General features: G+C 39.3%; 1 protein-coding gene across 2 annotated transcripts; it reads left to right on the top strand.

Moving 5' to 3' along the window:
• The first annotated feature begins 17,239 nt into the window (after positions 1-17,239).
• Positions 17,240-58,278, top strand: LOC108708048 (uncharacterized protein C6orf132). Of its 2 annotated transcripts, none has more exons than XM_018246333.2 (5): positions 17,240-17,600; positions 34,059-34,159; positions 48,134-48,164; positions 48,809-52,367; positions 57,322-58,278. In XM_018246333.2, the coding sequence occupies exons 1-5, from the start codon at positions 17,477-17,479 to the stop codon at positions 57,410-57,412; spliced, it is 3,906 nt and encodes a 1,301-aa protein (XP_018101822.1). In that variant the 5' UTR covers positions 17,240-17,476; the 3' UTR covers positions 57,413-58,278. The 2 variants fall into 2 exon arrangements, with proteins under 2 accessions (XP_018101822.1, XP_018101821.1); XM_018246332.2 differs by having other exon boundaries at positions 48,134-48,191.
• Positions 58,279-65,959: the final 7,681 nt, after the last annotated feature.

Raw genomic sequence — 65,959 nt, 5'->3', positions numbered from 1 at the left:
ACATCACTCTTTTTACAGTATTTGATGCAGACACAGAATTGTATAAAATGAATCATTTATTGTGCTGTCTGTTACAAAACCAGTTTGGTAACTGCTGAATAAGATGAGTGAAGAGGTCAGTACTCATTATACTCACTCAAATACCATCTCCCAAAACAAAAGAAGCCGTTCAGAAAGTTTATTGAATAGAAAAGGTTCTATACAATCGATGTAGAAATGATTAAGGCAATTGTGCGCCTAAACATACGTGCAATCAGCAGACAAGTTGTGGTTTCACAGTTTAGGGTAAAATGTCTCAACAGACCAAGCAAATCGACTGTTTTGATCATGAAACTGTAAGCTGCAAATAGAAAAGCCTTCCAGGTATGTCAGATATTCAGATCTTCCTCAGGCTTGATGTAAGTACACAAATGACACCCAGAGAGCTCAGCAAAGAAATATGTGAACAGGTTAAAATTAGTATGTTTGTTTCTAGGAAGAGCAATTACATAATCATTGATACTAAATAATATTATTATATTGTGGATTGCATTTAAACCAGATAATTTTCCAGATATTTTCATATTAAAAATATAGAAAACATACATTTTCATTAACTGATCTCTGTTATACTGTATAGAAGTAGCAGCAGTTGTCTTGTGGAATTTATTTACTAAATCTGCAAATACCAACATGCCTAAGGCTAATGGCACAAGGAATATATTAAAATACAGAAATGCAATTTAAACTTGCAACCTCAGTTAACTTTCAGTTAAGTTTTAGTATGTTATAGAATGGCCAATTCTCAGCAACTTTTTAATTGGTTTTTAATATTTATTTGTTATTTTTATATTTTTTTTCTTCTACTGACAGCTTTCAAATAGGGGTCACTGACCCCATCTAAAAACAAATGCTCTGTAAGGCTACAAATGTATTTTTATTGCTACTTTTTATTACTCGTCTTTCTATTCAGGTCATCTCATATTCATATTCCAGTCTCTTATTTAAAGGAGAATTCAACCCTAAATTTATAAAAACCCCACCCCCTACCCTACATAGACCCCCCTACCTCCCCCCAGCCTAAGTGTTACCCCGGGCATATGCCCCTAATGTTTTAGTTACCCCTCAGTGAAGATTCAGGCATCAGTGTTCACGGGCGCCATCTTCTTCTCTTCGGAAATCTTCATAATGAGACTGGCATGGCGGTGTATGCGCAGTTGGAACAATGTTCTGTTCCGCAACAACTGCACATGCGCCGAAACTCACAGTAATTGCAGTAGCGCTAATCTCATTCCAAAGATTACCAAAGCGGCTGAAGATGACGTCCGTGAACTCCAATGCCTGGGAAGGCACATGAAAGGAGTTGCTTACGACATGTATTCATAAACACAAAACATATCATCAGCCAAGTCACAAATTATATTCCTGTATTTATTGATTCGTTTTAACAGCCAGTAGTTAATAAATGAAACTGCGACCTATAAATGACAACATAGGCTTCTATAACGCTTCTATTTATCTGCTTTATATAACCACCCGTATAAATATATTCTTGATCTGTTAATGACAACCACACATATGCTCATTGCAATACCTTTATTTGCTGAAGACACATTTACAATGACCTCAGAATCAAGAATACACCCCTCATGAATACAGCACTGCCAAATGCAGGCAGCACTGTATTCATGCAGAAAGTGCAGGTCCTGCAGCAGTGGCAGCCTCTAGTGTGCTATGATTATTGGTGTAGTAGGGCTTCACTCTTCACCATGTAACTTTAAAGCCCACATCCCAGGAGTATATACACAAAGGTTCTTTGATCTACTTTCAAACCATTAAAAATCGAGCCCAATGGTAGCCCAGTGACTTCCACTGACCTTTCTTAGTGGGACAGTGGGAACCGGTTTTTACCCTTTGAACCCTGCCCCCCACTTTGTAAATTAGCAGGATGATGTTTTTGTTGACTAAGCAGTCAATCAAATGGGAAGAACAAATGTATCTAAGTGACCTGAGGAAAAGTTACTTTCTGACAGATAAGGTCCCTCTGTAATTAGAATTGTTGGAATGCGGATATGGGCTGTGCTGACGTTTTCAGGAAACGTGAATCTTTTTGAAGATTCTTTGTTGAAAAGTGTACATTTAAGATATAGCAGAAGATAAACTGCGATGTGTTTACATCAAAAAGCCTTTATGTGTACATTACAGGTTGCCCATCAGTAATCATGGACCCCCATACTAATAAGTTAGCTGAGCCTTCCCCCTAGGGGGCACAGGTGGCTGGTGGGTTAATAATTCAAGCCCCCAGGTAGAAGGGCCATCCTAGCGTAGGTGTATAGGCCCCCCACCATTACTGATGTCGGCCTTATGTTTTTGTGGTGGGTGCTGCCAACAAGTAAAATGGGACTCTCATATACACAGTTACACCCCCAATCCACAAAGACTAAGGGGCACATTTACTTAGTTCGAGTGAAGGATTAGAATAAAAAATACTTAGAATTTCTAAGTATTTTTTTTGGCTACTTCGAACTTCGACTACGACTTCGAATCGAACGATTCGAACTAAAAATCGTTCGACTGTTCGACCATTCGATAGTCGAAGTACTGTCTCTTTAAAAAAAACTTTGACCACCTACTTCGCCACCTAAAACCTACCGAGCACAAATGTTACCCTATGGGGAAGGTCCACATAGGCTTTCTAGGCAATTTGGGATCGAAGGAAAATCGTTCGATCGATGGATTAAAATCCCTTGAATTGTTCGATTCAAAAGATTTAATCCTTCGATCGAACGAATTGCGCTAAATCCTTCGACTTCGATATTCGAAGGATTTAACTTCGAGGGTCGAATATCGAGGGTTAATTAACCCTCGATATTCGACCAATAGTAAATGTGCCCCTAGGTGTGCCCCTAGGCCTCTTGTACAAAATAGGCTTCAAACCTCACTCTTCTCTTCAACACCACGTTCTGAATGTTTCCAACTACATGCATATGTTTCCATTAAATAGGTGCAAATGATTGCAGAATTTAGGTTCAATTTCAAACAACTCAAAACAGAATTGAACCTTGAAACAATAAACAAGCTTAGGTCAGGGCCAATGTTCCCTCTAAGCTATGCACTTATCAGTAATAACAGAGGACCTGTTATGACCTCCTCTTTCTACAGAGACAGTTGAGGTAGACTATTACACAGTAGACTTTTTAGGAAATTTGCAACAGGGCAAAAATGATATATGTTACTGAGATCTTGTACTAATATTATTGTTAGCATACTGCAGAAGTCTCTATGGCTTATTTACTTATCACACCAAAGTACAATTTTCAGCTGCAGCCACCAATTACCATAGAAACTGCTCCTAATGCAATTGTGCCCAATATTTTCCAGTTGGCATCATTTCCACCATCTATTCTTTTGGAGCAACTGTGCTGCGGCAATTAATGCAGGGCAACGTAGGAACCCGGGCTGGAGATACTGTTTGGTTTGTAGGTGGCAGTAAGTTCAAGATTCTCCTACGCCAATGGGGATACCCATTAACGCTCCTGTGACAAGCCTTCTAGACTTTATTGGAGCTAAATATAGTTTTTTGAATAGATTAGCTGAATATGCTGTTTTGCAGTGATTGTTAACAACCTGGCTTTTGTTACCAAGCATGCGCTTATTACTTGCATTTCTGGAACCACTAAGCACCATTAAAGAAAATCATACTAATTTTAGACCATTTAAATATCAGTTATGTGAACTTTTAGTTGTGGACCCCCACAACTTCTGAATAGACTACTAAATCCACAATAAGTTCTACATTTGGGAGCACTACAGGTATGGGATCTGTGAAGACCCGTTGTCCAGAATGCTCCAAATTACGAGAAGGTCATCTCCCATAGGCTTCATTTCTAAAAATGATTTCATTTTTCTCTATACAGGTATAGGATTGGTTATCCAGAATGTGTGGGCCCTGGGGTATTCTGGATAAGGTGTATTTCCGTAATTTGGATCTCTATACCTTAAAGGATAAGTAAACATTTAAAATAAGTCTATATTAAATTGATGAGGGTGCTATTCTAAGCACTTTTGCAATTTTACATTCATTATTTGTTTTCTTTTAATTTCAAGATATTAAAGAATACATGTATTGTTAACATGAATGAATTTAGTTCCAACACGCCACCTGCTGGTCATTTTCTCACCAGTTTGACCACCAAGTAGTCAAGGAAGCTGTCAGGAGAAAGAAAGCGGCTGCTCTGATGTTCTTCTGTTTAGGAATAAAATTAGAAACCTTCCTCAAATCATTCCTAAGCAGAAGAACATCAGAGCAGCCTCTTTCTCCTGACAACGTCCTTAATATCTTGGAAGTAAAAGAAAATAAATAATGAATGTAAATTGCAAAAGTTCTTAGAATAGCCCCCTCATCAATTTTACATTCACTTATTTTAAAGGTTTATTTATCCTTTGAAGGGATACTGTGCATTTTTCAAAATGCATCATTTAATAGTGCAACAGACTTCTGCACAGAAATCAGTTTATCAAAATAGCAAACAGATTTTTTTATATTTTATTTTGAAATCTGACATGGAGCTAGACATATTGTCATTTTTCCAGCTGCCCCCAGTCATGTGACTTGTGCTCTGTCAAACTTCAGTCACTCTTTTCTGCTGTACTGCAAGTTGGAGTGATATCACCCCCTCCCTCCCTTCCAGCAGCCAAACAACAGAACAATAGGAAGGTAACCAGCTCTCTAACACAAGATAACAGCTGCCTGGTAGATCTAAGAACAGAATTCAAAAGTAAAATCCAGGTCCCCATGCGTCACATTAAGTTGCATTGAGTAGGAAGAACAACTGCCTGCCAGACAGCAGTTCCATCCTAAAGTGCTGGCTCTTTCTGAAAGCACATGATCAGTCAAAATGACCTGAGATGGCTGCCTACACACCAATATTACAACTAAAAAAATACACTTGCTGGTTCAGGAATTCAATTTTATGTGGTAGAGTGAATTATTTGCAGTGTAAATAGTGTAATTTAAAAAATAAAAATGACAGCATAAAAATTTTGACAGACACCCTTTAAGTCTACTTAAAAATCATATAAACATTACATAACCCCAATAGACTGGTTTTGCCTCCAATGAGGATTAATTATACATTAGTTTGTAATAATAAAACAGTAGCTTGTACTTGATCCAGAGAAAAAGGAAATCATTTAAACATGAAAAATTTTATTTTTTTTGTTTAAAATGAAGTCTATGGGAGATGGCCTTCCTTTAAGTCTCAACTTTCTGGATAACAGGTTTCTGGATAATGGATCCCATGCCCATATAGTTAATCCTTTTTGGAGGCAAAACCAGCCTATTTGGTTTATTTGATGTTTAAATAATATTATAGTAGACATAAGGTAAGGTGATCCAAATTATGTATAGATATCTTATCCGGAAAACCCCAGGTACAGAGAATTTTGGATAACAGGTTCCATACCTGTATTAGCAAGCAAATACAGCATTGTAGCGTGAGTGTCTCACTCATTCACTTGTGTGGCTGCAGCAGGTTGAAACGATGGTTTTTGCGACTTGATTGAAGAACATATTAAGTCCATTACCTGTCTGGCCTAGCCTAAAGTTCAGATTTTTTTAAGGAAAATTACAGTTATCACTTTAATGCTTTGAACTTTTCATTCTTAAATGGCTGATTTCCTTATTTCTGATTGATTCTCTCTATGCAGAAAGGACTAACACAAGTCAAAACTTGTCTAACTTGGAGCATTCTGTGTTTTCTGCTTTTTTTTTCCTGCTGTTTCCTGGGTAACCGATGTTGTTGCACAATAACACTGCTGTCTGTAATTGCAGTTTGCTCACGAGCAGCATGTGCACTGCCAGCATTAAAAACAATAACACAGGGACCATAATTGAGAGTGAAGGAGACCACTCAGCAGGAAGATTTTAGGGTATGCAAGACATTTAAGACGTGAATGTATAATTATACACAATAGGGCCACCTTTTTATTGTTCCATTCAGCAGACAGCTGAAATGACTTTGGAACACAAGTAAGTAAATAGGAGCTGCTCTTTTTCACACCAATGCATGTGCACTGGCCGACATGGAACATAGGCAAATGCATGCAGGGCTATACTTAGGTCTGATGCTGACATCACGCGCCGCACACGCTGACATCACCCTGTGTATTCAGCGGAAGTGCCGTCAGCACCCCATGCACATGACATCACTTCCAAAGTCTTCATCAAACCCCCTACCTCTCACCCCCTCGGCTCCATCACCGGATTTCCTATGGAAATCCATGGCGGAAGGTGGGTAGGGTTTTAAAAAAGAAAAAAAAATAGGCACCCTGAGGGTCGCCCCCAAAATCTTGTCACCCTCGGGGGCCTATATGTATATACGGCCCATAGACTCCATTTTAATCAAATAATTCACATTTTTAAAAATGATTTCCTTTTTCTCTGTAATAATAAAGTGGTACCTTGTACTTGATTTCAACAATTTATGGGCTATTTTTACTGAACTTAAAGGGGACCTTTCACCTAGACATTATAATAATAAAAGTCCTTTCCCTATTAAGCATGAAATCAAAATTCAATTTTTTTTATTAAAGCATTCATAGTTGTAAACTCATTTAAAATGTCAGCTGTCAATCAAATATTGCCTGCCCCTCCTCTATGCCTTAGGCATGGAGCAGGCATTTAAGCACCTACTATATGTCACTGCGCTCCCCACATTCCTCCCACTCTCTTCACCATTACATTTTGTAACCCGTGCATTAAGATGGACATCAGGTCCATTCTGGTGCACAAACAAGATTGAGATGATGCAAGGCTTGTCTTAATAACAGTGTCCACAAAATGGCTCCTGCCTGCTTGCTATAATGAATTCCCAGACCGAAGGAAACAAGATTGAATAGTGTAATTAAAGTTTATTTCGCTTGACTAATGTGATTTGGAATAAATTTTTTGGGTGACAGGTCCCCTTTAACCCCATAAAAACACCTATGACTAAGTGCCGGAGGGTACGAAACACGTAAAGTGGGCCATGTAGGGTCAGTATGTACCGAAAACTTTTTAATATGACAATTAATAAATCATTTATTTTTTACTAAAAAAAAAGCCTTGGGACATATCTTTTTGATATAATTTGCACATTGTGACTGCCTTTGGAACTGGGGCATGTCCCTCTGGCTTGGATAGTGATTTACGGAAATCAGCCATGTCTTGGCTGATTGGACTTCCGACTACTAAATGATCCCCTTTAACCCCCACTTCCTTTATAAACAGAACAATTTGTTTAAATTTCATTATCACTTTTAAACAAACAAGAAAACAAACAAACACAAATCCCTCCCTTCTCTAAACAGCCTTTAAACAGCTCATTATGAGGGGCTTCTTAGTGGTCTGAGGTTCTGCGGGAATAGAAAGTGTCAGGCAGTAACAAAGTGAAACTGGCTTCCTATTCATGTGTAGTGTCAGAAATAACAAAACTATACATATTTCTTAATTACAACAAAAGTCAAAAAGTATATTCAGTAAAAAGCCGTATTCAGTCAGCTAATGTTGAATAAGGGGTGTAAACTATCTCTTAAAACCTTGTATTGACAAAAGACATGCATAAATGGGGGCAAATTCACTAACCTCCGAAAATTCGCCAGCGACGGCTTCGCTCACAGCGCAACACTTCGCCAGGTGTAGATTCACCAGGACAACACTAATTCACTAAAATCCGAAGTTGCGTCCAGGGCGCCGAACGCTGGCGCAGTTGCGCTAGCGTAACTGCGCCAAGCAAATCGAAGTTGCGCTAGCGTTGCCTAATTTGCATAAGGCGGGAAGTTAAAGTTCAATGGACGTATATGTTGCAGCAAATACATTACACTACACACAGCGCCGTTTCTGGGGAAGGAGCCTGTCGGGAGCGGAGGCAGGAAGACGATTGCGGAGAGCGCAATTGCGCTCTCTCGTAATAGCGCAGCCGAATTTGCAGTTTAAAAACCGGAAATTCGGCTCTTAAAGGTGCAGGAGCGGCTTTTTGCCGCCCCTGGAATCCTCTCTGGCGCTGCCGCCTGAGGCGAGCGGCTCAGCTCGCCTCAGGCGGAGCGCCCCTGACTACACAAGCCCAGGAAATCTTAATAAAATTAAATAAAGTTGTCATATTGCCCTATACATGAGCCCAGTGTATAGTTTCTGTGCAATATGTAAGGAAATATAGGGGGGAAGCGGGCTCTTTTGCAGCCTATCACCCTGAAAAAAGGAAAAGACACTAGCGATTTTTGGGACAGAAAAATTTTCAACAATTTTTTGAGGAAGTCCTATCTACTCTATTGCACTTTGCCTGATCTGAGGTGGTGAAGGCAAGTCTGGCGCAAGAGGTAACGTTCAGTAAAATCCGCATCTTAGTGAATTTGTGTAGTTATGTACATTCGCCAGAGCCCAAATTCGCCAGGGTGCGAAGTACCACTAGAGTCTATCTACTTCGCTAGCGAAGTTACGCCAGCAACCGTTGGCAAAGTACCGAAATGACGTCACGCTGACGAATTTTCGCCCTCGTTATTCACTTCGCCCTTTAGTAAATTTGACCCATGGAATTTTAAGTATTTACTCGATAATTACTAAATACTAAATACTGTAACATCGATTTGATCCAGAAACTCAAACTCAATTTTTATCCTAGTACTACCACCCACCAATCACTGCTACTATCATTACCCCACTGCTTGTAATCTTTAGAGTGAAACTGAATAACAGAACGTTTTTATTACACTCAATCTTTCTGTAGTGTTTATCCTAGATTGTCCCTGTGCTACTGTTATGGATTTATTGAAACTATTTTTATATTTATAACAGATAGATATATAATAGACTGAATTATTTACTTCATTCCAGGTGAGGAAATATCAGTTACAAAGGTGTACATCTGGTTATAGGCACCCTAGTACCAGAAACCCATTATCCAGAAAGCTCCAAATTACAGGTTGGCCATCTCCCATAGACTTTATTTTTTATCAAATACAGGCCATCTCCCATAGACTCTACAGTATTATAATCAAATAGTTCCAGCTTTTAAATTTTTTTTTATTTTTCTCTGTCGTAATAAAACAATACATTGTACTTGATCAAAACTAAAATATAATTAACCTTCATTGGAAGCAGCATGGTGATCCAAATTAAGGAAAGTTCCCTTATCCAGAAAACCCCCATTCTGGATAACAGGTCCCAAACTTGTAATTCAAATTTTTAAAAATGATTACTTTTTTCTCTGTAATAATAAATCAATATCTTTTACTTGATCCAAACTAGAAAATAATGAATCCCTCCTGGAGGCAAAACAATCCTATTGGGTTTATTTAATGTTTAAATTATGTTTTAGTAGACTAAAGGGGAATGTAATTAAAAATCACAATTGATGTTTAAAATGGCGTTTTTTGCGGTCAAAAAGGATGCAAACATGGCCGCTAAAGTTCACAATGGTCTTTGCTAATGTTTGTTTTTTCGCTAACAAAACATATTACATTCCATCAATAAAGTATGGTGATCCAAATTAAGGAAAGTTCCCTTATCCAGAAACCCCCCATTCTGGATAACAGCTCCCAAAGTTGTAATTCAAATTTTTAAAAATGATTACTTTTTTCTCTGTAATAATAAATCAGTATCTTTTACTTGATCCTAACTAGAAAATAATGAATCCCTCCTGGAGGCAAAACAATCCTATTGGGTTTCATTAAATAAAGACATAAGTGTGGAGATCCAAATTACCAATGGCATAACTACCGGGGGAGCAGGGGGTACGATCGCACCCGGGTGTCTGGAGGGGGAAGGGCAGCCTGGTGCAAATTCTGAAACCGGGCCTGGAAGAGGGTAGTTACGTTACTGCAAATTACCCCTTATCCAGAAAAACCCAAGACCCCAGCATTTTGAATAGCAGGGCTGGTACTTGAACACGTATTTGCACTGAAGTGACTGTGCCCCCTTGTTAAATAACCAATGGAAAAAGTATGCCTCCTGTATCCCATTTAACAAAAATAAAAAAGGTTTTTAATGACTGGCCAGTGCCAGCCCTGAGGCTGGGGGGGCCTTAAGATAAAGTCAACCCAGCTCTAAAAGTGGGCCTACTTATATAGAGATATTACAGGAAACCTCTCCTTTGTTCACAGGTTAAACTAGAGTCAGAATTCTACAATGATTACCCACAAGGTTATGACTAGAGTATGTAAACACTCACATGCAAAGAAAAGCTATTGAGAAACTTGTATGGGCAGCCAAACAGGAAAGGCGAGTTTAGGTTTGACATTACCTTGGCATTTTCTAAGATTTTAATCTTGCTCATCAGTGCATTCACATGAGATCTTGTCACAAGGAGTGCAATTATGCATGTGCGATGGCAAAAGGTGCAAAGTCTTGTGGATGAGAAGAATTCCATGGCATTGCCTTTGCTATTCATCAGCCATTTTGTAATTGTAGCCTCTACAAGCCATGTGATTTTAAAGTAACTAATAAGTCTGTGTATTATGGAGGGGAAAAAGCACATCGATATTTGGATAATCAGTCTTGTGTTTGTATGTGGGAGGGAGGGGGGATTTGCATAATTCTGTGATTGCCAGTGAGTTCTGTAACAGCTATCAAGGTGTTTGAAGAGGATTTGTAAACATGTTTAAATGACTGATCTTTTCAGTGGAGATCTGAGAATTAGAAGGTAAATATGCTGACCCGTTTGGCAAGTTAGGAAGTTTCCAGAACTTCAGATTGCCTCCTAGTTAATGTGCGGCAAGCTACAAAGTGGAACTGCGTTCATGAAATGTGCAATAAAGATATGGGTTCTCATTGGTGCTCCTTGCAGTTCCGTATAGTTGCTTATTCGCAGTCCGCCCTGCATTTTGTACAATTGTGTGCTGCTCATCACCTTCCAGGGTTCTCTCAGTGCCCTGTGTCAACAACCACAGTTCAGTTGTACCGAAAAAATAGGGCGCACATGTCTCTTGTATGTTAAACATTGTAAACGACGCCAGAGAATATCAGAAATGACACCAGACAGATTTCCAAAATATTTAGCGCATCTGATTTGTGCTGAAGCACATGTGCAGTTTAGTGAATTGGACACAATTATGGTAGAAGCTATCAGGCCCGGATTTCGGGCTTTGGCACTAGGCTGATGAGTCCTAGTGTCTGGCACCCGCGCTCGCACCACCCCCACCCAGGTTAGCGAGCGTGTGCACTGGTCGGAGCACTGGGGATGATGTGTACAGGAGAACACGTCCCCAGTGCTCCTTAGATTGCAGCTGGGAAGCCTGTCACCCCTAAAATCTTGCCACGCTAGGCCTGGGCCTTTGAGGCTTCGTCACAAATCTGGGCTTGGAAGCAATTCAATTGCATCAAGAGCATCATCACTTTGCGACCGCAATATTGCCAGAATTTTCAGGAAAGCACTGCATTGTGGGGAAAAAAATGCTTGCGGCACACATTCCAAGTCCCCACAAAATGTGTGCAAACTGCTGTGATGTTTCCTAAGGCTGAAGGCAAACTGAGCATTGGATTCGCTGATCTCAATCTGTGTGATTTTTTTGCAGACTGAGATCCAGATCCACTCCCCGTTCATGCTCCTTTGATCTGCACAGTTTCTGCTACTGTTCAAGCACATGCAGCAGAATGGAGGTTAGCCGGAAGATAGGAAAGCAGGCTCTGCTCCACTATGTGTGCCTGTATGCAAACAGAAACTGAGCGGGGAGTGGATCCGCTTCTCTCAGTCTGCAAAAAAATCACACAGATTGAGAGCAGCGAATCCAATGCTCAGTTTGCCTTCAGCCTTAGGAAACATCACAGCAGTTTGCACACAGGTTGTTGTGACTAGGAATGTCTGCAGTGAGCAATGTTTTCCCATAATGCAGTTCTTTCCTGAAAATTCTGGCATAAAAAAAGACACAGGCTGACAGCAGCAGAGCAGAAGAGAGAATGTAGAGGTTTACTAGATATCTCTCAGCACAGTCTGGGAATCAATTATTTAACACTGTCATACCAAAAGCTAACAATCTGATGCTCTTTTGAATCTGCTACATTTAAGAAAGAAGAGGGAAGTGTAAAAGGGCAAGCTTTAAAAAAAGGACTTTGCTCCCTGCAGATGAATTATCTCAATTCAAAAAATGCCAAGACACAAGCCCTTTGTTAACTTTAGAGAAGGAATGTGTTTGCTTACTTGCTTTAAACATGATTCTTTTGGCATCAGTATTATCTTCCTCTTTGACCACAAGAACCTCATCTAATCAGCTGGGAAATGCTTTCACTTATCCATGGATAGAGTTCCTGCACCAGATATTCTAAAGTTGTATGGTGCTGATACACAGGCAATAATATATGCCCTATTGTAAATAAGGATATTATTAATCAGTGACGAGTATGACCATATAAAAGCACAGGGTTAAATGACGATTGCTTTTATAAAGGCCATGGAACTCCAAGGTCTGACTAATAATATTCTCATTCATTACAACAGGGAGTACTTTATTTTTTATAATACAATAATTTTCAATGAGCCATGAAAATGACATCATGGATGACATAGCTAAGCACAGTTTAGAAGGATATAACTTATTCTCTAATGCAAGGTTGCTATGCACATGAATTTAGTTGGTGTCCAACAGTATCTTCTCGTAGTGGGGATATCTAGTCTCACAATCTTTGCAGCCTGAATGTGGATTGAGAAAGACACGTTATAGAAAGGGAGATATCTGTCCTGCACAGAAAGAGTCCTTTGACTGTTGTACGTGGAAAGTGAAAGACATGACATTCCTTCCCTATTGTACGAAAGTAAATAGCAATTTAGCAATAAGCACTTGTAACAGTGCTGAACAGGTATGATGGGATCCAAGACTGGCGTCATTCATTCTTGCTTCATGGTGAACTAATTGCAGCAGGGTTACCCTTTGCCCCCTGTATGTTATGACTGCCATAATGTGCCATAAACAAATTCGGAACATAATTCACAAAATGACACATTCGCTTAGCCTGGAATATGCTAAATTAGCGACATATTCACTTACCCTGTAATTTAAGTTTTTATGACCCAAAACTAAAGACTTACATGACTCATGATTTTTTTTAAAGTTGCCTGTGAAGGTTTGCTATATGGATTGGATAATGGTGTTGGTTATCCAGGGCTTGATAAAGAATAATAACTGAAGCTGATACAGCAGTCTTTAAAAAATGACAGAACAAAGAGATAAATAGGAGTTAAATATGTGTACTTATGGGCAATCATTTAGCTATATATTTAATTTACTAAAGGAGACGTAAACTCTAAAAATGAATATGGCTAAAAATGCCATGTTTTATATACTGACCTTATTGCACCAGCCTAAAGTTTCAGCTTCTCAATAGCAGCAATGATCCAGGACTTCAGCCTTATACTGTGACATTTATATTCTATGTGTACTGTATATTGTGAGTGGGTCCCTAAGCTCAGTAAGTGACAGCAGCACAGAGCATGTGCAGTGAATCAGCAGAAAAGAAGATGGGGAGCTACTGGGGCATCTTTGGAGACACAGATCTTTACTGCTAAAGGGCTGTGGTTGGCTTGGGCTGGTACAGAAACCCAAACCATAATGTACAACTTTTTTAGCCTACTTCTTTAGTTAAACTTTAGTTCTCCTTTAAGTTTGTGTGTGTGTGAGACAAAAGAAACCACAAACTCAGTACCCCTTTAATACTGTATCAGTATAACATATGTACATCACAAACAGGGGCTTCTGTTAGACATAACATTGACACATTGTTCACTGCATGCACTGCTCCTGCACGATTGGACATTGCACAGATTAGAACCTGCATAGAACCTGCCAAGCACACCTTCTTCTATATCCGAGTTCCACCTGTAAAGAGACCTGCAATTATGGCCAGCTTTTATAATGGAGAGGGGATTTGGTGGTTGTACAGGTTTGGGACTTGTTATCCAGAATGCTTGTGACCTGGGGTTTTCCGGATAACAGATATTTTCGTAATTTGGATCTTCATATTTTAAGTCTACTAGAAAATCATGTAAATATTAAATAAACCCAATAGTCTGGTTTGCCTCCAATAAGGATTAATTATATCTTAGTTGGATCAAGTACAAGCTACCATTTTATTATTACAGCAAAAAAGGAAATCATTTTTAAATATTTCAATTGTCTATTGTCTAAGGGAGACCCCTTCCCTTAAAGTTATGAACTCTAAAGGGTACATTTGATAGTGTGTATCTTGTACATTGTTCAACTGCATTCTTTAATTATGTACATTTAGGAAGTACTTATTGGACCCCCTTTTCTTTAAAGATTACTCAGTGTAGAATACCTGCTACAGCCTAAGCCTTAGATACCACTAGAACAGGGGTCACTAGTGAGCAACATTCAGATGTAAAAAGAGTTGGGGAGCAACACAAGCATGAAAATTGTTTCTGAGTGATGCTAAATAAGGGTTGTGATTGACTATTGGTAGCCCCTATGTGAACTGGCAGCCTACAAGAGGCTCTGTTTGGTAGGACACCTTGTTTTTATGCAACCAAACCCTGCTTCCAAGCTTGGCATTCAAAAATAAGCCCCTGCTTTGAGGCCAATAAGAGAAACATCCAAGGGGTTGGGGAGCAACATGTTGCTCATGAGCTACTGGTTGGGGATCTCTGCCCTAGAATAATGGTGTAAGTAATGTTGAGTTGATTTTGCAGCAGAGTGGTTGGTAAGTACAAAAGACACAAGAGGGCTTATTTATAAACACTGGGCAAATTTGCACCTGGGCAGTAACCCATGGCAACCAGTTAGTGATTATCTTTTTTCAGCCAGCTGCAGGTTGATCACTGAAATCATCTGTCATGGGTTTCAGCCCAGGAGCAAATTGGCCCACTGTTTATAAATGACCCCCAGAATAAGGTGGCCTATCGACTGAATCCTGTAAGCCCTAGAGCTAGGAGTTTGAGGCTGCAGCAAATAAAGTATTTAGAAATGGGAGCCTCAGAGACTGAACAATAACTATTGATTGCTCTAAGTCTAAGGGTAGGCCTCCACGGGCGATTCCGGCACGATCCGACATGCTGCGCAAAAACGTAAGTCATGAAAATGTCAGATGAAGTCACAGCGTTGATCTGACGCTACATGACTGTCGGATGCAGACGCAGCATGCAGTGTCTGCATCCGACAGTCGTGATGCCTCGGATCAATGCTGTGACACCGTCCGACAATGCTAATACTTACCTTATTTCTGTTGAATCTGACATGATGCCTGCGTTTTTGCACAGCGCATCGGATGGCGGAATATGCATTGCCTTAACAAAGTTTCTGATTTTTGATACTGTATACTGGTCAGTTGCTTTACAGACTTCACCAAATGACATGATTTCAATATAATCTGAGCCACAAATGTGTAGTACTGTTCCAGCTCATTTGAACAATAAGGGTCATTTACAGAGGACAAGTTTGGTTGAGCTAAAATGGAAGATATTGTAGCATTATTGATGCCATTCCTTGGCAATGTACTTGTGTCCAAACAGAATCCTGGCACTTCCATATATTTGTGCTAAGCACCAATGCATTCATTCTGCCTCTTCTATGGAATTGAGAACGTTGCACCTACTGACACTGGAGAACCCAAGTGCAATTCCACCCGGAAAAGGCTCAGTAATTCCGGGGTTCCTACATTACTAGGCGCATGAAGGCTTGTACTAGAAGAATCATGCAATAACTTATTTTAACACTGTGAGCCAGAAGTTATGTAAACCCTAATCTGAAATTGAATTGCTAGCATATAAACTGTGTTTGCTTTGATGGAGCACAGCTGCATTGAGTGCAACACTCTGCACAACCACAATTACCCTGGGATTGGAGAGGAAATGCATTTTGAGTAAAACCCATGCCAATCTGAGCCTACATGATGCATTTTGGATACTGCACTATGCTCATAATGTTCATATATGACCGTCAATATGTTTAAAAGTCACCAGCACTTTATAACACTGGACTGCCTGGCTGAAACACAAGGACCAGATTTGGCGCAGCAGCATTTTAGATTTCTTTGAATGGAATATTCATTTCAATATAAATCTTCCCCTAAACATGAAATGATTTTGGAAAAAGCTGGACAGTTTGTTGGAATATATAAGAGCCACTATCAGTGGAAGGCAGTGGACCCAAACAAGGAGCCTGTGTATAAATAAAACACAACAACATTTTAAATGTCCTTAATTGCAGGGAAGGATGTGGCAGCAGAGAAGATATATTCATTTATAAGCATTGCCATGAACAACTTCATTCGAATGCCAAACACTCTTATCAATAAACCTTTAACTGCTTGTGGGCCACAGAGCTGGTTTGTTTACTAATAAATATCTGCCATATTTAGTTTGCCCATTTTTTTACAATGACTATGCCTCTTCTTTATGGCAGGTGTGAAACAGTCATGTCTCAGGGAACTACGGGCACCAGTGCAACCCAGAGGTCAGCTTTTTTAATCGCTGTGGGTCTTTATTCTTGCTGCTCCGTATTTTAATATGGGGAGCTGAATAGCTGAAAGCGTCTCCTGAAAATTTCTATGATGTTGGCAGTCAAGAACCTGAACCTTGAATTTCTTTTAAAATGTACTCTTCAGGCATTGTTTTATATTTATTTGAAGTTACAAGTCAAGAAGGAATCATTTTCTCATATTTCAAGAGCCAGTTCACTATAGAAAGCAACAATTTTTATTTATAGTATTTGCTTGACAATGGAAATGCTATATGGTTTCCAAGATCACTCAACCTAGCAACCAGAAAACCTAGTTTAGTCTAGTTATTTAAACCATTGCCTGGTGGCTAGGGTAATTGGAAGCCTTGCAGTGTTTAAATTCCAAACAAAAAGTCACATTTTGAAGACCCTCCCCACAAAGAATATACAGTAATTTGTATATACTCTTATAATATATGACCTTCAATATGAACACCCCCTTGAAATTCCCCAGATATTTCAGATTTAATATTTTATTTACAATAGTTCTAAGTTGTGCTTATACTGCTCACTAGGACTTGGGAGACGAGAGCAGTGGTTTGCTTTGCTCATGATCCACGTGACGCTGAAAAAGTATATTGTATGAGTACAGAATTCCAGAAGAAATAACTGACGGCAATTATTAACCGCACTTATGATTGGTAACGTGATGTGGCCTAATGCTAGCAGATATGGAATGAGTGATGCTTTAACTGCCCCAGTGCTGGAGAGGTTAAACTTAGACAGTCCTACCTCTGCAAGGTGGTGCTTGGTAAGAGCAGGAATGTGACCGGTGCAGTTTGTGTAGGGAGGGGTCAGGAGGAAAAAAGGGTGTCAGCAAGTGAACCAGCAGGAATGAGCTATTTACCTGTTACATAGGTGGGTCTGGGGTTTCAGTTCCTCCTGTGAATAATCCTCAAAGACTTGTTTCGTTGCTTTCAGCAGGCTGCTCGCTTGCTTTGGATAAAAAAAAGGATGCCTTATTACTGAAGATATTTCTTTGTACCAAGGCTCATAAAGACACATTACTACAGACGACATGAAGAAGGGGACGCTGAACAAGCTTTTTGGGAAGAAAAATGCCAACAACAACTCTCTGTATGCAGAAAATCCACCTTGGGTTCTTTCCCAGGGAGCTAAGAAAGGCTCAGCTGACTATCATGGTTAGTGACTGGGGCTGGGGGAATTAAGAAGAATGATTTTAGCACCTGTGTGTCTGCCTACTTATTGTCTTTAAATATGAATTAGTGCATTGTTCTGCTTAAAATATAAATGAGAAGAAACCCGTAATATAATGGCCGTCTCCGCAGATCTTGAAGTGGCAAAAACATTGCTGTTGTGTATTTGATCGAAAAGCAAAGTTCTAATTGACTCTCTCAGCTAAACATTGTGTGCGTAGGTCAGAAAACATTGACTAAATGAAGGCCTAATTTGTAGCTATTGTGGGCACGTAACCACCTGCTTGTCTCTTGTTGATTTTCTCTGGAGGAAAAACAAATCATTAGTAAGGTTTCAGCAGTCTGCGGAGGAAGAAATCTGTGCCTTGTTAGGAATAAACTGGCTCTCTACATACAGTACATATGTAGGATATGTGCTTTGATACATGGGCAGCAATCGGTGGGTCACTGAGGGGGAGGTAACACTGCTGAACCCTAAAAACATTATTTGAGAACCTCAATGCACTACTTGTAAAGGGACAAAGTGGGTGTCACAAAGCAACCCAGTGTAAAAATGCTCCCATTGCAATACATACAGTATTTCAGGTGTCTTTCTTCTTAAATTCACTTCTTTTTCACAGTGTAATATTTTTATTTACCATAATGATAAAGTAAGGAGACTACCATTGTTAATACTCCGGACATAGATTATTCCACTGCTACAATTTTACTGATTTGGATCACCACTGAAATGACTTAGTTGCTACTGTAGGTTCCACACTCTTAATAGTATGGTAAACTGTCACAGGGATATCTACATTCCAGCTGTTGGTGTACTACAATTCCCAGCATCCCACCTGATCCACAATTAATTATAATCCCAGTTGCCCGAACACAATATAAAAAAAAAATGTAGCAATTAAATTGTATTCATTTACTATACTAGCCACTTCTAAACCATTCTATTCCAATGCATCTCACAGAGGTGATAAAGTGGAAGTAATTTTAGGTTAAGATAATAAATGGTGCAATGTTTTTGTCTAGTAACCCATGGCAACCAACCAGAGAGTGGTGTCAATTCATTATGCACATATAATATAGGATTTTGAATTAATAGCCGTTTCAATTGACTTGTGATTGCACAAGTGTCTGGCCCAGGAAGTGTTTGAATGACAGACTGGAATATGAATAGGAAAATAATAGGTAGTAATAATATTAATTAGGGCTCTAGCACCACTGTCAAAAAGGTTTTTAGTTACTGGGGCAACTCACCCTAGCAATCAGCATTTTAAAGTCCAGAATGGAGGCAAGCAGAAAAGACAAAAATGAAATATATGCCATAAACACAAACTATATAGAACTTTTTTGTAATAAGGATAACTAGGTACTAAAAGTTTTTTTTATTTTTAGATCAACTTTTCCCGTAACATGTTAGAAATCCATGTTCTGTGTTTTACATTTGTAACTATTCTGCATCCTGTAGCGAATAAAGCAACAGCACTCCGGTATTTTTGAAAAATTTGTCAAACTTTACTCAAATGCCATAGGCCTATGGCATTTGAGTAAAGTTTGACAAATTTTTCAAAAATACCGGAGTGCTGCTGCTTTATTCGCTACATGTATACTTTGCCCTGGCAGGGGGTACGGCTTGCACCCGGGGCTGCAAAGAGCCTAATCCGCTTTTGAAGCACACTTTATCTACATATTCTGCATCCTGTTTCCCTCAACAGCACCTATTATGTCATATATGTCCATATGCCAGAGGCGACTATTGCCATTATGCCGACTGAGGCGACCTTCTTTTGCCGCCCCAACCCACGGCACTAACCTTTACATTGCCAGAGAGGGCAGGGGCGGTCCACAACGCTTAGTGCAGAGAGCGCAATTGCGCTCTCTGCACTAGAAGAGCTGAATTTCCGGGTTGAAAACCGGAAATTCGGCTCTTAGTTACCAGGAGCGCATTTTTGCCGCCCCTGGCAACCAGGGGGGCGCTGCCGTCTGAGGCAAGTGTCTCAACTCACCTCGTTGGTGGAGCGCCCCTGCACATATTTGGTTCTGAAAAAAAAGAATGGATCCTTTAAAATTAAAAAATCTGAATCTTTTAGGCCACACTCTGAGCTAGGGTTGCCACCTGTCCAGTATTTTACCAGCCTGGCCAGTTAAAATGATGCTTGATGCCAAAGTTATTAATAGGAAAAAACGGCAAGAATATAGAAAGGCTGGTATTTTTTTCCAGAACAGTTGGCAAGTTGGCAACCCTACCCTGAGCTCATCCAGTGCCTTTTGAACATGGCAATTTGATTAAGCCACACGCCAATTTTGGCAGGTTTACGTATATATCCTCTCTCAAGATTGTGGTACAGGTACATAATTAGAGGTGCTGAATTTGGGCTTTGGTTCCTTCTTGCTACCCAGTCAACCTTTTTGAAAATGTACCACCATCTTACCAACCTCAACCACCTATATCTCTCAAGCTGGAGTCTTAGATTGTACATTGGCTTCATACAGCAGATTTTTTTATATTTGTTATAGTGAAGGATTCATTTCCTTGTGTTAACCTTAGGCTTCACTTCCAATCTGTACATCATATCTTTCTGCATTTAAGCAAGACTAATGTTTTCGGTATCTCTCTGTACAGGCTATAAGTAAACTCCCTGGTGTCATTCTGTTATCTTTCACATTACCAATCATTTGTTAGCTGGATACATCCCCAGAGATGGCATTCCTTACATTATTGGCTCTAAAGGAATATCCTATCCTAGTTTATGTGTGCAGATTCTTATGAACATTGTAAAGTAGTCAGAGAATAGTTCATACCTTGCGCAGTGCAAATTATGTAAACACAGATAACAACAGCTATTTAGAAAAGAAGAAAACTCTCTAGAACTATAAAATGCTTCACCAGGAGAATTAGGCTATTATGGATTTAAGCAGTGTAAAAACAATTCCGAAGTATCCAAAATGCCCCCTCATAAAGGGAAGCTCTTGCAGGAGGCATTATCTGTAAATTCCAGATTGTTTAAAAACATGGTGCTCAAATCACCCAGTTTGTAACTAGCTACAGATATGGGATCCATTATTTGGAAACCTGTTCTCCAGAAAGCCCTGAATTACAAGAAGGCCATCTCCCATAGACTCCATTTTAATCAAATAATATTTTTTTTATATTATTTCCTTGTTCCCTGCTAAAATAAGTCTGTACCTTGTACTTGATCCCACCTAAGATATCCTATTGGGTTTAAATTATTGTTTAGTAGACTTAAAGGAGAAACAAACCCTTAATAACAAAAACCCTACCCTACACAGACTCCTCTCCCTCCTCCCCTCCCCAGCCTAGCTGCTACCGTGGGCAAATGACCCAAAGTCTTTACTTACCCCTCCGTGCAATTCTGTCCAGTGGAGTTCACAGAATCCCGGGTGCCATCTTCAGCCGATTCGGTAATCTTTGAAATGAGACCGGCGCTTCTGCAATTTTCGTGAGTTTCGGTGCAGGCGCTGTTGTTGCAGAGCAGAAAATTGCTCCAACTGCGCATGCGCCATTAAGCTGGTCTCATTCCAAAGATTACCTAAGAGAAGAAGATGGCTGCCATAAACTTCGCTGGACAGAATCTGCACAGAGGGGTAAGTTAAGATTTAGGGGCATTTGCCCAGGGTAGCAGCTAGGCTGGGGGGAGGAGGGAGGTCTATGGAGGGAGGGGGTAGGGGTTTTTTTTTTTTGTTTTTCCATTAAGTTATAGGGATCCATATCGCAAAAAGGCGCCTTATTTGGAAACCACCAGGACCTGAGAATCTGGATAACAGGTCCTATACCTGTATTTGCAGTCACTGCAACTGAAAGTGAAATGGGGGTTCAGAAAGGAAGAGATCCCTGACACCCTCCTGTCTTCTTACAACCATGCTGTCTTTATCCATTCATTCATGGACACTGGAGGGTAGGGAGTTGCAGTAACATGACTTGGATGTGGCCTCAAACACTTCTTTGCAGGGGCAACTGGGACAGTGAAGTTACACTGCTGCCATGTGCCATTATCCTAAAGGAAAAGTAATAGATTAAATATTTTATTGGATGATCAGGAAACCACTTGAGTGTAGCCATAAGCTTAGAATAAATAACCAAAAAGGTGAGTTTAAAAACCTGCCATTCACCTCCAGACAAGATAAATTATTAACTCAAGTTTTCTGTATTAAAAAGTAAAATATATTTAGCAACTCTAATGCCCATGAACATTTAGCACTGTTATGTTGATTTATGTTATTTATGCTATTATTATTATTATTATTATTATTTTAATAATGGAGTGCCCTGCTCCAACCCTCAATGATGGGTGGGGGGGTCTCATCTTGCTGGTTTTATTCAGGCTGAGGAAGTGATTTAATCGAGGGAATTCTGCAGAATGCTACTCTATCTATCCGCCTTGGCTTCGGGCAGGGCTGCTAGGGCAAAAATATAATTTGTAAAATAAGTTTTAATTTCCTGCAAGCACCTTTTAAGATTTATATTAAATTGATATACATAGATTCAAAACTGAACCCACTGGCCAATCCAAAGGTATTGCATTGGAAAGTTATACTGTTTATATTAGTAAAATTATACCTTGGGTTGCTTCCTAGTGGGTATTTCAATGGAAGCCAGGACCAGATCCTCTTTCAGCACCAGACCAGAATTAAACATGGCAACTGCCTGCTATTCAGTTCTGCCATTGGGATTCTGGTACCGGGGAGCAGGACCACTTTTAGAAACCTGAAAGCTGCAGTAAGGAAAACAGTGCAGGGAATCAATGGTCTATAACTGACTTCACTTCTCCTTTAATTTCTGCAGTGGTGGCGTTTGGTAGGTTGTTTCTTAGTATACTATTTTAGAAAAATGCATTGTTCAGGAGCATATTTAAATACATGCAGTCCTAAATTAGACAAATTGCATTAACCTGGTATAGTCGTACTGATAAGCTGAAAGCTCTAAAAAGGCTTTTAAAAATCACAGGAGGGCAGACTTCACTCAGAATTCTCTTTTCTAAATTACATTTCCTCTGACAGTGGCATAATGGAAACCCGGCAGAAAATGTTCCCCACTGCTTAGGTAATAAGCCACAAACAAAAACCAATAGAACAGCATATTAATACATGATGGAGCTAATTCTTCACAGATATAAGTCTCTTTGAAAATATGCAATCGTTTTTAACACAGAAAGCTTCATATTGCTGCCCTGGAGGCAAATCTTCTGCACTTTACTCAACATGATGGATCATTATGCAATATTATCACAAAAGGTTTTCTAACATTTTCTTTCCAATAGTATTTAAAGGACCTTAAATGGTTCCTTTTGCTCATTAGTCGTGGAATATAAATAGTAATTAAAAGATGTATAATTAATTTATTGTTGCAGAGGTTTTTTTTTCTCCATATAGCTTGTACAGGTATGGCACCTGTTATCCAGAATGCTCAGGAACTTTGGTTTACCGGATAACAGATCTTTTTAGAATTTGGATCATTGCTTAAGACTACTAGAAAATCGTGTAAATATTAAATAAACCCAATAGGCTGGTTTTGCTTCCAATAAGGATTACTTAGTAGGGATAAAGAACAAGGTACGGTTTTATTATTACAGAGAAAAAGAAAACCATTTTTAAAAATGTGGATTATTTAGATAAAATGGAGTCTATGGGAGTCAGCCTTTCCATAATTCAGAGCCTTTTGGATATTGGGTTTCCGGATAATGGTTTCCATACCTGTAATACCTCTGCTTTCAGTTTCTGACTTCTGACACAAGCTCTGCATTATTCTTTGACTGCTGCCATTTTCTTAGGGCAGAGAGGCACAAGCAGAATAGTCTCCGCTGCTCACAGCCTGTGTATTTTTGGCAAGCTGAGAAAAGCAGAGGCGAGCGGAGAAAATGCCTGCTTTCACATTTTCAGGCAATTCCCCACTTGGCTCCACTTTGTGAATCTGAGCGAAGGCGGAAGCTGTACTTGTCAGTAGAGTTTTGCTGAGGCGCAGAAGGGAGCAGATCTGCTTCTCTCAGCCTGCCAAAGTGGAGCTTGCATGTGGAGCTCCATGTACCTTTGCCCTTATCTCTCACAAAATTATCAGGGCTGTGAAGACTAGAGAAACATTATTGTGGGGGTCTTAGCCAGCCTAAAATTGCAGGTAATGCAAAAGACTGCAGCATAGCACCAGTAGGAAGAATCTTGTTGTTTTTGGTCCTAGTCTATACAAAGATATACCATAACATTATAAACTTAAAACTGTAAAATCAAGGATTCCAATTTTCAGGAACTCTTGCCACCACTTCCGTCCAACAAAGCCCAGTATCAATGAATCAAAATGTGGTAACAAAAAGGTCCGATGCAGAATTTAACTGCAAAACATTGTAGTGCTTTTAATTACACATACCATTGATGATTGTTCATAGATTTTAGGGATTCAAGAACACTGGATCTAAGTACAATCTGCCCATTTCAGTTCAGTATAATCAACATTTTTTAAATGCATAATATCTGTGCATCTATTTCATAGGGAAAAAAAAACATCCACACTTGCCGAGTAATGGCCTTGCTGCAGAAAACTTTTTTTTTTTTCCTGAGATTAGTTGCTTAATGTCCCGTGAGTTTATGTTGTGGTTCAGGTTTGGCTTCCCTGTGACTCACCCAGCTGCTGTTTATATGTGCATAGGGATGTGGCACACTCTGTTCTGTATCATGTCTGTCTTGACCAAGAAGATCTGGTACGCTCTATAACTAGATGAGCATGTATTGCTTTTGTTTGTTCTATCATGTCTTGCTTGTTGTGGCATTCAGAGATGGTTCTATTTTTACATATAATAAATGGCTCTGTGAAATCTCATTAAGGTGCTGTTGTCCCCGGTTTAGTATTTCCCACTTCTGCAGTTTGCAGGTTCCTGTTCACTATATGTTGCCTCTCTCCATCCTCTACTCTTTTGCAAAAGGGTCTTCCTTACTGGGACACAATGCTGGCCAAAATGCAGATGCACCAATCACATACTGTCCGGACTGCACAGTATTTTAGCTGCCAGCTTCAACCTCTTCTACATCATGTTGGTTTATGACCTTCTGCACATTTGTTGATGGTAATGGCTTCATTAACTTTGAATAAAAAGTACCTAGTGCAGACACTCCAGTGATAATCAACACTAAGGGGCCAATTCACTAACTTCGAGTGAAGGATTCAAAGTAAAAAAACGTCGAATTTCGAAGTGTTTTTTTGGGCTACTTCGACCACCAAATGGGCTACTTCGACCTTCGACTATGACTTCAAATCAAAGGATTCGAACTAAAAATCGTTGACTATTCGACCATTCGATAGTCGAAGTATTGTCTCTTTAAGAAAAAACTTGACCCCCTAGTTCGCCATCTAAAACCTACCGAACCCAATGTTAGGCTATGGGGAAGGTCCCCATAGGCTTGCCTAAGTTTTTTTTGGTCGAAGGATAATCCTTCGATCGTTGGATTGAAATCCTTCGTATCGAACGATTATTCCTTTGATCGTTCGATCGCAGTTTTTACGCTAAAATCCTTCGACTTCAATTTTCGAAGTCGAAGGATATAAAATTCCCAGTTGAATATCGAGGGTTAATTAACCCTCGATATTCGACCCTTGGTGATCCAAGATCCAGCTCTGCACAGGGGTGTAACAGAGGAAGCAGACCCTGTGACTGCATGGGCGCCAGTAAGTATAAGAGGCCCTAATTAATGATCCATTTTAATATATATTGATAAAACAAGACAACCTCTGGATATTTTTGGAGACTCTTAAATGATTTGCTGTGGGGTCCAGTAACATCTAGTTTCACCACTGGTTCAATACTTTAGAGTTTTTACATTATAGTTGTCCAATTCCAGAGCCCATGCTCTGTTTTGAATAATGTAATTTAGATTTTATTTCTTCTTACTCATCAGCACAATACCAGGCATTATTGTAGCCGTATGAGATAAACAGTGTGTATGTTTATCTATATAAAGTGCTAATTTTACATGCAGCGCTGTACAGTAGTGCAGAGGGAACAAACACTGTATGCATTTTAGTTTATTGCAATTACAAATATTACATGACACTGGAGGGTAAACATGGCATTAAAACAGTTTCATTGTTTGTTTTATTTTGTTTTTGAATAATTTAGACTCTTTTTCAGGTTCACCATGGACATATCACTGATGGCAAGTCGACAGTTATTGTTACTGAGAAAGTTTGCTGGCGCTGCTAGTGCTTTAGTTTTTATTGAGGAATACTGTGTATACTGTTTAGATCATATGTCTAACAACTGGGAGTGTATGGCTAAGGGCATTAATTACCTATTTCAACCATCTATTCCATCTGGTTCATCATGTGCTCAAACAAGCCTCTGCGCTTTTAGTTAAATGGCAGGTTACTATCACTAATTCACCAATTTGGATATTTCAGCACCTAAAACAATTTACGATAAATCATTTTTTATTCATTTTTAATTATATGCCTTTCTGTTCTCTAACTTAGAATTTAAAAGGATGCAATCATCCTATAATTTCCACATTTTATATATGTATTCCCATGTGAAGGAACATATCATCCAATACTTGCCAGATACAATATGTTAGTAAAGTTATATATTGTATATAGTTATAGCAAAAAGGCCCTTTGGGTTTTAAACAGGGAAGGGAAATCCTATATGACCATTCATATTTTTCCTTTTGTAAGCTGTAACAAAGCAGCAGTACTGTAGTGCTTTATGGATGAAATCTAGAATTCTATATGAAACCCACAAAATCAGTGTGGGATTTATAGTAAAAGTGATTCAGATAAGAAAGCTTAGCAAAGTGAAATAAATAATTGCACAAAGGATTTAAGGTTATGGAGCTATAAGTGGTACAGGCATGGGACCTGGGTTTTTCCAGATGATGGATATTGCCATAATTTGGATCTTCATACCATAAGTCTACTAGAAAATCATGTAAACACTAATTAAACCCAGTAGGCTGGTTTTGCTTCCAATGGGAATTAATTATATCATAGTGGGAATCCAAAAGGAAATATTTTTTGGATTATTTGTATAAAATGGAGTCTATGGAGACAGCCTTGTTTCCAGATAATGGATCCCATACCTGTATATTTTTAAGTAGCCCAAAGTATAAAAACAAGCTATTTTTAAAACACTGTGTCCCTTGAAACTGCCTTCTGGAATTCTTTAAGAGTTTATTATATATTATCGCTAGGCATTTAGGATCATTAATTCTTTTTATAATTTTTAAAAAAAAATTTTAGCTCTGTTGTGGTGCACTGAATAATAATATACATTTCAAATTTCCATTAAATTAAATTGGGTGTGTTCAAATTTTGGCAAGATGTCCTAGATGGGGTGCCAGATTTCCTCACCCTCTTGCCAAACGGAATTATGTCATTCCTGTATCTTTGTACTTCTTTAAGTACTTTCTCTTAGGTTTTTCTCCTTGGATAAGTCATGTGATTTACTGCCTGTAATAAGGGACACTGAGGGTGTTATTTACTTTATTTTTGGATATTTACTAGTATTTATAGAGGCTTTATTATTATTTTTATTAGGTGTTGATTTATAATATCATGGTTGGAGTGCATATACATGTATGGGACTTGTTATCCAGAATGTCCGGGACCTGGGGTTTTCCGGATAACGGAGCTTTCCATAATTTGGATCTTCATACCTTAAGTCTACTAGAAAATCATGTAAACATTAAATAAAACCAATAGGCTGTTTTTTGTTTTGTTTTTCATTTTAAGGCTTAATTATATCTTAGTTAGGATCAAGTACAAGGTACTGTTTAATTAATACAGAGAAAAAGGAAATCATTTTTAAAAAGTTGGATTATTTGATTATAATGGAGTCTATGGGAGACTGCATTTGTTTGCATAATTCGGAGATTTTTGGATAACGGGTTTCCAGATAACGGATCCCATACCTGTATAGCTCTTCCAGCTACATTATGCTGGTTTTATTGTAGTTGTAATGTACTTCTTCAATAGGGATTTTACTCATTAAAACTACTCCTATCCATGGGTGGAGACCTTTATCCTGACGAAGCCCTGCATGAAGGCTTTCTTTTATGTTCAGTGTCACCTAGAAGCACAGGAAAAGGTTAACTTCTTTGGCACTATATTATTTAGCCAGATATCACTAGCTGTTAGCTAGAGTAGAAACTTCCAAAGCAGTCTGAGTTTTGGTCTATGATCCCATAAACTACGTTGTCCCATTAAATAAATTACCTTATGACCCATCATTTCCTTAATTCTCATACATAATGCTATAGCTATTAATATTAATATCTCTCTCTCTCTCTCTATATCTATATCTATATCTATTTTGCCCGGTATGCAGAAATGTTACAATTATTCGCTGCTCCAAGTGAAGGAGATGTTAAATGAAGGTGATGTATGAAAATATAAAAAAGCAAGGATCACTACAGACCTGTCATGTTTTGGTTCAATGCAGAAAGCAACATGTTAATGCTCAAGGTGATCCTGGCCTCCTCCAGGTGTATTAGACAACGCCCATTATTAACTGTTCTTCTTTCTAAGGCGTGGGTCTGCTCATTTATATGAAACTTCAAATTTGCTGGATCCTTGGTTAGGAACCACACCTTTGTTATTAAAGGGGAAGATCACCTTAAATTAACCTTTAGATGTCATTAATTAAAAAAATGCCGACTTCCTCTCATTAAATACAAATACATATTTCTATTTGGAATAACTAAAGTTAAAAGTAAAGTTTAAATATAATTCCTTTTAAATTAGACTTTTTACAGCATTTTTGATACAAAGTGACTAAGAAGTATGTATTCTGTATACAAAACCCATGATTATCTTAAAATAAAAACTAGTGCCAGCATAAAACACCTCCACTTGGTGCCAGCCTATCACTCTCTCTTGGTCAACACCTTCACTCTGTGAGCAAAGGTGATACACTGCCATCTAATATTTAAGTGATGTGATTATATATAAAGGACAAAGTATAATAATAATTATACTTTTGCTTATTTTACAATGGTGAGAGATCCAATAGCATTTCCCTCTTTCAATATTAGTAAGCCTAAGGCTGGAGGAGGCAAGCAAGCAACTTATTGCCCACAGGATATTCCTTTGCTACTATAGCTCCAGTGCTTGCTATTAGGGGGACAGAAAATATATTTGGCTCTAAAGTGTCGTTTCTGTAATAACCAGGCCGAACTGGCAATCTGTGGGTTCTGGCAGGTGACTCGTGCCGCTGCTGCTTGTGCCCTCCTCCTCCCTCCACCCCTCTAGCACTCCCCCCCCCCTCTGTAGAGTGTCAGACTGGGACACCAAGGGCCCACCCAAAAAGCATAGACCAGGGGCCCACCAAGAAAATTTAGACCAGGGGTCCACTCTTAGTACTATTACTCTTCCTCTTCTCGCTCAACCTCTGTTCTCCTAGTCTCTTTAGTTATACATACTATAATCTATTATTCCATCTATTTAGCCTCTTTGTTCTCATAGAAATAGGGAATGGCCATGAAATAAGTCAAATGTTTAGCAGCATGAGGGCCCCTGACACCTGGGCCCACCGGGACTTTTCCTGGTATCCCTGTGGGCCAGTCCGACACTGCCTCTGTCACTCACTAACCCTCCCTCCTCTGGCCTTCCCCTTCGTTACTGTGTCTTGTGTTCTTTTGGCAATTGTGCACTCACGCATGTGCACAGTAGCAAGTGCGCGCACACGGGGAGGGGTATCCATATATCATTTTCTAATAGACTTGAAATATGATATGAAGATCCAAATTATGGAAAGATCCATTATCGGGAAAACCCCAGCTCCCGAGCATTCTGGATAACGGGTCCCACAACTGTATTTTGAAAATGCAACAGCTTGTTTTATACAGCTGAATAAAATATATCACAGAAATGGCTCTATACAGTGGAACACAATTATTAGTCTCCCACAGATCCCTCTGGAATGCAATATGGCAAGTGTTTGTGACTAACTGATGCAACTGCTAGGTAACCACCTCCTTGTAGAATACAGAACAACACAGCTGGAACTTGTACGTCGGTTATCTGCATTGGACGTAGTGTGCCAATCTTCTGTTATCTAACAGCAAGTTACCAAAAGCAGCTATCAATATAGGAGTAGTAATTAAAGGGCTGTCAATTTGGGGAATGTGGGGGTAGTATTGTACTCGGATCACCCCTTGCCACCGTTGTAGCTGCCTAACCTGTTGCAAGCGATGCACAAAAATTGTAACAAGCCTCAGCTGTTCTTTGGTCCTCATGCTCCTTTCTAAATTGCTCAGTATACTGGTTAAACAAGGGGGAGGGTTATAGAAGGCTGTAGTCCAGATGGAGTTTGTGAGCATCAAAGGTGCACAAAGTAAACACAACCCCATTATCCTGTTGAAAATCTGGAATATATGGCATTTTATGGTGCAATCAGCAAATTCCATGACTCATTATGAACAGGCTTCATAGAGTATTTCCTTGGTAAACCGATTAGGATGAATGTTCATAGGAAGTCGTCATGAATAAACGAGTGAGCAGGATGCAAAGGAATGCTATGTTTAACCAAGATAAACCGAGGCTGATGGGAAAATGAAACAGAAGTTGCAAAATGTGTTGATAGTGTTATCAAATACCATTGTAATTTATTGCAGATGATAAAGTTTGAGGCCGTACTAATATAATGAAATATAAGCTTATGTTATTTCTCTGTGTAGCAACAGCTTACCTATAAAATTAAAACAATTTGCAGCATGTGACAAATTCTGTGTACACTTCATGTGCTCATCGGTTATTGCCATGTGCAGGGGTTTGGTTTGGTATTCAGCAGAATCCGTACACTAGGATTTGGCAGAGAATAATCTTGGGCATGATGAGTGATGTGCATAAATGTGCTGGAAACATAAATAAAGGATAAAAAAAACTCTCTTGTTCTATTGTTCACTGTTAAGATATTCTGAGTAATGTAATGTAATGAGGAAAATCTGAAAATGAGTTCACACAGCTTAGTGTTATACTGCACATGCTCACTCAGCTGTATAGTGCTCAGGCTCATTTTTGACTAGCAGTGCAGCGATGGGATCCGTTATCCGCAAACCCATTATCCAGAAAGCTCAGAATTATGAGAAGACCATCTCCCATAGACTCCATTTTAATAAATAATTTACATTTTTTTTTAAATCATTTCCTTTTTCATCACAATGAGACAACAAAACCTTGTACTGGATTCCATCTAAGATATAATTAATCCTTATTGGAGGCACAACAATACTATGGGTTTAATGAATGTTTAAATATCAAATCCTCCACTAAACCAAACCAGAACTGTAACACATTAAGATCTAAGCAAAACCCCTCAAAACTGCATCATCAGAAATACGTTTGTCACCATGATTTGTCTACCGACATGAGTAAAGATCTGAAATTTGTTCACCAAGTCATTTAGTATTTGGCTGAATCATGAACACTGGCCTCCCTTGCCCTTTACCCCCTTAGCAGACTATCACTGTCTTTTCAGAAAACAAATCTTGGTGTGAAAAGGTCTTCCTCTGTATAAGCCCTGATAAGAAGTACAGAACCTCCTGATCACTAGCTGAGTTGACTTACTTAGCATATCACCTTAACTTTAAGGGTTGGGGCAGATTGGGGGAGATTTAGTCGCCTGGCGACTAATCGCCTCTACTTTTGGCGACAATCTCCCCGAACTACCTTCTGTCTGCTTGAATGAAGAATCGCCTGCTCTAATGCGCACAAGGAAACTTCGGGCGACTTCATTGAAGCAGACGGAAGGAAGTACAGGGAGATTGTCGCCATGCAGAAGAGGCGATTAGTCGCCAGGCGAATTTGCCCATCTGCCCCGACCCTTATGTTGCAGGTTTTGCCCACTGAATTCTACAAAGTATTTTAATAGATTTCTGTATCATTTTGTTACTTGTATTTCAGGAGTGACAGGGAAGGGAATTTGTGGAATGAAGTTTAGTCTGTACAGAGTATCTGCTATCTAGATGCAAATAGTATAGTTGTCAAAATAAACAGCTATTGTTCATTTGCCCGGCAACAAATTGACTCTTCTAACATTCCCGCCAGCTAGAATCTAAATCGCAGCTGGATGGCACTCGAATCGCTTCGTTTTCCGAAGTTACCTCAAAAGGAAACTTCGGGCGACTTCGGAAAACAAAGCTTTCTGTGTGCCATCCCACCAGTTATTTAGATTCTAGCCAACGGGAAGGCAGTTAGGGGAGATTAGTCCCACGAAGAAGAGGCGATTTGTCGTCGGGCGACTGAATCTCCACTTGTGTCTCTGCCCTAAGATTTACATGTAAAGATTCTTTATAGTTTTTTTATTATAGCATCAAGTCATAAAGCTTGTGCCTATTATAGTAAACACATAGCAGCCAATGAGATATTTGCCTGAAAATTTGTTAGCATAATGCTGTTTATTTAGTAAAGGGTTTTAACAAGTTGACTCCAAATTGCTGAAGTTCAAGTTTTCATAGAAAATTTACTAAGTGATACCAGACACCACGAAACAAAACACAATGTTTCAGGTATGTGGGTTCTCAAGTGCTACTAATAGGAAAGTGGTCCTCCTATTATAGGATTACAGACATATTGCCACCTAGTGTGCAGAGCACATAAACATCAGTTCCATTAAAGGGTTGTGTTTAAGTGTTTTAGTTTGACATAGTCTATGATAGTGAAGTAACCATTGTCCATAGTATGTGTATCATATTATTATATAATACATAAAAGCTATGAATATCCTGTAAATTATATATTTATAAAAGGTGCTGAGGGATGTAATCGATTATAATCGGAGCTTAATGATGTCATTTCTGTGGCATGACCCACTCAAACTTGTTTCTTATAATAAATAAATTACCCCCTCTTGCAAAATATTAGATTATATTAGAAGTCACCTCAGAGTTCCATGATATTTATTATATGGGCATGGAACTCCTTGGTAACTTATAATATCCTTATAGTTTACAATATTGGGTACTTTATTTACTGTATAATTCATCCTATCTAGAGACACTTGACTTAGTGTACTGAGGATAATCACGATCCTGCTTGTTGGAACCATCCTCTCCACCAGAATCTGCAAAATAAAACAATAGGATAATTTTGTTATAAATAACAACTAAAGGACAGTATTTCAATTAACCCTTTTGGTGCTGCGGTCTCCATAGTCATGATCCAGTTTAGTCTGGGTTGGTTGTCCCAGTCACCAATTGGTACCTGCTCAAAAACGTGCCATCTTAATTATCTTAAACTATGTTTATATTCCCTAAAGTGCTTTAAGATGTTTGAGTTTTGAAGTCTGCCTTATAAAGCCCAACGCCCCCCAGGGGATTTCAGTAAATAAATCATATTTTGGGACAAATGTGCTATATCTTATAATGTTATATTGTGTCCTCTAGACAAATTTGTCACTTTTGAGCATCTGATTATGCCATTGCGGTCTTTTCATGCCAAACACAGAAATGTGCCTTTTAAAGGGGGGCGTACCCCATAGTGCCCCTAGTGCAGCCTGTGTCTGCCCACTTCCCTTCCCCTTGAGTGTGCACATGCTCACACTTTTTACTCTGTCCGTACTGGAACTTTGCACACGGAGATTTAGAGAATTGTCAAAACCTCCCACGTGCCCCCAGTATGTGTGGCAATTAGGGAATAGACACAGTTGGGTGGCATGACTAAAATTGTGCAGCCTTTGTGGCCTTCCCACCAATCCGCCTGGGGGTACAGATGCAGCCACTTTGGTTTGTCTGTTTGACACAGAATAACTAAACACAGATATCCCATTTATCTCATTTAACACAGAAAACTGTGACACAACATCCCATCTAATTAAAGCATTCACCATTGTGAACAATGGTGCTTTGGTATGCTAATGAAAAGGTTAAATGCATTAAATGAGTTAAGATAACTTTAGATAACACAGTTTCTTCAATTAACTCTGAGTCATGACGCATTTAACTCACAAATCCAAGTGGCTTCATCTGTACCTTACTATCTATGTAAATTCACTATTCTGCAGAACTGCCTGGTATTTACAGATGATCTGCTTTCCCATTCTAGAATGAGTTTCAAATGTTTCAATGTGAAAATTCACGAAAGTCAAATGTGCATTAATCTTTAAGAAACTCCAATCTCAAAAATGCAATTGATTAAAAATCCCATTCTACTAATCATTTTCAATGCATCAACCAGAAGAAACTTTGAAAGAAATCAAAAAAACAAATCTCTTATATTTTGCCTTGGACAACTCTCATTGACTTCTACATGAATTCATCAGCTTTTGATGCTGATTTACATTTGAGATTTACACCACACTAAAAGTTAATATGAATTCCCCCTTTTTATTGTAACCCGAATTAATTATTAAATGGTATTCTGTAATTACGATATTTTTTCACCAATAGAACAGTCTATGAGTCCCTCCTCTTAAATGTCTATTTATTTTTTATTATTTTTTGGTCTTTCCTCAGATATGCCCTCGTCATATTCGTTTTTAGAGGATTCTGGGAGTGCAACTTTGAAAGCTCGCCCTGGGCCTCGCATCAGACCTCTTCTTCCAGTCTCTAATAATGTAAGTTATTTTTTACTGTTTATTATTATTTATGATTAGGGCAGCACAGTGGATCAGTGGTCAGCACTTCTGTCTTTCAGTGCTGTACCTTTGAGTTTGATTATGGACTATTTGCAAGGACAAAGCTTCTGTGTGTGAATGTTCCTCTAGTGTTTCTGCTTTGCTTAGTGCGATTTTATATGAGGGGGTGGGGGTAATCCATATCTCTGTACATACAGCCATCTTAAATATACTATTACTCCCGAGCAACGCCAGGTCTGTGTCATATCTACTTTTCATTATACTTCAACAGACCACAGTCCGATAGGACTGGGGTGTGTAATAAGCAAGGTAGGGTGCAAATTGGGTTAGTCATTAGACAGCAAGGCCACCACTGGGATATCCTGACTGTAACTGGGAACAACGTAAGCTTCAACATGGAGCTGGCCACTGCTTCTGTATAAGTTATAGCAAAGGGAATGTTGTGCTCACTTCTAACTTTTAGTAGTTTGCTACTAACAGTGTCAGACTGGCCCGGTGGGACACCGGGAAAAAACCCGGTGGGCCCCGCCGGGCCAGACCCCCTCTACCAATATTAAAATTGAAAAAAAAAAAAAAAAGTGTTCGCATGCGCACCGAGCAACGGCACTCGCGCATGGCGGCGTTCTTGCGTGCACACCGAGCGGCGCATTCGCACAGTCACACCGAGCTTAGCGTGTCGCAGTAGGGGGGCGGGGGGCCGAAGGGGGGCCCTGGACCAGCAGTCCCGATGGGCCCCGGGCCCCCCAGTCCGACCCTAGCTACTAACTCACTATAGCCCATATACTTTTTGAACGCTCTGGTTGATGTTTTTAGATGAAACTTTGATTTTATGTATTCATAATAAAGGTTTTAATATTTTCCAGAATACTGGAAGCCTGTGCAGTAAACTCTCTTTATTCGGTCTGGTGGTAACCTGTTGGTAACACTAAATTTAATATAACACGAATTCAGATGCACAACAATTTCTAACCAACTTAATGTCCGTGTATGGTGCATAGGTGTTTTACTTATTTTATAATATTTACAAGGAGTCTGCGTGTTCTACCAATATCTGTGTGGGTTTTCACACACTCCCAACATATGAACAAGTTATGCTCCTGACATATGGACAAGTTACTTGGCTCCTGACCATTAGTGTGTGGCATAAGAGTTTCCGTATGCTGTGTCACTTGCCTTTTGTTTCTTTAGTAATTCTCCTTGTTTAACAAGAAGATCTGGAAGCTACATAGTGCAAGGGCACTAGTTTTCATTTTACTAGGAACCATTTTAAACAGCCACAAATCAGGAGCAGAAGACTGATACCCTCAGGGGCATTGAACTAAAGTTTAACTCCAAATACCAACTTACTGTTTCTGTTGCTTAGTTCACATGAGTGGTATGGTCATTTTGAATTTCTGCACTGCATGCTTATATTTAGGATGGGAGAGATTAATTTATTAAAAAACTACAACAATTCTGCTTTCCTAGTCAAGTTGTTGCAGTGAACTAATTTAGTGCAGTTCAGACAAGAAGTAAAATAAAGATTAATTTAGTGATTTTAGAATATATATGTGTGTATTGGCTACAGTACCTGTGTGCAATTTAAGTAGACACTACATATTTTTCAGTAAAAACTGATTTCTAATATTGTTACAAGTTTGTGTGCAACTACCTCATGTGGCGCAATCCTAAGGCTGCTGCCAAACCAGACAGATTCTCAGCCTGAGGATAAACACATACCAGCGGGAGATTCCGTCCCCATGGTCCTATCAGCTTTCTGATGTACCTGCATCAGGAGACACTGCATTCATGCCAGGATTTGTGATGCCACAAAGTCCCGTGTCTAGGACAGCAGAGAGCTGGGGGTGGCCTGCTGGCCACATCTGAACTGAGGCCTGGGTAGGAGATTTTGACAGTTATTTGAATCTCCTGCTGGCCCAGTCCCCAATGCCAGCAAACTGGGAGCTGCGAAGGTGAAGGAGATGAGCAGTGGGGCGGTCGTGAGAGGGCCAGGCCAGGTACCAGCGGAGAGGGTCAGGTACCAGCGGAGAGGGTCAGGTACCAGCGGAGAGGGTCAGGTACCAGCGGAGAGGGTCAGGTACCAGCGGAGAGGGTCAGGTACCAGCGGAGAGGGTCAGGTACCAGCGGAGAGGGTCAGGTACCAGCTGGGGGAGGTTCAGGTACCAGAGAGGTTAGAGTATGAGGGGGGTGGGTGGTGCAAGGGGTCTAGGGGTGCACAGTTTTTAAATTTGGCGCTGACTGCCATCAAGTATGCATTTTTGAAACAAAATCTGCTCCGTGTGCCTGTACCCAGGCCAATACTTGGGTGTAGGCACATCAGGAGTGTAGCGCCAGATTCTCATCCTTCATTTATCCACAGTTTGAGAATCTGCCTGGTTTGGCAGTAGCTTAAGTAAGTCCAGAACTGTGGCCTGTTAGTACTGGTGGTCTATCTTTCAATCATCTCCACAATCATCTAAATATCCATAACCTTCTATTAACTTATATGCTAAAAATACTTGAGGATTTTCCTGTTACTATTCTCTCTTGTATCTGCCATGGCTACCTGTTCCATAAGAGAATTTCATGGAATCTTTATAAAAATAACCTTTTCTGCACCCAACAGGTAAACCTCCTTTCTTCTAATTGCAAGCTATGCCCTTATGTCTACTGGAAAGCTTTATTTGTAAATCCCTATCCACTTGATTTTATGGTCCCTATGTAGCTTTTGGCCTTTGACCTCTTCTACCTTTTTGTTAGAAATGGCAGGTTAGACCGAAACAGGGCTCGTTTACAAAGGGCAACTGCGGTTCCTATACTGGTATGTGTCAACAGATATGGCTAGGGTTGCCAACTGGCCGGTAAAAAGGATGGTTAATCCCAATGTTATTAATAGGGAAAAAAGATAAATATATAGGAAAGCTGTTTTTTTTGTTCCATAAAAGGTGGCAACCCTAGATATGGCACACTTGCAATGACAGTGTAACTCTGGGGGAAAACTGCTGTACTGTTGTGGGTAAAGAAAACATGGGGACTTGTGCCAGAAATTGTACTTGTGATGGTAAATGAGCCCTGTAGTGTTTTTTGCACTGTAATAAATACCATTGGCAGCAAAGTACTCACTCTCAGCTCTCCTCTTTCTTTGTTTTCTGTCTGATATACATGGAGTATTACTTTAGATGCCATATCTGGTATCATGTTCTTTTTGAAGGTTGCATTTTGTTCTTGCTCTGTATGTATTGTATGTTGGCAGATAAGTTCACTTATGCATATATGAAAGTACACATTCTAAAAGTGCCCTTTGTATACTGCTGAGTAAACAGACTGCTAAGGAATCTGACCTTTTGAAACGTTCTTTTATTCAAGGTATGTAAGTGTCTGTGGCTGTTACACAGATCATTGCCTTTGAAAATCCGTCAAAACGTCAAATCTTTAAGCTGTGTGATTAGCATTGAAGAGGAGAAGAGATAAATATAGCGTGGGAGAATTGTATTACTGTAATTCTTATTTAATCGTATTTCTAATTGACCAAATGTTTCACATTTTTCCAAATGGAATTTTTTCTTTTGTCTTACCCAATCTTGGGTATATATGCTAGTTACCAAACCTAAACATGAACTATATAATTAACTGAATGCAAATAGGTAAGTGGCCATGTTTATCCTTCATTGATAAATAGTCTTTTCTAGGTGTCCCATCTAAACTGTAACAAAAAAAAGAGGTTTCAAAAATTGTAACCATCTCTGGGGTCAGTTAACACGTCAGTCTTTTGAACCACTGAGAAAGTGTTGAGTGACAAGAGACGTGCGGAATGTGAGACTTTACAAGTGACTATAAATAGGGTACAAACAAACATATTTGCACAGTAAAATGATCACAGTAGACAGAAGAACAGCACGCTAAAGCCAACCTATTGTACACTTTTAGTAGTCTTCTGCAAAGTGGATATACTGCGTTTTAACATCTCTCTTCCTAATCTCTAATGATTCATAACGTGTACCCAGGGCTTGTAATATAGGATATATCAACTATTGTTTGGATTTGTAGCTCTAATTGCTCCTGAGTGTAGCTTGCAGAATGTCTAGGCCTATTTTAGCTAGTAATGATCATTATCTTCAGGCAGTCTGGTGATATTTACAAAATAATCAGTTATCCAAAAACCCATTAACCAGTTAGCTCCGAATTACAAGAAGGTCATCTCCCATTGACTCCATTTTAATCAAATAATTCAAAATTTTAAAAGTGATTTCCCTTTTCTCTGTAACAATAAAACCAAACCTTGTATTTGATCCCAACTAAGGTTTAATTTGGCAAAACAATCCTACTGAGTTTATTTAATGTTTAAATTATTTTTGTCACTAGACTTAGCGATGCGCAATTTGTTGGCGCTATATAGATACATGTTAATAATAATAATAATAGACTGATGGGGTTATTTACTAAAATCTGAATATCTCATAAAAAAAGCTTGACCAAGCTCCCATGCCCAATCTTGCCTTATTTATTAATAAAGTAACTCAAATAAATTGGATCTAAAAAAACCCTGATAAGATTTTGCGAAAACCCGACTTGCATGCTTTTTTTACTTTTTTTCCTGAATTGCTTGATTTTTTTGGGGGTTTTGCATGAAAACCCTGAATTTCGATTTTAATGGATTAAAGGGCTAAACCCAGCGCAGACCAAGATATCTTCAAATTAAGATAGGGATATCTCCCATTGACATCAACAGGTCTGAGATGGCGGATTTTCGGATTCGGGCTTTTTGCAGCATCGGGGTATAGTAAATCTTGAAAAATTTGTGTTTTTGCCCCAAAAAGCCAGACCAGATAAATTCGAGTTTAGTAAATAACCCCCCTTAAAGTTTGAAGAGCCAAATGAAGGAAAGATCCCTTATCTGGAAAACTACATATCCCGAGCATTCTGATCACATGTCCCATACCTGTATATGCTGTAAGCAGACTTTTCCATAGAAGAAACGCCATAGAGGATGGAAGAGACATTTTAATTGTGGTTTGTGAAGGCTGGTAAGATCAGTAATACAGTTTGCAAAATAAATTGTTGCTATTTTTTATAAAACCATTTTGGATTTCCAAAAGTTTATTTTAGGGCTTTTGCTTCTCCCCTCAATCAATCCCAACTTTGGGTATGTTCAACGGAACTGCATAATACAGATACCAGATGAGTTAAAGAGGGAGTCATGAAATCTTCCTAGAGCTGTATTTATATATAGGTGCCTGAGGGTCTGTGCCTAGTGCTGCAGCTTTTGGCGGGCAACCTATATAATTGAATAATTATATATAAGTCCTAGGGCTCAACGATTGGATCATAATGGATCCAATACGGGTGGTCGGATCGCTGGACCGCATACACAAATACATGCGACCAGATCCGATGGGATTTTTTAACCTGCCCAATCGAGATCTGAACGACTTCTGGCCAGATATCGATGGGGAAGCCCGACGGATGGCCCCACACAAGGGCCAATAAGCTGCCGACTTGGTTTGTCGGCAGCTTTTATTGGCCTGTGTATGGGGGCCTTAAGAATAAGGCGGATAACTTTGATGTTGTAGAGATGCAATTTAGAGACTAAAAGCTTGACGGAAATTATGTAAAAGTTCTGTAAAGTACAGCAGAATGTCAGCCCTATAGAACTCAAGAATAATTACAATAACAGTGTAGCTGCCAATTAAAGGTTGAAGAAGCAAGAATTTAAGTGGAAAAGGAGAAACACTATCTGCCAGCCAGCCAACAAAATAATATGATTCACTTGAAGAAGAGAAATATGCCTGTATACATAATATTTACTTAGTGCAAACCATTTTTCCTTTGCATAACATTGTTGGAGATGGTACAAGGTCTCTCCTGTTAACACTCTGCCTGCTGCCAGCACCACTCACCAAAACACTGAGATTAACTCTATGATTTCCCTGTTTATCTCTAAACTGAGCCTGACTCAATGGTGAAACAGTCACTCCTTCCTAAGGGGGTAGATTGGGGAACAGTTTTGATAAAACAGTTTTGGGGGAATGTAATAAAAGTCACATCTTGCAATGTAACACTCTTCCTTAAACTGTTATTGGATTGCGAATTTTAATTACGCATTGCCCACTTTTAAGAAGTGCTTGAAGGCGTCGTAATCTTTTGCGATTTTTGGCGATTTTTTTAACCATGCCCTTTTTGTGGCCACCCCCCCTAATTACCATGTTAATTTTACAAAATTTCTCAGGTAATAAAAGTTTGAACATATTTCTGTGTTTTTTTTTTTTCAGTTGTTACAGTTTTGCTAATGAAGGTGAATTGCCCTTTAACCCGTGAGTCTAACTTTTTCCAAGGGACCTGTTATCTTATATTGTTACAATTACTTATTTGCTTATCCAGATTGCTTATCTAGATACATTCGAACTGTTACAAATGTATCTTATCTTCTGTTGTGGCTGTTCTGGGCTCTCTGCCAAAAGCCAATTAAGTTAGAAATATTGTATCTTTTTCTGGCTGTTCAGTGCAGAGAAAATCGGGACTTTCCAGTACTAATGAGGGATTGTCCTTTTAAAAACAGTACAGTTGGGAGGTATGCTATCGGATATTTTTACCCGAGAACCACCTGGGTCTAAATATTTAAAGAACCTTTAAGGAATGCTCCACTTGATAATGCCTTGATTGCTTGAATGTCTTCTTGAACAGGCTAAATATTATAAAATATATTGACTAGTGATGAGCGTAAAAATTCGCCATAGTTAGATTTGTGTCGTACTTTTGAGTTTGGCATAACTGCGTCAAAACATTATTTTGCGACAATTTTGCTCATCAAAAAAATGCTGTGCCAAAAAACACCCATTGACTTTAATGTATTTGGACAAAAAAGTCGCGTTAAGGATAAAAACTCTTTGACTTTAATGCATTTGGAGCAAAAAATATTGTCACAGAATTTTTATTTTTTTGATGCCCATTGACTTCAATGCGTTTTTTCGTTGTTTTTGTGAATGTTTCAGCGAAACGGGACAAAATCTATTGACCCTGCACCCCATTTTCGTTTTTTACATTAGAATGCAGGCATTTTATGGTGTGTGTGTGTGTGTGTGTGTGTAGGTATATTATTAAGTGTCTATTTATGAACATGATGCTGCTCAGTTAAACAGTGACAGAATGGTAGGGTGGGGCTGCATTAAACATAGGGTAAATATTTGAAGATGTTTGTGCTTTTGGGTTTTATTAGCGCACTAACAGGGGAATGTAATAAAAGTCGCAAAGAGCAAAACAATTCGCACCAATAAGACTAAAAATCCACATCTCGCAATGTAATATTGTTCCTTAAACTGTTATTGCATTGCGAATTTTAATTGCGCATTGCGACTTTTAATTGCGCATTGCGAATTTTAATTGCGCACTCATAAGAAGAGCTTGAAGGTGTCGTAATCTTGTGGAGCAAACATAACGACTTTTATATAAGTTTTATTACATTGACTGCGCATTGGCGCAAACTATAAAATTCGCACACGGTCTTTCACTGTCGGAAGTGGTCGCTAAACAGTTTCCGGGCTCGCAAAAGCTATATTAAATTCGCACAAAGCAAAATTTGTTCGTGCAAAGGCATAACTTTTCGCATTGCGAATAGTTTTTCCGTTAGCGATTTTTATTACATTCCCCCGTTAAGATTGCATTGACATTTGGCTGCTACATATCGTAAGAGAGAATTCCTGTATATTTTTACAATTGACATTAATAAAAAAAATTGTTAGTTTTCATTAACATTTAATTGTAAGTATTTACCATATCATATGGTTTCTGACCCCCCCCCCCATGACTGGCTTCAAGCACATTCCACGGTTCTTCCTCATTTAGTATTAAGAAAGATCCTGTTTCAGGACCCTGGTCCTTGAGGGAAAAAGTGTTCATGTGAGACGTCTCTGCCTGGGATATTAGCAGAACATTTTCTGATGTCTGGCTCACCCATATTCCCCATAAAACACTGGCTCATTGCTTTAGGTCAATGAGAGGTAATTATACAGGTTTTAATTGCTGCAATTGGTTGTGAGCCGCAGGAACAAAACAAAAGTCTAGGCACCATATTGGGAGTGCAGCATCGATGTGGCTGCTCAACTTTGCTTTAGAAGTGTCCCGCACTGGGCTGGCTGTCTGGATACTGAAGATGGCACACGCCATGGGAATTCTCACTTCTGGCTGTTCGCTTACTCACTCAAGATAACAAAGGGCAGCAGACCTGGCAATGGGAATGTCTAATGGCACTACCAGGGCTCCTGAGTTGTGTCTGTGCCACAAAAAATGATTCAGTGTGTTATGCTAGAATACTTTGAAAGTTTGTCCGTGTGCCAGTGCATTGGACCCCTGGCTGGTGTTGAGAACAATCTAAAAGATTTCAGGTCAGTGTGGGGGATATTAGCTTGCTTGGCCCCCTTCAGTCTTGCGTTATGAGGGTAGGGTAAGATGGGAACTGAAAAACGCCCTTCAGATGAGTGATGAAACGTTTAAAGAAACAAACAGATAAACTCAAAGTCCAGTTGCTTTTGACTTAATTCTAATAGATGTTGATAACTGCAAAATTCCACGTAACACTTTTTTCTGTCCTCTGTCTGAGAATAAGAAGCTTAGAGTTGTTTCTGGTAGTTTTGAGTACATGCTCCCAGCCTGCACTTCTGCTTTCAAATGCCTTTGATGCCTTTGATGCAGTTCTGTGTACACTCATTGGTACATGTCTGTGCACTATTCATTTAAGGGCTGCACACCAGCTTTAAAATGATACCAAAGTTATACACTTTTTTTATTTTACATGTACAGTCTCTGCTTATCATTGCAGCTATTCTAAATGGATGAAATATTTGCCTGATCTCTGCGAGGAGTCAGTGACAGAAACCTTCTGTAATTCTGCTAGGGACAGATTATTCAATATAAATAATAATGGGTAGCGATAAATATAGCAATTTCTTTGCTATGGTTTTCCCACTTAAGAAGAAATAACTTCTGCCACACATGCCCCTGCCATAGATGTATATATAATGTGTGTGGGCCTGAGAATGTGAGATTATAGGGTGCCATGCTGCCAGTGTTTCCTGGATACCCTTGTGCAATGGGCAACTCCCAGCAGATCACCTTACCCTCTGGGGAATCCTTAAGTTCTTGAGGTACAGTTAAGCCAGGAGAAAAGTGGCAGCAGTCCAAGGGTTGTTTTTTTTTTTTTTAAACTTATTTATTAAACAATTGGCAGAAGATCTTTATCACAGCATAGAATCTTCAGGTACATAAAGGCAAACCATGCAAAACCTTCACACATTGAAATATGCCAAATAGGTCCCCAAGGTGAACTAAACCCTAAAAATGAATATGGCTAAAACTGCAATGTTTTATATACTGAACTTATTGCACCAGCCTAAAGTTTCAGCTTCTCAATAGCAGCAATGATCCAGGACTTAAAGCTAGTCACAGGGGGTCACCATCTTGGAAAGTGTCTGAGACACTCACATGCTCAGTGGGCTCTGAGCAGCTGTTGAGAAGCTAAACATAGGGGTCTTCGCAAATTATCAAGCAGAAAATAAGGTTTGTCTGTAATATAAGCTGATGCTACAAGGCTGATTATTACATTCTGATGCTAGTTGCACTGGTTTCTGTGCTGCCATGTAGTAATTATCTGTATTAATTACTAATCAGCCTTATATTGTGACATTTCTATTCTATATGTACTGTATATTGTGAGTGGGTCCCTAAGCTTAATAAGTGACAGCAGCACAGAGCATGTGCATAAATCAGCAAAAAAGAAGATTGGGAGCTACTGGGGCATCTTTAGAGGCACAGATCTTCCCTGCTAAATAGCTGTGGTTGGCTTTCCTTGTCCTTTAAGTGGGTAATGCAGGGGATTTTTTTCCCATTGAAAAGATCACCATACCAGAGGCCACCCCTTTAGACTAGAGAAAAATAACTTTCATTTGAAGCAACGTAGGGGGTTCTTCACAGTCAGGACAGTGAGGTTGTGGAATTCACTGCCGGGTGATGTTGTGATGGCTGATTCAGTTAATGCCTTTAAGAATGGCTTGGATGATTTCTTGGACACACATAATATTATAGGCTTTTGTGATACTAAACGCTATAATTAATATAGATATTGGTATACAGGTATGAGTCCTGTTATCCAGACTGCTAGGGACCTGGGGCTTTCCGGATAATGGATCTTTTAATAATTTGGATCTTCATTCCTTTAAATGTACTAGAAAATCATGCAAACATTAAATAAATCCAATAAGCTACTTGATCCCAACTAAGATATAATTAATCCTTATTGGAATCAAGTACAAGCTACTGTTTTATTATTACAGAGAAAAAGGAAATCCATTTGGATTAAATGGAGTGTGTGAGATGGCCTTTCCATAATTTGGAGCTTTCTGGATGGCAGGTTTCCAGATAACTGATCCCATACCTGTGTATAGTTTGTGTGTAGGTATATGTGCTAGGTTTCATTTAGGGGGGTTAAACTTTATGGACGTTGGTCTTTTTCAACTCAATTTAACTATAACCAATGGCAGCTGCATACTAGTTGCTATACTAAATATGCTTGTTTTTGGAGATGTAATAGGTAGAACAATGTTTTGCATACACAATAATAAAGATCTGGCTTTACTGTTTAACTAAAATTAATAACATTCTATTTATAAATACCTTGCAATTTTCATCTTTAGTTTACAGTAGCCTTGGCAGAAATTTAAACCAATGAAATTTGCCAATTATTCTTTAAAAGAGATGAGATGAAACGACTATCTCACTTTTCGAATACTTGTCTTTGGAAGCAGTGACCAGAGATGGCACCATATTGTATTGTAAAAACTGGGGATACTGATCATGTCACGGTTTGCTCTGCACAGTAGTGATCTTGAGTAACTTTGAGCAGACCCAGGCTAGGGAAAAGCTTGTTTGATGAAAAGCCTTCAAAGTTGTCAGAGGAATTTCCCATCTTGATTTATGTTAGAAGTGTTATGACACACACATGCTCAGTGGGCTCTGAGCAGTTTTTGAGAAGCTACTGTAAACTTAGAGGTTGTCACAACTCGCCAAGAAGACAGGTTTGCCTGTCATAGAAGCTGATGCTACAGGACTGATTATTAAATTCTGATGTTAATTGCACTGGTATACAACTGACATGTAAGGAGAATTGGAATTACTAACCTTGTATTTGTATATTGTGCGTTGGCCCTAAACTCAATTAAAGGAGAAGGAAAGTCATCCTGCACTTGGGGGTGCAAAATGTCAGGCATCCCAAGTGATTGTATTGACTTAAGGTGGCCATACACTATTAGATCCGCTCGTTTGGCAGGTCATCAAATGAGCGGATCTTAACATGATATGCCCACTAATGGCTGGGTGATATCAGGTTAATCCTAACGAGCATCCCTAGGGTCAAACTATTGGATTACTAGGCTGCGATTGGGTGCAGATAGGTTGCAGGACTGCACCCACTAGCCAGTGTGGTATCTGCCCGATTCTTGGCCTGACATCGATCAGGGAGCCCCCACACACAGACAGAAACTGTCTAAATGACCGATATCGGCATCTTTAATCTGCCTGTGTATGGCCACCTTTATCTGAAACCCTGGGCTGATGCTCCTATCAGCAGAAAACTGCACCGGCCCGGGGGTTATACCAGTGAGCACCATGGATAGATCCACTTCTGGCTTCTTCTTGCTTCAAATTTCCCGGGGCAGACGCATGCATGGTAGAATAGTTCTCCTTTAAACTATTTCAATGTTTTGTCATATTTTGAGTAGTTTATTAATCTATTATTTATCAGAAAAGTAACCAGAAAACAAATCTGCCAAGTCTTTTTGTTTGGGTCTGGTTTGGACCTTGAAATGGAGTCTTAGCCAATTTTGAGACTACAAACCAGCTCCTTATCTTTTGATGCAAACCGGTTATACCCTCTGTTTGCTTTTTGGCCACAGATTGTTTTACAGGGAAGGAGCAAATGTTCTGAAATGGTGAAGCTGGCAAGATTTACATCTTAAGCAAACACTTTCAGGAAAATGAGTTCAGGAAATATTTGATTCTTATTTACACACTTATCTGTGTCCCTCTTGACTCAGGTGAAAAGCTAGGTGTTTTCATGGCAGGAAAATTGCTTAAACTGTGCTATAGGTATCAAAAGCTCATCCTTAAATCTTTAGCTCTGCAGCACATATTTGTCCTAATGTACTCTTATAGAAGCAATATTAATAAATGGCATTATATTTATATATATATTATATAGACATAACTTTATAGCAACTCAAAAGAAATGCTTTTAGCTTTTACTTGACAAATTTTTTCTTGTGATTGTTTGCATTTATTTCTTTGATAAATAGCAATTCTTCCAGGTTTGCATTCGCATTTTGGTAAATAAAAAAAAAAATCAAACTTGTTTTGATCTGTCACAAAGTGTATAATTAGAATTTATGTTACAGGTATGGCATCCATTATCCAGAAACCTTCGAATTATGGGATGGCTGTCTCCAATATACTCTATTGTAATCAACTAATTTACATTTTTTTTTCCTTAATAATAAAACAGTACATTGTATTTGACCCCAACTAGGATATAATTAATTCTCATTGGAGGCAAAACTATCTTTTGGGTTTATTGTTTTTTTAGTAGATTTAAGGTATGGAGATATCAATTAGAGAAATTACAGAATTATCCGGAAAATCCCAGGTCCCAAGCATTCTGGATAACAGGTCCCATAGCTGCATTTCTATTTGTGTCTCTTTGCAAAGAAGCAACTTATAGTTTTGCACCATTTGGGGCATATTTATTAAGGGTCGAATTTCGAATCTGAAAAACTTTGAAATTCAAAAAGACCAAATGAAATTAAGTTGTTTTTTTTTTTGCCCAAATAGGTCAGTTTTCGATCAAATAGGTCCGTATTCGGCCGAATCCATATCGTACCAATCCAAGTAATAGTGCATTTGATCAAATTTGATTCGAAATTTTTCCCCCCAAAAAAATTTAGTTTTTTCAAAGTCCACCAATTGACTCCAAATAGGTTCAAATAGATGGCGAATGGTTGAAGTCGAATTTTTAAGACAGTACGTGATAAATTTTAATTTTTTTTTTCAAATTTGAATCGAATTTGGACTATTCTGTTATTTTTTAATTCAATAATTAACCTCGACCTTTGATAAATCTGCTCCTAAGTATCATCGTTATTTTATTCCTGCTGAACCTTTCTGAATGTGAGTAAGTCAAGGTTTTGGAAGGCCCAACAGTCATATTGCATTACTGAATTGTACACTGCAGAAAAGGTGATACTTAACCATTTATATTGCAAAAACTATAAAAGAAAAAGAAAATCGCTAGACATACTTGGGAATCTAGCAAGGTCTTATTGGAATTATTGATATCAATACATTCAGAGACACTATGTAAGGTTCCAAATCATAGTTTTGCTGTGTTCTATATCTGTGGAGAGAATGTAAATACATAAAAAAAACGATATATTTGACATCTGTAGTAGTGATGTGCAGGTCAGCACCTGCTTCCAGGGGTCCTTTTATAGACCCACGCCGCCCCACTAATGACATCACAACGACGTCACAAAAGGGGCGGGGTGAGCAGACACGAGACTATAAAACCGGAACCCGGAAGTCGGATGCCGGCATTTGAAGGTAGTGGGCAGGGAGAGCAGGAGAAGAGCTCAACCCGCACCTGCCCGCCACCCGCAAGGAGCACTGCGAGGTCGACCCGAACCCGCCCTACCCACGGATCCCGCGGGTATCAGGTCGGCCGTACATCACTAATCTGTAGACCCAAATGTCTTATTGCAGGGTATACACACTATGATGCCTGTATATAGCTACAAATCAAATCCAAATAAAACTGTACTCGGTTGTGAAAAAAAAGAAACACGGCTTGCTCACAAATAGTTGTGTATATATGTATGTGTACATGTATGTATGTATTTTTTTTTTAATGAGGTGTCTTATATTTTTTTTCTATTCCAGAGCATGGCAGTACCCACACCTTCTGTGCCAGGTGGGTTTGCAGAGCACCTTCCAATTGGTAAGACATGTTGGTTTATAAATAATAATGATGATGATAATACCAGCTTTTTATATAAAAATGTAATTCATGTGCAATATGTGTTGATAGTTTGACTAAAATATAGCAATTAAAAGGGAAAAAATAATGCAGTTTTGAACTCTATCTATCTATCTAAAATGTATCCAAAAGTACCTGCACTCTGTCCACTCCGATGTCTTTGCTGGTGCTTGGTCAAAAGGGTGTTATACAATAGTCGAAGATGAACCAGCACTCCGATCTAATCAAACAATAGTGTTTTTATTCAAACATCACTGTGCATCCGTTTCAGCCCACATCGGGGCCTTTATTTCACCAAGCACCCACAAAGACATCAGAGTGGACAGAGTGCAGGTACTTTTGGATATATATATATATATATAGTTAATGTATATATTTCCCTAAAAGGCATAAAATTATAACTCTTTACTACAATGTTAAAATGCTTATCATTTAGAGCAGTAGTTCTCAAACTGTGTGTCAGGGGCTCAGTCTAAAAGGGTAACATATGGGGACAAGGCTTATTTGCTTAGCTAACCAAATGTGTTTATAAATGCTTACTTCCATATATTTACTACACTTCCATTGTTTAATTTTAGAGAATGGATTAAATCGAAATGGGAACTACAGAATGTACAGCTCTATAGGAGATCTGAGGGCAAATATGCAGTATGATGATTATCCTGAAGAAATACCCGCTCCTCCCTCTATGCCGCCACCACCACCTCCTAACATGGCTCCCCCTGACCCACCACATGAAAGCCCACCTTCACCTTCAGAGTCTTCTCCTGGATCCCCTAGTCCACCAGACTTTATACCACCCACACCCAACTCCAATGCACCTCCAGTGCCCAATTTTGTTCCTCCACCGCCTCCTCCACTCGTTAACCAGCAATTACAGAGTGCATCCAAATGGAAATCTGAAACTGTTCTCAATAACCTGCCAAATGATCTACCAGTGGGTTTACCAAACAGATTTTCCTTAAATCCATCCATCTTTCAACCAAGCCACGGGCAAACCAGTGCCAATATGGACCCCAATTCTAGTTTGTCAAGATTATACAAAGTACCACCTCCTGCTCCTACAAGGACATCATCCATACAGCAGCAAGAATATATTGGCCAACAGACTGATAACACCAGATATACTAAAGATCCTCCGCCATCTCCAGTTCCATCAAGTTTTAATCCAACTATGCAGGCAAAACTTTTTTCAATAGGTCGGGGACAGTCTATCTTAAACGATACACTAAACAAAAGAAAATCTATGATCATAATGGATACACCAAGTGGAACCAAAAGTATGGATCCCAGTCACACAAATGAAATTGCTAGTGCTACTAATGCAGATACAGGGAACTATGGATCAAAAGCTCTAAAAGCTAAAATGGATGTAAAACTGCCAGGAAAAACTGGTGACAACAATGTTTATTCAAATGGTGCTAACCAGGAAAATCCAGAATTAAATACCTCTGAGGAACATTGTTTCAATGAAAATCCTGAACAACAAACCAGTAAGGTCAGGCAAATTAAAAATGACTTTGCATCAACAATGTCTGGGAAAAATAGTGTTACAGAGGGTCCCAAAGCATCCTGGGATAGCACAGCATTAAACAAAGACAGCTATGTATCAGAGATGTCAAAAATCTCAAAGCCCACCATTAATATTGTTTCACAAAAACCTTTTGGAGAAAATACAAAAATATCTAATACCAACCTACATTCTAATAAAGATGAGGATATTTTACAGAAGCAAATAAATGCTGTGCCAAGTGATGTAAAAACAGAACCAGTAAAAGTGATTAAAACTCCTGTATCCCCACCTCCAGTGGCCCCTCCACCTCCTCCATTTGCAATTGCACCAAATCCACCATCAATTCCCCCACCACCGCCACCACTCCCCACAGCACTCACAACAGCACCCGTTCATCCACCAACAGTCTCACCACTATTACTATCAAAGAAAGCATCTCCCACAAATGTCCCTACACCACCACCTCTTCCCCCTCCTCCTCCTCCTCCAGCTCCCCAACCAACAGGCTCTCAGTCATTACTGAAAGCTGCAGCTATCAGTGCTTCACCTTTATTGCCATCAATGGCTCCACCACAGCCACCAAAAGCACCTCCAGTGCCTCCACCTGCTTCTTCATCTATTCAGATATCATCATTAACTCCATCCAAGGTCTTGCCTACTGACAATGATCAAAAAAGCAAAGTTGGAAAAATCAAACAGGAGCTGGAAGCTTTATTGTCCTCCCCAAAAAAAGAAGACATAAAAGTGGGCAGTCTTAAAAAATCTCAACATGTTCCAGAAATGACAAAAGTAGCTCCGGTTAGAGGTGGAGAAAACACGCTAGTTAATTCATTGATGATGAAAGTTCCACTTCTTCCTAAACAGGCAATTGTGGAGGATACTGATGCTGATTTATCTGAATGGCTTCCAAAGAATAACACGACTGATATTGAAATCCCAGAGCCTGATTATTTGCCTGCATCTACTAAACCAAGTGGTAACTATAAAAAACAGCCTGAACCACATACCATTACCAAGGAAATAAAAGTAGAATCAGCTCCACATACCATTATCAAAGGCACAACCTTAGAATCATCTCCAAAATTCATGACCAAGGAGATTAAAGTAGAATCAACCCCAACTACCATGACCAAGGAAAAAAAAGGAGAATCGGCTCCAAATACCATTATCAAAGGCACAACCTTAGAATCATCTCCAAATTCCATGGCCAAGGAGATTAAAGTAGAATCAACTCCAACTACCATGACCAAGGAAAAAAAAGTAGAATCGGCTCCAAATACCATGATCAAGGAGATAGCAGTAGAATCAGCTACACCACCTATAAAATCCTCAGATGAATTAAATACTGGTGAAACTCTGGTTCCATCATATAAACCACATCATGCAAGAAAGGTCTCTGCTGGCAGTTGGACCCCAGAACCTGTCTCATCAGTGCAGTCTAAGTCAGAGCCAGTTTTGAGTTTAAAATCAGACACTGATCAAGAGCTTAAGGAAGCTTCATCTCCTTTGGCATCTTTAGTAAAGTCTGAATCAATAATATCACAGAGAGAAAATGAAAGTGCATTCAATCATCCTGTTACTAGGGAGAAGGTTGATGAAGGCTCTCCAATGGCATTGCTCATGGCAGCAAAGAAACGTGCACAAAAGGGATCACGCTCTATTGAGCGCAGTAATCTGCCTAAAATTTCTGTTTCTAATGGAGCTGTGATAAGTTCTTTAACTTCTCATAACAGTGACATAAATCTTAATACATTTGTTGTTGAGCCCAGGAAAGAAGCCACACATCAAGCTCTACCAGAGGGTAGCTCCAGTTACTTAAAGGACGCTGGCATTGTCTCCTCTTTAAGCAGCAGCGCAGAGAAATCTGAAAACAACTGGATTCATCAAGCTCAACCAAAGCCTACTGTGAGCATTCAAGTTTTTGACTCTCAGCATCCCAGTGGGGACAACTCTAGAAGTTGGAGTATGTTTAATGCCAGTAGTACAAACAACCCTAGGGCTGAAAATAATATGTCTCCAAAAATAGAGCGATTTAATATTTCTTCATTCCCTTCACCTAGTCCAGTTTTGGGGACAAAGGATGAAATTGAATATGAAATTATTCCACCTCCTGCAGAGTTTATGAATAGTCCAACTATGTCACACATGAGCATGCGTAATACAGAACAAAAAGAAAGATCTTTCATTTATGGCGATAATATTATATCTGATTTTAGTAAGCCCTCCTATGAGCAAAACTATAAATCAAATCAGGCTGTCATTTCCCAGACAATTAACAGCAGGGACAAATACTTGGATGATAATCCCATCACTGGGATTTCTAGAGATTCAAACAAAGGTTCCCTAATTAAGAAAAGACTGTACATGCCTGAGCCAGAGAGTTCAAGAAACTATGTGAAAACAAGTACTTTAAGGTCTGCAGCTTTGCCGGCACCATATGGCCATAGGTTCCCCCAGCCCAGTCCAACCATGGTTCTTGATCCTCGGCGTACCAATTCTACAACAAGGTACCTTGCACAAGGAAGGAGAGTGTCCACAGAAAATCTCATGAGGGTGGTACCTTCTCAAAGTGATATGAAATATAAACCCCAAAATCCTGAGTATCCAGCTTCTAGACCAAGCAGGTAAGTCTGTTTTTGTGTGTGTGTGTGTGTGTGTACATCATCATGAATTAGTGGATAAGAATACAGTTTTAAACATGAATTTAATTGATGTATATTTGATACTTGTAAACTTGATTTGTACATACAAATCTACTGGTTATTACTCATTGTGCTGAGATGATTCAGGCTCATAAATTGCCTCTCGCTAGTCCCTGTACCAGTATTACAATGAGATGACTTCAGATACATATAACATGTAGAATATACAGATATACGCCACAATATGCAGTAGGGGTAATATTCCATACGGATATGCAGAGTGTTTTGCAAAGGTTTGTTCTTTTTTTTTATATTTCCATGCATGTGTTGTTTAAATAACACCCAGGTCTGATTGAAGGGGTGGTTCACATGTAAGTTAAGTTTTAGTATGTTATAGAATGGCCATTTCTAAGCAGCTTTACAATTGGTCTTCGTTATTTTTTTCTATAGTTTAATTATTTGCCCGTTTCTTCTCACTCTTTCCAACGGGAGTCACTGACCCCATCTGAAAAACAAATGCTCTGCAAAACTATAAATTTATCGTTATTGCCACTTTTAGCAACTCGTCTTTCTATTCAGGCCCTCTCCTATTCATATTCCAATCACTTATTCAAATCAATACCTGGTTGCTAGGGTAAATTGGACTCTAGCTACCAGATTGCTGAAATCTCAAACTGGAGAGTTGCTGAATAAAAAGCTAAATAGTTAAAAAAACACAACAAATAAAAAATGAAAGCCAATGGCAAATTGTCTCAAAACAAAACTCTCTACAGTATACTAAAAGTTAATTTAAAGGTGAATTATCCCTTTAAAGATCCATAAAGCTGGACATAGACACAAATATAGTAGTATGAATCTCTGTTTTGTGCGATTTACGGACTGTGTGTGGATTGTTCCTACATTTTTCATGCCATGGTGATCAGTCGTTTCTGTTGGCTAATGATAATATCTCTGCATGTATAGCCTATCTGACAATATCATTGGGTGACTGTCGCTACTATTTGTCAGACATAACTTTCACACGATTGCTGTCTATGAATTAATGGGTAGAACATCTTCTGATTTGTTCTTTTTAGTACTTTATTTAATCTGAATTGTTAGTAGTAGGTCGGGATATTATAACAAATGAGCGGTCGTCGGACATAAGGATTTATCTGCACGTCTCAGGCCAGTTGAAAGCTGGCCACAGACGCAAAGATCCGATCGTACGAATCAACGTACGATCGGACTTTCCCATCTCCCGACCTGCCACTAACCATTCAGATCAAAGTCTTACCATTCAGATCAAGTAAAGTACAAAAGAACAGATCAGCCGATGTTCTGCCCCTGACAGCAATCATATGAAAGTTATGTCTGACCAAAGCTAGTGAGTCTCCCTCTGAAAATCGTACGATCGGCAAAACATGCAGAGATATTATCGGCAGGCGACAGATCCCCGCCGGACAAAAAATTTCGGGACTCTCCACACACACAGTCCGAAAATCCTACGAATCCTTGATTTGATCTTTGCATCTATGGCCAGTTTAAGAGATTTAGCCAGAGGATGGTGCCCTGCCTGTTCCTAAAAACTGTGCCTCCCATGGACCCTAGCCACTGCCCCCCACACGCACACAAGCCTCACCCAAGAATAACCTGCACTCATTTTAATTATATTGGGGAAAACATCAGCCTTTTGGAATACCAAACTTTTTCATGTTGTTGTGAGGCTGATTTTCATCAGAAGGGACTGAGCATCATGTTAGAGAAGGAAAGATAAAGGAGATTGTGAGTGCACTTTAAAGGAGAGTTCAACCCTTTAGCAAAAATATCCTACCCCCCCATGTAGACCCCCCTTCCTCCTCCCCCCAGCCTAACTGCCCTCCCAGGGGAATGCCCCTATCTTTTTACTTACCCCTCGGAGCAGATTCAGGCATCGGAGTTCCACGCAGCCATCTTCCGGGTCTTCGGTAAGCAGAGACAGAGACCGGTGAAGTGGCGCATGCACAGTTGGAGCAATTTACTGGTTTTGCGGCAACTGCGCATGCGCCGAAATGGACGAAGATTGCCGAAGCGCCGGATGAAGACACGAAGACCCAGAAGATGGCTGCGGTGAGCTCCGGTTGAGGGATGAGGGAGTGGGGTTGCTAAAGGGTTGAATTCTCCTTTAAGGCTAAGAGGGTTATTTATCAAAGGTCAAGTTGTATTTTCTCTAAAAACAATTTAAAAAATTTAGAGAATATTATGCCATGAAGCTGCTGAAAGCCAGAATCGGAAAATGCTCCAGCTAAAACCTGTCAAGGTCATGTAGAAGTCAGAGGCAGAGGTCCAAGATTTTCAGTGGTTTGTGTTAGAAAACTCAATAAATTCGAGGTGTTCAAGGTTTTTTTTTTAGCCTATAACTCGATAATTTTAAGGTAATCGAGTTTTTTAAATTTGTGTTTTTTCATAAATAAGCAAAAACTTTAATAAATAACCCCATAAAGATGTATAAGTAAGCTATTAGAGAAGTGCAACTGATCTACTCTTTCAAACATATATAAAATGAAAGCGTAGAGTAGAGTGCAAAGCAAAGGTTTTTAGTTACAAAATGTGTGTTGGTTCCTTCATCACGTACACAGTTTACAAATTAATTTAGAAATACAAACATTGCTACCATTATCTGTTAAATGAATGTATACATGTACAGTAAAGGTGTTGGGCATATTGGCTTCTGAAAACATGTCGGTAGCTTTGATTAAAAGAAAAATATGTATTTGCACAAAAACATGTAATCATACATGCGCATAAGTATGGCTAGACTTTGCAAAAAGAGACAAAGGCAGAGTGAGTGACTTTACTGGTTTGCAGCAAAAATGTTGATTTGCTGCTACCGTATACTGGACCAGGCCAAAAAGTTTTTGTACTGTTGTTTGTTTCTCTAAATCTGACGCTGCCTCCTTCACTAATATATGACTAATTGCTGCAACCATAGTCAGTCTCCAGAGGATGCATATTGTCTAATTATACACACAGCTGCATATAAATTGAATACACCCGCACCCAGATAATTATTCACATACATATTCTACTGCTAATGAAGTAGGAATCAGTGCAATTCTATCAACCTGCAGAGGTCTAACAGAGCTGGCAAAATTGCATAAGATTCATAGGGACCAGCAGAAATAGTAAAATTATTGTATTATGAAGTTCTCCTAGCTAGTCCTATATAAGTTTGCTAGCTTTATGCCATGCATTTGTGATCTTTGCCAAGTCCAGGGAACCATGATTACCAGGGAGCACTGCACTCAAATGAAACGTTTTAGTTGATGGCCACACTATTTCTTCCAGCAGCAAGCGAAATGCGTCATAGGGGTTATTTTTTAGCCATCTTGAAATGGCAGACCCCTTGCTTAGATCAGGTGTGCAAGGTTACGTCAATAATATTTGATTCGTTTTGCTTCCACTTTAAGAATGCATACACCTTTAGTCTTTTCGCTGTTGATGGAGCTTTGCAGCCCATACATGAATATTTATCATGGAGAATTTGAGAAGGGTTTAATGGCTAATTTTGTGTTGGAGCTACTTTAAGGCATTGCCTTCTTTGTTCACATACAAAGGATTTCCATGGTTTCAGTACCATTTTTGCTGAAGGTACGGCCTTCTATAGGAACTATTAGACACTGAATAGCAGTAATGAATGGTTATATCAGTGAGGAGGTTGGCCTTTATACTGGGTCTATTATTAAACGCCTACATTTGCTCTGCTGAGTCAATCAGACTGGCAGAACAAAAAATATTCCAGTGATTATGGCAATTAGCTTTTAGGTGCTTTTAATATTTCACTTGCAATACATTCTATGAAGTATAATTATGTCGCCTCTCATGTATGAGTTTGACCTCTATTACTTTAGCCTAGAGATGGGAAAGCTGTAGTCCTCCAGCTCATGGGAAAACTCCCACTTCCAAATCCACATCTGGAGAGTTACAGGATAGGTACCATCCTTTACGATAACATTACTAGATCATCTGAAAGAAAAATTAGGGGCATATTAAATCAGCGGCAGGGTTGCAGTCTGACTGCTTTGTCATTATCACATTAGTATCTGAGGTCTGGCTGTATTTAACCCTAGTGCTGGATTTTGGATCCCAGCCCTAGTTGCAGACCACAGTGCCAGCACCATGCCGGATGCAAGCAGCGGTAATGCTTGGTAGCAGTGGCATAACTGAATGTTACTGGGCCCCACAGAAATTTTAATTTTAGTGCCCCCAACATATCCAGAGGTTGTCCTGTTTTAGCAATATATGTTAAAATTGCTTATTAATCAGGGCCTCATACCTCCTATACACCCTGGCCCCCTCTGCAGCGCAAGGTCTGCTTCCTCTGTAGTTATATCCCTGCTTGGTGGGTATACAGGTTCTTGCACTCCATTCTAGAGCACAAGCAGTGATGTAACAATAGAGGAAGCAGAACCCAGGGGTACAGGAGTGCCTGGACTACAGGGTTGGGAAAATGCAGGTCCCCTCCAAAGTATTTTCGCTGGGGGCCCATTGCCAAGTTATGCCACTGAAACAAGTATCTGGACCCAAAAGGATTGTTGATGGGACGGGGTACAAAGTGTGAAAAACATGGCAACTTGTGCTATTACTTGTGCCATTACCTAGGCTGGTATTGTAAGCCCACACCATAAGATTCTGCTTTATTGGGCTTTACTTCTTTAATTTTTCAGTTGCAATAATCTATTGCAATTGAAAAATATTTATATAAAAAAATATATATACAGAACAAATAGAACGCACATCTGTAAGAACAGATCAAATAAACCTCCACTTGTTTGATTAATTTGCCTTGTTGGCATTTATAAAGATAATGAATAGCATAGGGAAGGATACAGCAGTGTGCTTGAACAATACATGTTTTGTTCTACTGATTTGCTAGTCTTTACTCAGTTGATCTTTTTATTTTTGTTCTTAATTGTAGATCTAATAACTCCTACCAAGGTATGACCTTCACTGTGAGACCCGGCACTAGACAGCCTATTTCAAATACCTACCAAGGAGGATACCTGTGAGGCCTCTGCTGCCTTCTGACTGCTTGAACTTTACAACCTTCTAGTAGAAGGAGCGAGCATTTCCCTGGTGGAAGTGCAACCATTAACCTTACCACATTGACTTCCTAACTCAAACCAAATCTCCATTAAGGAACACTGAACTAATCTTATTTGGTTTATGCTGAATGTCCTTTCTCTTGATGTTGTCTGCCTTACAGGCCTACCCCAGATGAGTGGTAGGTGACGAGTAACTGCTAAGCTTATAAAGCAATGTTGCTGTTGTACAAGTTAGTTTTCACCACGTGTCCATTAATGTATTTACATCTGTCTATATCTGTATGGGAACAAAAAGTATTGAATAGTTATACTTTTCTATTTTAGTGATGTTGGAGAAAAGTTCTAAAGACAAATGCAGTTTTGCTGGTTATATTAATTGTCTATTTCAGGCAAAATGTTTAGTTTTTTTTTATATGTTTTAATGCCTTTCCCTCCAGTTTCAAACGACTTGTGTCTCCGTCTCTCTCTTTCGATTGGGTTATGTCAATACACTTACATTTCCCATGTCTTGCCTGTCCAACATTGTGCTTATTTTGTAAGATAAAGAAAGACCTTTTTTTGTCTTAAAAAAAATAAAAATATATTTTGGGAAACATGACAGTCCTGTAAAGAGGGTGTACATAACGACAAAGAGATCTATCTGTGATATACAGAAAGCACTTTTGAATGTATCTTCATTTTATTTGTATATTTGTTCCCGTTCTTGTTCCTTCCTATGTAATGTTACAAGAAATGTACTTGCTAGCTTGGCTTTGACTAAAAATGCCTGAAGCATTTGCATGACTTTCCTAAATAATATTTTACAGTAATAAAATATTTTATGTAGTATATTCAAATGGTTTCTTTCTTAAGTTCATTTTCAAGCCATTTTCATAGATTGTATGAGGAATCCGTGCCTTGCCATTCATAAAATACTGCACATTGGATGCTAAAGGATTTAAACTCTGTGGAACTTTAAAAAGAATGTTACATTACATGTATTCAGTTGTGCAAGTTGTTACTGGGCCCCACAGCAAATTCAATTTAACATTGGTAAGTTGACCTATTCTACTAAAATATAGTAACATTTCTCATTAATTAGGGCTTTACTGGGCCACCCACATGGATGCTTCGCCAATGAGGCAAGTTGAGGCTGTCGCCTCAGGCTGCAGCGCCCCACTAGGTACCAGGGGCAGCAAAAATGCTGCTCCTGGTACTTTAAGAGTGAATTTACGGGGGAGGGGGGTAGCAGCAACTGCTGCTGCCTCAGGCGGTGGAGGGGCCAGGATCGCCCCTGGCCACCTACAATCCTGTGTACGCTTCCTCTATAGTTCTGCCCCTGTATGTATTTCCCCAGACTATTATTAGTATAGCTATTATAGCTAGGGTTGCCACCTGCCCGGTTTTGACCTGGACAGCCTGGTTTTTTGAAGGGTCCTCTAATTGAGGCGGCGACTGGCCAATCACAGATCGCCAAGTCATAGCCCCATCCCTGATGTCACAGCCCCGCCCCTGCTGCATCACTGCCCCACCTCCTCTGCATCACTGCCCCGCCCCCTGCCTATATTATACCTGGCAAAGAGGTGGCAACCCTACTTTTAGCTGATTAAAATTAGGGACGCACAAATCCACTATTTTGGATTCTGCCGAACCCCCGAATCCTTTGCGAAAGATTCCCTCCCCGCCCCTTATTTTCATATGCAAATTAGGATTCAATTCAGATTGGCTGGGCTAAAGGATTCGGCCGAATCTGAAGCCTGCTGAAAAGGCCAAATCCTGACCAAAAACCCGAACCAAACCGTATTTTTTGATTAGAATGCTTATGATAGGAATAGGCAATAAATATAATTATTGCATAAAGATTCCATCTTTGGGTGTGTGCTTCACCATTAATTGAGTTGCTAATTTTATGTCTGAATGCCTACATCATTTCCATCTATTCATGATCTGATGACATACTGGGTGTGCTATGAGAGGTGGGGTGATCTCATAGTTTCAACACGTTGCTTTAAACCACCAGCTTGCACAAACATGACCCTGTGCATGGGAATTGGGAATACCTTGTACAGCACAGTTGATAGTTAAGTCTAAATGTTCAGATTGCCAGCTCTGTGACCTATGCACTGGTTCAGTTTATGCCTATTTTAAAGAGATGTGGTAATCAGCTTTGACAAAGCAACCAATAGAGCTATCACCTCTACACTATTTTTATTATGGTTCATATTGAAAGTTTTACCCTAACTTTTTGACTGGCTAGCACAGTTACAACACCTGCATCTTCCTTTCTGTTTGCCCGTAGAGAGCCATTAAATGCAGTTGACCCCCGATTAACACTTTTTAAAATGATCTATATATATGTATATGTAAAACAGTACCATGTATGTGGTCTGTAAATTTGTACAATGGGGTAATTTCATATAGCATCAAATAGCATGTAAAGCAGCATACATACTGGCAAGGGACCTTTCTTAAGGTCTTAAAAGCTTGTTCTCCTATTGGGGAAAGAAGAATGGCAGTAATGCATATACAGAGGAAAATGGAAAAGCCATATGTATAAACAAACCCCTCCCTTCGCCCAATTTGCAGGCTGTCAAGCTTTCTGATAAGTAGCAGCTCATTGTATGAATAATGTTTTCATCAGAGAAAAAACCCTGCCTACTGACCTCCCCCCTTGGCCCCGATCTCGGCCTCAAGGAGAGAAGGTTTGTGACATGGGCAGGGGTGCCAGCAGGGGGCTGGGGTGGGGGGACCAGGGTGTGTGTGGGGGCCCCTGATGCAGAAGCCTGGTGGGCCCCAGTCCAATGCTGATTTTCATCCTTCAAATCAATACCTGATGCCTGACCCTGTGCAGGGTAACCTATTATTTTATCCACAATAATTTCCAAATCCTCTTCCATTAAGGATGCCCCAATACAATTCTGTATAGTTAGAATTCCTGTTAGTTTTGCTGCATCACTTTGCATTCATCAGCGAGATTTTCCAGATCTTTTCTCAGTCTCCTTGTCTTTTCCTTGCTAATTTTAGCTACCTTCTCATTATTCCAAATAATTTCTCTGGCCATACCAGGGAGTTACATTTTCTAAACTAGATTCCTAGGGATTCATTTGAATGAATATTTTAAGATGAGTATCCCAAAATATTTCCCATTTGTACTTGTAACCATCTGAATAAATGTTCCGAAAATGTACTTATCTGTAACTATTCCTTCTTTCAAATTGATTTCCCCCTTTTCCTTGCCTAATGCCCGAAAAGCCTTTAGAGTAGAAGATCTAGTAGGGAAGGACTTTCCTCTCTGATCTTTTCATTCATATTGCACTTTGGAAAACACTACCGAATAGGCAGGGACAGGAGGCAGGCTCACTGATACAAGACTAACCAGTAGCATTCTAAGCAGGTAGAGAGAGTGTAGATATTTGCTGAAGATCTACTAAGTGTGGAATGAGCAAAGCTTCACCAAGACTACGACCCAAGTACGTTTAGAGAGCAAAACATAAAGAATCTCTTTTGTTGCCAAATAAAGTTGCATGTCTTATGTTAAAATGTCCTGGTGCCTATAATGCTTCATTGAGCTGGGTGTATAAGGTAGAAGAATTCCACTCACCCCAGGCCTGGCAGTAAAACTGATGATCAGAATGGTGAGTCATTTTGGTTATGTACTTCTATGATTCCTTTGTCAAAATCTAGGTCTGTAACTCATGGGTGTTCCTTGTAAGTGGTTAGAGTTTTATAACAGAGCCTAGGAGTTGCCAGCTTTTCATTACTCATCACAAACTATGGGAGTCTGAGCCTTTGTAGCTTTTGAGATGCCAGACCTCAGATTGTCACACTTCAAACCATGCAGCATTGTTCTTCTCAATATATTTTTGTAAGTGCCCATGTTTAGAGGTTCGAATTGGAAGGTATGGTGGAACATGAAAAATGTTGATGTTGTAATCCTTAAAGGGATACTGTCATGGGAAAAAAATTTTTTTTCAAAATGAATCAGTTAATAGTGCTGCTCCAGCAGAATTCTGCACTGAAATCCATTTCTCAAAAGAGCAAACAGATTTTTTTATATTCAATTTTGAAATCTGACATGGGGCTAGACATTTTGTCAATTTCCCAGCTGCCCCATGTCATGTGACTTGTACTCTGATAAACTTCAATCACTCTTTACTGCTGTACTGCAAGTTGGAGGGATATCACCCCCCTCCCTTTTTCCCCCCAGCAGCCAAACAAAAGAACAATGGGAAGGTAACCAGATAACAGCTCCCTACCACAAGATAACAGCTGCCTGGTAGATCTAAGAACAACACTCAATCGTAAAAACCCATGTCCCACTGAGACTCCTTCAGTTACATTGAGAAGGAGAAACAGCAGCCTGCCAAAAAGCATTACTCTCCTAAAGTGCAGGCACAAGTCACATGACATGGGGCAGCTGGGAAATTGACAAAATGTCTAGCCCCGTGTCAGATTTCAAAATTGAATATAAAAAAATCTGTTTGCTCTTTTGAGAAATGGATTTCAGTGCAGAATTCTGCTGGAGCAGCACTATTAACTGATTCATTTTGAAAAAAATTTTTTTTCCCATGACAGTATCCCTTTAAGGTGACCATATACTGACAGAACTTTTAAGGTGCATTAGTGGCTGTACACCATGATGGCCAAATGCCATTGTTCTTGAGTCAGACAAGAAGAGAAGCTACAGGTCCTCTCATTACCCTATCTGCCAGTGCCAATGTATCATACCATACCATTTGCACACACACCAGAAGATTCAGTTTCAAGTCTGGACAGATCAGCTCTTGTCGATGCATCACAGGATGGTAAGTTGAAACTGATCACCAAGCTAATATACACTTTATGGCTAAAAGTATATGGACACCTGCCTGTCCATCTCATTCTCATTCTATCTCATTCCAAAACCAATTGTATTAAAATGAAGTTAAATGAAGCTAAAAGAGCATTTAACTCTTTAAAGTAAAAGCTTGGGCTTTGAAATGTAGCTTCGTTAGTTGTTCATGGGCCCAGGTGTGACCCTAGATACCCCTTGCCCTAAACACTCATTCCCTTAATTACTATCAATTTCTTAATGCAAACTAGTCTTTAAGACTAATATTTTTGTGTCAATGGATTCCCCCTCAAGCTCTGAGCCTTTTGGAGGTGTAACCCCACACCCTCTGTAATTACTACTGTGATGCCACTCTGTGCTCATAACCCATTTTCCATTTTATTTCCCCTTAGGTGCAGTTTGAATGTCCCACGCAAATGACTTGCAGTGGGGCTCCAAGTAATTATATATATATATATATATATATATATATATATATATATATATATATATATATATATATATATATAAAAGAAACCAATCTGGTGCACAGCGATAAAGAGTGAAACGCCTGTGTGCTGGTTAAATGTCCATGATGATTATATCCAAAAAAGCACTTTTTGCTTTCATAAAAGTCCTGTTGGTGCGGCTGTATTCTTTGGATATATATATATATATATATATATATATATATATATATATATATATATATATATATATATATATATATATTCATTCATCCAAGAAGTAGGTGCACACTGGGATTTAATAAATATAAAATTTAAACTTTAATTGTCATCTTTAAAAATCGGCCAACGTTTTGGTCTCCACTTAAGACCTTTATCAAGACCAAATTCAGAATAAAAAGACAAGGATTTAAATAGTTAAAACATGTGACACTCACCCAATCGTGTGTAATTGCACCAATCATGTGACTGAAAAGAGAACCTGCACCAAAAAATGCATAGAGAAATCTTTAGAATAAGCAGATATACACATCACATGGAAAATAAATATTGATTAAAACCACATCCACTGAGATTGAAAAAGCTGAAACATTGTAACATCAAATAAATAGAGACATTATGGCAAAAGAAGTAACATTATGGCAAAAGTTTGCTGAGAATAAATATTCACCGTTGATTTAAAAAGCACAGGAGGGAACAGTGTTCATTTAGACCTCCAGGGGCCAAAGTATTGAGTTTTTTTATCCAAAACACCTCCCTCTGTAAAAGAATTTTAGATCTATCACCCCCGCGTCTCAAAGGTGGAACATGATCTATGGCTATGTACGTAAAAGTGGGGAGCCTATGTCCCATTTCCAGATAATGTGTGGCCACAGGTTTATTAGTAGTATTATCCCTGAATGCCACGCTGATTGCCGACCTATGCCCATCCATGTGGTTGCAATGAATTATTTCTCAAGACTCTACAGAATTGAGAGATTGGCAACGATTTTTTCATAGGGCCAGGGTGGCAACTTCTATAGTGTAAAAGTACATTTCTGTCTGTGGGTTTCCTAAAAAGGGTAAACTCTTAATGATCTTTATTAATGGAAATTTCCATTCAAGAAAATTAATTTTAGTCGGATTAATTTCCATAAACTCGACTTCTGTCCCTTTCCATATCATAATCATATCGTCAATATAGCGGCGAAAGAATAATAATCTGTCACCCCATCTAGGTATTATGTATTGCTGCTCATATTGATGCATATACAAATTGGCATACGCAATTACGCATAACACTGCTACCGGCTAGAAACTGCAATGGCAAAGTTAATTATTTTTGCTGTGTTTGCATGCATGGTGCTCACTAAGGTTGTTATTTCCTTCAACGTCCTATTGTCTGTCAGTATTCTATTTACATATCTTCTTCTCTACTCCCTTCCACATACTCCAGCTCCTATACACTTTACAACTACTTGCAACACCTTTGTCCTCCAGTTACTAACAAGACCCGGATATGTCGTCACTTCAAATCCTCTTCCCACATCTTTTCCCTCTTTTACCTACTTTTGCTGGCTGCAGGGGATATCTCTCCAAACCCTGGACCCTGCTCCATACCAACATACATTCAACCTCGTTTTCCTGCTAACTTGCGCAAATCTTCTCATTCCTCTACTTTCTCTAACCTTATTCAGATTCCGACTCTTCCTTCTTCCTGTCTTCCCTTTTCTTGTGCGCTTCTTAACACCCGCTCTTTAACTAACAAATCCACATTAATCCATGATCATTTTTGCTCTAATTCACTTAGTCTTCTTGCACTAACAGAAACCTGGCTCTCACAGAATGATACCGCCATTGAGGCTGCACTCTCTCATGGCGGTCTATCTTTCTCTCACACCCCCCTGAACCCCCGCTGTTGGTCCAAACCTATTCCTATTCCTCCAGCCTTCTCATTTTACTCTTTTGAGGTGCATGCCATTAACATCTTCCACCCTCTCTCTGTGCGTGTAGCTGTCATTTACAGACCCCCATCAGCCTCCTCCTCTGCTGCCTTCCTTTCTGACTTTGACACCTGGCTTTCTTTCTTCCTCTGCACTGACAGCCCTGCAATCATTCTTGGGGATTTCAACTTCCACATTGATGATGCTTCACAACCCTGGCCCTCTCGTTTTCTCCGCCTAACCTCCTCCTTTGAGCTCCAGCAGTGGACAAACACCCCTACTCATAATGATGGCCACTTTCTGGAGCTAGTGTTTACTAAAAAACTCTCTCTCTCTCTGGTTTTAACAGTGAACCCTTCCCCCTTTCCGATCACAATTTGGTTACATTTTCCATCTCTCACTCTCCGTGTCCACCTGCTTCTTCCCCCACTGTCTTAGTCCGGGATACACGTGACATTGACCTTCCAGCCTTAGCTCAGTCTTTCACTTCCCTTAAGGAAACGTCTGATCCTGATATCCTGGTAAATTAGTATAATCACATACCATTGGCTCATTTGCCCCTTTACAGGCTAAGCGTTCACGTGCTCTGAACCCACGACCCTGGCTGAATTCACAAACCAGATACTTACGCTCCTGCATGAGATCTGCTGAACGTATGTGGAAAAAATCCCGTACGCAAGCAGACTTTATTCACTATAAATTTCTATTGTCCTGCCTCAATTCTGCCTTGTCAAAAGCCAAACAAGAGTACTACAGTACCCTTATAAACAATCACAAATCCAACCCACGACGCCTGTTTTCTCTATTCAATACTCTTCTCCATCCCTCATCAACAGTATCAGTCAACCAGACACACTCTCCTCAGGACTTTGCTGATTTCTTTAAAGGCAAAGTAGAGTCCATCCGCAATCAGATCCCTACCTCTACTAATGTAAACCAGTTCCTCCTTCCTAAGCCCCATTCTGCATGTCTTAATTCATTTTCTCCGGTAACAATGTCTGAAGTCCTCCCCGCTCACAACTTGCCCCCTTGACCCTATGCCTTCTTCTCTGCTCAAACACTGTGTTGCAGAGCTTACCCCACTACTTACTCACATCTTCAATTCTTCTCTAGCTTCTGGAACCTTCCCTTCTCCTTTCAAACAGGCTTGTGTAAAGCCTATTCTTAAAAAGACCACGCTTGACCCAGCCTGTCTATCAAATTACCGTCCTGTCTCCCTTTTTTTTTTTATAATTCTGTTTTTATTAGTTTTAAAAGTAACAGAAGGTGAAGAAAAAGAAGCATATCATGTGCAATGTGTATCTACAACAATTATAATATTCAGTAGTAACCC

The sequence above is a fragment of the Xenopus laevis genome, chromosome 2L (assembly GCF_017654675.1).
Source record: "Xenopus laevis strain J_2021 chromosome 2L, Xenopus_laevis_v10.1, whole genome shotgun sequence".
NCBI classification, from domain to species: Eukaryota; Metazoa; Chordata; class Amphibia; order Anura; family Pipidae; genus Xenopus; species Xenopus laevis.
This window is presented reverse-complemented; position numbering and strand designations above follow the sequence as displayed.

Bases quoted from the DNA above. Each gene is read 5' to 3' on its own strand.
- LOC108708048 (XM_018246332.2), top strand. From the start codon at position 17,477: ATGAAGAAGGGGACGCTGAACAAGCTTTTTGGGAAGAAAAATGCCAAC. The intron at 17,601-34,058 runs GTTAGTGACTGG...GTCTTTCCTCAG, and splicing joins AGGCTCAGCTGACTATCATG to ATATGCCCTCGTCATATTCG. The intron at 48,192-48,808 runs GTAAGACATGTT...GTTTAATTTTAG, and splicing joins TGCAGAGCACCTTCCAATTG to AGAATGGATTAAATCGAAAT.